Source organism: Panthera onca, chromosome C2 (assembly GCF_046562875.1).
Source record: "Panthera onca isolate mPanOnc1 chromosome C2, mPanOnc1 haplotype 2, whole genome shotgun sequence".
NCBI classification, from domain to species: Eukaryota; Metazoa; Chordata; class Mammalia; order Carnivora; family Felidae; genus Panthera; species Panthera onca.
This window is the reverse complement of record NC_138347.1, coordinates 125,340,336-125,412,424: the sequence shown is the minus strand read 5'-3', so window position 1 is coordinate 125,412,424 and position 72,089 is coordinate 125,340,336.

Here is a 72,089-nt window from a genome sequence, read left to right as displayed (position 1 = left end):
CTTAAAAATGACATTCTAACTATAAAATTACAAATAACTACAAAGAGAAAGAAAAAGAAAAGATAACAGTGTGGTTTCAGAGGGAACTCCCTGATAAGCTCAGATTTTTAAATATGAAAGAACATGGTCCCCACCTTCAAGGACATCACAGTCTGGTGAAGAAGATAAATCTTTTAACCGAATAATTCAAACCCAAAGAGGAAAGTATTGAGAGCGCTGGGAGAGGGACAAGCCACTGGCTACTGGGCGTGGGAGGTGACGGCAGCCACTTCCAGCTGGGGGACACAGTATCTTGTCCTGGTCACTATTTGTTTCATATAGACTAGGTCAGGTTCCTCACCACATTCTTCTTTTATTCTCTCATGTTTGGGGGCATGTAATAAGTCCTCAGTAAACACTCTATATTGTCTGAGTAGAACTTTGGAGATAGCATTAGTAGAGCCTTAAGAAACTACCGCTTATTTATTGCCTGTAATGAAAGGCATCTGTGGACATTACCTCGTTCCATCTCTACACTATGTCTAGGGTAAGTTGTATTCTTTCCCTTTTATAGATGAGAGAACTATCCTTTGGAAGAGACTCAAAGCCAGATACAGAAGACTTCTTATTCCACTCTCTGCTTCTTGGGAGATACCGCAGAATATTGAGTCCAATTCCTCATTTTACCTACAGCCAGGAAAACAGAGTTCTCCAGACTGCCTGATTCAAATGAGTCCTCAGTCCACAGGGGCAGAGAGGGAGACCCCAGTGCTGCAACTCTGGCTGCCTTCTCTGATGAAAAGAGGCATTATTAAGATACTAGTTTGAAAGGTCAGTCTATACTTGGTGAAACTGAGGCAAGCCTTACTCCAGCCAGGCTTCTGGTTTCCTGGGCTCTCAACCTGCCCTCCAGAACAGATTAATACTGTGCCCTCATGTGCTGTCTCTACCACTTTTGTCATTACTTCTCATCTGCCATCTAAGACTGTTGTGTTTGCATCAGACTTCCAAGTCCTTGAGATCGGCAACCCTAACAGAGCAAGTACTTGATATATGTTTGTTAAATAGAAATTTTGCTGTTTTGAAAAGATACAAGGCATTTTTTTAATCAGCATTTTGAAAAAGAGTTCATTCTGTAAATCGTCTTTGTAATGCTACAGGAAATGTATGCTCTAACCCCAGCTTGGAAGAAACTAAAATCTATTTCTTGCTTTGAGTTTTACATTGGTCTTCTAATCTAGTACATTACCCAAAAGCTTTCCTGTCAATTTGATATGAGATTCTTTCCATAAAGACAGAAAACATAAAAACTCTGAATAAAAATATTAGAAAATAATCATATTGCCCCAGCAACTAATGAATGGTGATGCAAAATGTGGCATATCGAGACAAGCGAGTATTATTTGGTCGTAAAAAAGAATACTGATTCATGCTACAACCTGGATAAACCTTGAAAACCTTGTGCTGAGTAAAGGAAGTCCAACAAAAAAGGTCACATTCCATGATTCCTTTTATATGAAATGTCTAGAATTGACAAATTTACAGAGACAGAAAGCAGACTAGTGGTTGCCTTGGGTTGGGAGTAGAAGGTGGGTCATAGTTAAAGAGCACTGGGTTTCTTTTAGGGATGATGAAAACATTCTAATGTGATAGGTGCACAACTCTACGAACACATTAAAAACCATGGAATTGTATACTTTGAGTAAATTGTAAAGTATGTGAATTACATCTCAATAAAGTTGCTATCAAAAACCTAAATCTAAAAAAAAAATCATAGTCTTATTTTATTTGTTCCCTTGTTAGGCCTGCCCCTCAGGATAAGCTCTGACAGAAGAAGCTTGACAAAAAGAAAAGGACCTTGCCCAATTCTTCAATCCTAGCTTTGAGCAGGAAGTATCACCTTTATTTTGCTCTGATTAGTAACACAAAGAGTTTTCTGTCTTCACCTGGAGAGATGGGTAGCTAGGCAGACTGCATCATTTAGGAGGTGCTAGGACACTTAATGAAAGGCCATATTACCACTAACCACTCAGGAGGGATTGAAAAGGGACCTTGGTTAAACCCAAGATTGAACAGACCAGAGAGATGAAAAATTGGGAGATCAAATCTGCAATCCACAGGCCTTGAAAACACCCAAAGTTAATCTCACTGCTGTGGCATTTCTTGTTGCTTCTCTCTTTATTAAAGGAGACTTTCTTTCATGTGGTCTTAACTTAAAACGCAACTAACAAAATAATTGCCACTTCTGTACTTAAAATTTTTTTTGTCCTAGACTACAAAAGACAGCTGAGTTGCCCCTCACATCATAAATCTTGGGCTTGTTATTGATGAATTCCTCAAGGTGTGTGTGTGTGTGTGTGTGTGTGTGTGTGTGTGTGAGTGCACACACGCATGTGTTTTAAACAGCTCACATCTCAGTAATTCTGCCAACTTGCCGGAAGCTCTGTTAGGTGGTCATAGAGATCAGGAGCCAGAGGCTTCCCTGATACTTGTTGGACAGGAGCTTTCAAGGCAAGGAGGGGTGAGGTGGTGGGATTCAAGCAATGTGAATAATAAAGCTTTGAGGCTGGGAGGGCGGCTAGCAGAGGTGATGCATAATTCATCAGGCAAATTAATCAAGTCCCCTTTCCTATGCCCATTGCAATTACTGGGAACACGCAGAGTCATCAGCTTTTCACCCTCCCTCCGCCCCTTCCCTGGTCCTGGCAGCTCCCCGGGAAGCCATGCAGGCTTGAGTCCTGGCCTCTGAGGCCAAGCCTCTGGTCGGAGCGGGACCTGGGAATGTGGGTCCCTCTGCCTCAGCTGAGCCAGGTTTTCTTGGACTGTCATGGAACTGGGGGAAGCACACGCAGGGGTTTGGTGTGCAGTAGAGCAGAGAGTGGGGACAATTAGTTTTCTTCATGCTTGGCTGAGCCTTAGTGTAGGGACGGACAGGCTTAGAGGGTGAGGCAGATCACAGATAATAGAAGCTTCATTTCCAACTGACCCTCCAAGCGCTCCGCCAGGCCCCGGAGGAAGGAACAATGCCGACCACCTCCAGAAACATCAGTGCTGAATGCGGAAAGCTCCAGCGAAACAAGGAGGGAAAAACAAAAGCAATAGACAGGGCCTTGCCTTGAAATGGTTTCTATAGTCCCCACCAAAAGAGAAAAGAAAAAGAAAAAGGCTCCATTGAGGACAGAAAATAAAGTCTGGTAATGAAACATATTTCTCACACTAGCAAGAAGCAGACACACACACCTACACACATCCATACACACAGGCCACTGTGTGGCCAAATTCCTTCTGGCAGAGAAGAAGGAGAAGGAGAAGGAGAAGGAGAAGGAGGAGGAGGAGGAGGAGGAGGAGGAGGAGGAGGAGGAGGAGGAGGAGGAGGAGGAGGAGGAGGAGGAGAAGGAGAAGGAGAAGGAGAAGGAGAAGGAGAAGGAGAAGGAGAAGGAGAAGGAGAAGGAGAAGGAGAAGGAGAAGGAGAAGGAGAAGGAGAAGGAGGAGCAGAAGAAGAAATTGCCTCTAATAGAGCCCTCACTACATGGCCTTCTAGCTGTGGTGTAAGTCATAAGAAGGAGCCATGACACGAGTGACTTGAGATTAATGCCAGGCAACAATGGAAAAAGCAAACAAAAAAGTTTTCTGCACAGAGGAGGAAATGAAGCATGCCTATCATTGGTGCTTTTAATCTCTTTATGTTATTTGTTACTGTGTTATAAACTGCCCCAGATCTTAGTAGCCAAAAACATTTTATTATATATGTTTCATGGACTTGGGGTCTGCATTTCAGGCAGGGCACAATAGGATGATTCACTGGCTCCATGTACTATTGGTTGACATCACCTGAGGGGAGTCAGCTGGTACCTAAGCTGGTCTGGAAAGTTGAGGATGGTTTTACTTAATTATCTCATGCCAAGGAAAGGGATGGCTGGAAGGTTGACTTGGCTGGGACTGCTGATCAGAGGAACCACCTTAGCCTCCCAGCATGGCAAACTCAGAGCTCCGAGAGGGAATGTTTCTGGAGATGGGAAGTGGAAGTTTCCGCTTATTTCTCAAGTCTCAAGTCTAGAAATTGGCAAACATCACTTCCACCATTTTCTGTGGGCCAAAGCAGTCACAGAGCCTTCCAGAGGAGGGGATATCATCTGTAATTTGCTACATGTTTTCTCATTGTGGGAAGGCAGAAAGAGAAAAATTAGGTCACAGATGGCTCCCAGTGTGGTAAGTGGCATTTGGGTACATTAAAAGAAGCAGAGGGAATCACTCTTACATTTATCACCCAACAACTCAGGTCACAAGTCTCTGGAAGGGTGGATCTGGGTATACCTCAGACAAGATACATAGGAGAGACCCCTAAATAAATTTCCCAAGTCTTCAGTTTGATTGGTTTTCTCCTTTTATGAACTTGCCTTAGACTCATGGCCAACTTCCCCTAATTTTGCACCTAAATGATCATTGTTTCTCAATGGCTACAGACTCCAGATCAGTGTATAAATGAATGAATGAATCTAACTAGACTTCTTGAGGGCAAAAATTCATCTTAAACTTTTTCTTTGTATTTACCAAGAGCTGTGTGGTACATGAGGAGTACACATGTTGGCTTTATTGTTTTTGTGTTTTGTTTTCTTCAGTTAATTCTGACTCCTCCACCTGAAGGTATTGGAAAGAAATTTCACTACAAGATAGCTTGTGCTCTGTAGCCTTGTTTTGTCCATCCATTATTTGTGGAGGTTTTCCTTCCACTTCACAGGATGGTGCTATGGTCTGAATGTTTTTGTCCACCCACAGTTCACATGTTAAAATCCAAATACCCCTCGTCCCCCTACCCCCAGAGTGACATTAGGAGTGGGGCCTTGGGAAGTGATTAGAATATGAGGCTGGAGCCCTTGTGAATGGGGTTAGTGCCGTTATAAAAGAGACCAGAGCTCCCTTACCATTCCACTATGTGAGGACATAGCAAGAAGCTGGCTATCTCTGAATGAGAAAGCAGGCTCTCACCAGACACTGGCTGTACCAACACTTTGATCTTGGACTTCCCAGCCTTCTGAACTGTGAGAAATTAATTTCTGTCATTTATAAGTTATCCAGTCACCCAGTCTATGGTATTTTGTTATACAAAATGGACTAAAACAATGGTTTTCTCTTCTTTCTCTATGTTTTACATTTGGAGAAAAGAGTTCAACATCTCCTGTTTAAGAGAGTCGATTTCATGAGAACTGTGGGGGTTTCTAGGCCCCATTCAGTTGTGGCAGGCTGGGCAGGGATTCTGATGACACAGTCACAAGGGGAATGACTAGCAGAAGTGGGAAATTCACCCCCTTTGTTAGTGCTTTGCATCTGTCAAACGCCAATTCAGACTTCCATCAACAAGCATATTTAAAAGGATATGTGTTAGGGAAATTTGTTATCCATGCAATTTCAATGAGAGCCAATTCTATTAACTCCTCTGAAGCCCATGCATTACGGCTGGGCTTTCAGGAGCGAGCCTTGAATAAACTTTTCAGTGATTTCACAACACTTCCATTATGGGTGTTGCATTATGAAGCAGATGAACATTTTCTTCAACAATTAGACGGGGTTGTGTAGAATAAAGAGTGAGGTTTGCCTGAGATCACGGAAACCTATCTGCTTAGGTGATTCATTTTCTTCCAACAAGGCAGCCCATAATAAGCTTTTCTTCTGGAGCCTTGTCTTGCTTCCCATTTCAATTAGTGACAATGACTGGAGAATGGGAAGAATGTCTTCTTCATGTCCTTGTGCTGCAAACAAGGCTGGCCAATGAAGAACAATGAGGGAGGGAAGGGGAAGCAGGGGGATGGGCAGCCGTGCAGCTGCAAGAGAAACTAGCCTGCTTTCCCAGAGAGTGCAGGGGTGGGGTCTGGAGGAATCAGGTGGCAGAGCTAAGATGGGGAAGGAGGCTTTAGCATTGGTGTAGCTCAGCAGGAGCCAGATTATCACAGGCAGAATGGCAGGCCCAGCAGGACACCAAGCACCACTCCATAACTGAAGGCAAGTCTTATCCTCAGGTGTTACAGACCTTAAAATTTTGGGCCTAATAAACTGTCACTTTCTTCAAATCATTTGTGTGTGTGTGTGTATATATATATACACACACACATATATACACATATATATATACATACACATATACATATACCTGCGTGTGTGTGTGTGTGTGTGTGTGTGTGTGTGTGTGTGTGTGCCTTGACACAGTCCTGCCATGTTGTTGTTTTGCACAGTTTCATCATTTCCTGCCACCATGCATGTCAACTGATCGCTCTTTTGGAGGTGATGTGAAGATGAGAGAAGTCCAGTATCATCGGATATTCATTCATTCATTTATTTTCTCACTGAATGAGCACTTGCTAGGCATATATTGCATACATTGATTTCCAAGCATCCCAACTTCTGGCCATGCACTAGAGAGGCAAGGTTTTCCCCTTTTTGTATCTGCTTTCTCCTTCATCACATTTCTCTTATCCCCTATCTCTACATACAATTCATCTTTGGCAAACATTATACCAGTTTGCCTCTCCTTTCCAGACCCTGTTTTAGGCACCTGCAATACAACGGTGACCAGAACAAAACTCTGTTAGTTTCATAGAGCCACTGTAACAAAGTGTCACAAAATGGGTGGCTTAAAATGGAAATTTATTCTCTCACCAGTCTGGAGGCTGAGAAGCCTGAAATCAAGGTGTCAGGAGCTCCATGCTCTCTTCAAAGGCTGTAGGCAAGGAAGGCAAGGATCCTTTCTTGTCTCTTCCTAGTTTCTGTGGCTTGCCAGCAATCCTTGGTGTTCCTTGACATGTGGAGGCATCATCCCAATGTCTGCCTCTGCCATCACAGAGCATTCTCCCTCTGTCTCTTCAAATCATCATTCCTTTGTGTGTGCCTATGTGTCTCTTTTCTTCTAAGGATACCAGTGGTATTAGATTAAGGGCCCACCATACTCCAGTACAACTTCACCTTAACTATTTATATCTGTAATGACCCCATTTCCAAATGAGGTCACATTCTGAGGTCCCAAGAAGGACATGGAATTAGGGTTGGGGAAAACACTATTCTACCCAATATGCTGCTCTTCTGGAGCTCAGAGTGCAGAGGGGAAGGAACACAAGTAAAAAGTAATTGCAGCCTTGGTTGATCAGTGATATGAGGAAAGTCTACAAACCCAAAGAGAGACACAGATAAGTGAGACATCAGCTCTGGAAGTTGATATGAAGGCAAAGAAGATAGAGATAGCCAGAAACTGGTTCCTAACTGTTACCCCTGTAGATCTTGAGGGAGCAACACAAGAGACACAATTGTTACTTTCTTTTGTGGAAAGCCAAACCTGTAAGCTAGATCATACTGCTGGTGACCTGTCATGCTGCCTTTGTGCCTGGGCCCAAACCAGCCAGGTGGCCTCCTCAGCTCCTTCTTCCCAGTGCACCCCTCATGGCAAGAAAAAGCAAAGCAGAGGGGCAACTGGGTGGCTCAGTCGGTTAAGTGTCCACCTTCAGCTCAGGTCATGATCTCACAGTTTGTGAGTTCAAGCCCCACATTGGGCTCTGTGCTGACAGCTCAGAGCCTGAAGACTGCTTCCAATTCTGTGTCTCCCTCTTTCTGTCTGTCCCTCCCCTGCTTGAGCGCTCTCTCTCTCTCTCTCTCAAAAATAAATAAACATTTTTTAAAAAAGAAGAAGAAGCGAAGCAGAGCACATCAAGGGAGAAAGAGGGTTTCTCAGCAAGCCCCATTCCCTGTAGAGCTTCTCAAAGAGGTAAATCAAGGCCAACACACCACATAATGACTTGGGGTCTTAGCCTTTTCCTAATCTCCAGTCCGCAGCACCGTGTGCCCTTGGTGCCAGCTTCTCTCACTGCTCTTCTTCCTCCTCTGGGGTGCAAAGAAAGTGGCAAGAGCCATAGGGGTTCCCTAAATATCAATAAGAGAAATCAAGAAAAGGAGCTGTTTGAGTTGAGTTCTATAAAATGAGAAGAGGGTTGAAGGCCAGGCTGAGAGAACCTACTGTACAAAGTCAGAGTTGCAGCATCATTGCTATCATGACCAACAGCACACCAAAATACACACATTCCTGGAGTGTAATTTTGGTTAGAAAAGGCTTCTCAGGAGGAAAGGTGCTTTGGGACCTGACTCCAGCCACCCCACTGTCTCCAGCACCCAATGCTACACAGACAGAATCCTGGGCTACTTTAAAAGTCCTTTCAGCAAGGATGTTTTATAACTGACTTGGGAACTGTTCTGATGTATCCCAAATGACAAAATATTTTACAAAAGCTAGATCCTATAGTAGAACCTCTATCTAAATGTTTACAGATTTCAGAATCATCCAGAGTGGTATAAACACAACAAAATATTGTTTAGTATTGGTGATCAGGATTCACCTAATAGGTTGTGTACACAGTGTTCAATAAAGTACCAAATGTGGCAAGTTAGACGCTCAGGCAATAGCTGTCACTCTCTGCAGGGCCAGAGGTTTTTCTGTTCCCACTTCTTTCCATCCTGAGGATATGGTCTAAGCTGTGTAAGATACAAATAAAATAAAGGACAAAACAAGCCTGGGCTGGTTGAAAAAGAGAGACAGACTACAAGGTCTAATCTGGAAGCACATCCCTGATAAACTTCTGCCCAAAGGAGAGTCTGACTTGATCCCATATTGAGCCCTATTACAAAAGGCCCCTTCCTATACCTCGCACTGTAGGAAAGACAGAACTGAATATCCCTTAGAAAAAAATACAATATTTATTCTGCCCCTGCCCAGGCGATAAAGAGGATTGGGGCATCTGAGTTAACACCACTGTATGTCACATACCAGCATCTTAGCTACATTAGAGGTATCTATCCTCTTCAGGCACACCCATCCAGGACATCATGAGTAACTGAGCTATTTAAGGATTTCTCAGAGTCCTCCATAATAAAGTGCTACCTGCTCCTCAGTTCTAGAAACAGCTCTCTTCACCTCCCATAGGTATCTTCACCCTGTTTCAGTGATACCAATTTTTCCTGATACAGATGCTCCATTCAGATCCCTTAGACTCAGATGCTACTGCCTCTGGATTCAAATTCACAGAGGGGTCTTGCTGCTTCTCCAAGATGAGCTATTATGTACCCCACCTCTATGCAGACTCCACTGTCCCTTACTTTGCCTAAGGGGTAGCCATCACCTCCTCCTACTCACCATCACTGCCTTCTTGCCAGGGGAACGTTGGAGCCACTTGGGTCCTTTTGGAGATATGCCTGTTGTCCTGGGTCCTCTGTGTGAATGTCCTGGTGCCAGACATGAATACCACTTGTGGGAAATAAGCTAAGTGCTAACAGCACTGGGACAGACCAACCCTAGTCTCCAAGAGCATTCCATAACTTGGCAGGAGTCCTGAAAGGTGCACTTTTTTTTCTTAATTTATGTGACACATAACACTTTAATATTGAACATTGAGGGGCGCCTGGATGGCTCAGTTGGTTAAGCATCCTACTTTGGCTCAAGTCATGATCTCACAGTCTGTGGGTTCAAGCTCCGCATCAGGCTCTATGCTGACAGCTCAGAGCCTGGAACCTGCTTTGAATTCTGTGTCTCCCTCTCTCTCTGCCCCTCTCCCGCTCATGCTCTTTGTCTCTCAAAAATAAATAAACATTAAAAAACAATAATAAGGGGTGCCTGGGTGGCTCAGTTGGTTAAGGGTCCAACTTCAGCTCAGGTCATGATCTCACAGTTTGTGAGTTCGAGCTCTGCATCAGGCTCTGTGCTGATAGCTCAGAGCCTGGAGCCTGTTTCAGATTCTGTGTTTCCCTCTCTCTCTGCCTCTCCCCCACTCGTGCTCTGTCTCTCTCTCTCTCTGTCAAAAATAAATAAAAACATTTTAAAAATTAAAAAAATAATAATCAGAATATTAAATGATGACCTTATACCAGAAAGTAACATACCAAATAAACAAGACGAATTAGTCTGAGACCTCATTTACAATTTTAAATCTTAAGGAAGTTTTTTAAAACCTTAGAAAGTTTTTAAAACACATGCCTAAAAATGATTACGGATCATTAAAGACCTGATAAAGACAAAACATAGAAACTGTTTTTTCTGGGTAAAGAAAACAGAAAACAACTTTGTTTACATTTTCTTATCAAGAGCAGACCAACGATCCAAGAAAACTTTGTCTTTTAACAAAGAGAAAAGCAGAATTTTGAACTCTTAGTAACCTTAGTTTCTAGTGAAAACTAAGAAGTAAAAAATTGTAAACTGCTACGCCAGAATTCTTTGGATGGCAAATTTATGAATCAATTAAGCACAAAGCATGTGTTCCAGCAGATCCAAATATCCTTAGTTTCTTTGCAATAAGAACTCAATATCAGATAAACCTTATGTTTAGTAATCAATGCTTTAATATTTGATCTTATTTGGAAAAGACCTAGATATCTAATGATTCAATCCAATTTATCATCCAAACAAGTTTTAAGTTTCAGGTTATCAAAGGCTTTGAAAGCTATCTTAACAATTGCCTATGAAAACTTTGAGACCAAATTAACCATCATTCTAAGTCATCTTTGAGATGATGTGAGCTTATTTGGCCTTCACTAAATCTTGGTAGAAAAGTTTCAATTAGTTTAAGTACCAAATTATGTTCCACCTGGGTCCACTTAAAAGTCAATCAATTTGTTTCCCAAGTCAGTTTTTGCCTAGGACCCCAGTGAGGAAATCTGAAGTAGGCAGTCCTAGAGGGTGCTCTTTGCTACTTGACAGCAAGGGTAGAAGGACGAGCCAGAAGCACACAGGATGGTATAGGAACCAGTTATGTAGGCTGCACCCAACGTGGAGCAGAAACAGGAGGAGGATAAAGAGGAGGAGGCAGGAGAGGCAAGATGCCACCAGAAGGCAGAGAAAAAGGACTCCAGGTTCTTAATTTCTTAATGCTTGGTTTGTCAGCCAGGATAGGTGAGCAGATGCCATATTTTTTCCTACCAACAAGTGAAAATATAAGCAGTCCAAGTCAGGCTGGAGAAGATAAGGAACTTAGTTGGCTCTAGTTAACCCATAAATGAATGAGGGAAAAGCCCCTAAATCTAATAGGAGGAGGAACAGTGAGAGTTCAGCGTCCATTATGTCAGGGTTCTGATTTAGGGCCATGAAACTAAGCAAGGCACATATGGGACTTTTGACCATTTGGAGGAGCAAAGGAGGTCAAGCTGGTAAATAATATTAGAAGAGAGTCCGTGGGAGGGCCATACCTCTTGATCTAAGAGTTTGTAGAAACATCAGTCCGGAAACATCAGGCTTCCGGGATCAAATCTGTTCCAGCTTTTAAGAATATAGCCCAAGGGTGAGTCCAAAGGAAGAAAGGGGGCCCTCTAGTGGGAAAGACCAGCTGCCGATTCCCAAAGAGGCGTCCAGCCAAAGGGCATGAAGCTCCTACTGATAGTCACAATTTCAGTCAGGGCGTCCCTCTGACCTGAAAAAGGACCGAACCAAATAGGATGCCACAGACTCTTCATGAACAGAAGTCATGGCAAATAGGGGAAGACTCTTTTCGGATGTCTCACCAAGAGGGTTGGTGTTGGCAAACGGCATGGCACTTCCTGCTGGGGCATCCCCTGGAAAAAGGGAGAGCCAGACACTGGTTTGGTCAGACTGGTCAGAAAACGAAAAGGAGGACTCACCACTCAGATGCGTGGAAACACGTGTGACCACAGATCAAGATGGCGGCGGGATCCACCGGAACAGAGGAAAGGCGGAGGCTGAAAGAAGCGGCAAGGCTGAAAGTCAGCCAGCATCAGGAAGGGTCCCAACCGAGTCTGTGATGTGTGGGGATTCGCCCTGGGGGAGCTGCTAGTTGCACCGGACTCTGAGAGCAAACCTTGGAGGACCGAATGGGAAAGTAGAGGAAAGGGGGCCTTCACCCTCACAGGCACGGACAGGCCAACCTGTTCCCCTCAGACCTTCAGACCACACCAGGGAGCTGCCCTGGCTGGAGGCCTTCTGTAGCATGAGGAACACCTGGGTTAGGCCGCCAAAGGCGCAAAAAGAGAAAGTAGATGGAGGAAAGGGCCCCCCCCAGGGGCAAAAGGGGAAATTCCTCACCCTTTGGGGCAAAGGTGATCCAGCTGGTCCCCCCCCCCCCCCCCCCCGAGGCTTCAGATCCTCACAGAGGAGTAAACTCCGCAGGAGGTCATCAGTCCCCCAAGGAATAATAGAGTCAGTCCATGCAGAGAAAATCCCTAAACATTCCCAGAGAATCCAGGGAAAGTTCCAGACCGGCAAAGGCTCCTCGTTTAGGGTTCCCCCAGATGAGGGTGAGCCACCAAATGTGGTACATAAATGGAGTGTTTCTCAATCAGATGGGGGCCCTCAAATGTGAGGCCACGATTAGGTGGAAGCAGGTGGCACTGATGAAAGAATTCACCTGAGGCAGGACAAAGGAGATAGAAGCTTATTGAATACACCACAAGGGAGCCCCTGGCAGGACAGCAAGAGAGGCTGTCTGCCCTGAGAGGGGCACTTTAAATGCAGGGTCTCCAACTGTGTTCAGCATTCCCATCCGAAGGGAGGTCCATCTCTGTCTTGCATGTCCTGGAATCACACCTGAGGTCTCAGGGAGTTTTGTTCTCACTATGTTATGCCGAGATGTTCCAGGAGCCCATCTGTAATAGGCCCTTGAAGAATACTATTTAGTTTAGCAATCTGAGATGAGACTACACTTGTGCCCTTGTCTGCAGCTAAACAGAAAACAGAGGCCAATAGGCAGCCTGGCTCTGGTCTAAAAGGCAAGAATTAGGAGTGAAGAGAACAGTATAATTCCTACTTTGGACCCACATATTGCCTCCACTGGATTGCACATTTCTTTGAGATGATAGAGAATAATTATAGACTGTTTGATCTTCACTAATTAAAACTCTTTCTATAATAACCAAGTTCCCAAGTCTCTCCTTAGATTGGAATAAATCTTCCCAGAGAAGAATTTTTCTCCTCATATCTATGCAATAATAGACACTTTTTACTCCCAATGGGATGTGCTTAGGATTCATGACAAAAGTGGTTTGTCATCACAAAACCTGAGGTTTTGACTCTCAGGTGCTATATACAAAAAGCTGATACATTCTAGTTGTTGTCCTTCATTGGTCTGACTTTTTGAGCGCCCCCTACTCCTCCTCCTCTCTCTCTTCCTGTCTCTTGTTCCTGTCTTTGAGAGTAGATTTCTTTTGCACATATATTGAGTCGGAGTGTCCTAATTCCTCTGAATGTTCCTTGGCCCACAGGAAAGGACTCACACTTATTTAGAACTTCTTCTGCTTCCCCTATGCCTGAGGTCATCATGCCTCACTCAGCACCACAGGGTGGTTTTTCCAGAACAATAATAACTAAACCTCCACCCACTGGCATGTAATGTGCTTGGCAGTTGACTCCTTTTCTCAGGCAGGAGCAGCTGAAGTTCTTCTGTTGGGCAGGAGTTGAGGGCAACAGGTAGAAAGGAAGCAATAATAGCCTGTGGTCATTTCAGACTTACCATCTTCCACAAATGTCCACTTCTGTGCAGTGCATTATCTACCATTTTTGTGCAGTGCTGATGCACTGAAAAATACTGGTTTTTATTAAGCCCCCAATATTGGGACCCCCGTGTTTGATAGGATTGAAAAACTGGGATCCTACTTACTGAGTTTTGGTGGAGCTTTTCTGTAACAATTTTGTGGCCTATAGCACTGTGATACAGATATACGGCTCCAGAAATTCGTCACCATTCGGGCCATTTTGCAGTAGAACTCTTACTCTCCCTTCTGTGGTTCTCAGCCTCTTGAAATTTTCCCCCTAAACCTTCTCACAAGCCTCAACCCCACCCTGGAGTTGGGACCACAGATGGAGAATTATTTATTTTGTGACTCCTATGGAAAAATCCCTGGAAGCAGTGAAGGGTGTTGTCCAGCTCCCTTCCCAGGCCAATCCCCAGACTTGAGTTTCCCAAAAGTCACTCCCTCTCTGCAGCTAAGGCCCTGCTGATAAAGAATGTGGAATTCATTGTCCACTAGACCTCCCATCTAATGCTGCCCTGCAGTATGTAATTTATTGCTGATAAGTGAGGAGCTGTTATCAGTCCACACTCAAAATGCTACTCCATACTTACTTCTTAAATGTATTCTTGATAGCCCACTTCAGCTCTAGGAACTGCAGATGTGAATGGGGATATGAATGGGGTAGTGGCCTCACTGTCAGAATGAATGCAGGAGGTTTCTGCTCTCTGGGGTTCTCTTGGCATAGCCTTCCACCCTCACCTACCCACCAATCTTCCAGACCACCTCATGTGTGAAAGGCTACTGGGGTCAGTCAAAGGTGGACAGGGGTTGAGTGGCCATTCCGTTCATGTTGGCAAACTGATCACCCCTCACCCAACAGCTCAGGGCCTGGGCCCAGCCCTTCCCTTTCAGTACCCAAGGCTACCCCATCAATCTGCTCCCTGGGCGGAGCCCCTCCCTCTGAGCTGGAAACCTCAAGTGAAATCGGTAGGGAGCTTGACAAGTTACTCATTATACCCGTTAAACACCCAAACTCTCCTTGGTTTTCCAGGACAGGTGAAGCTGAGGTCTTAGCCTGAGCAGAACAAGCATCAGAGAAGAACCAAGTCACCAACGCCATAAGTGGTTTTCATGCCCCCTGAAGTCCTTCAAACATAATATGTCATGCAGAGACATGAGTGCTTCACAGGGGTTCCTAATCTCAACCACCATCTCCACACTCATACACTCTCCCTGTTCTAACTACGCTGGGCTCTTTCCTGACTTAGAGCCCATTCTGCCTTTCTTAGGGCAGTCTTGCACTTGCTGGTCCCCCTGCCAGGAATAATTTTTACTCTGGCCTTCCCATCACAGGTCTCTTGTCCTTCAGTCTGAGCTTCTCAGAAAATCCCTTTATGATCTCTCTACCTATAATAGCCTCTTGTCCCCACTTGCTTCCAATTTCTTCACCCTGATTATTTCCGCCACTTGCAGGTAGTTAATGTACTTAGGTATTTGACAAACTGGCTTTGGTTTGAGCCCCCTGCCTGGCCCTTTGTGTTATTCACCACCATCTTCAGACCCTCAGACACTGCCTGTAACATACATAGTGGTGCTCGGTAAATGGTTACTGGATGAATGTTGAAAGGAAAAATAAAGCTGTTGGAATGGTCTCTTTAACCTTGATGTCCTGAAAACCTACCAGCATGTGTCCAGGCTAAGTGTCTTGTTAAGAATTCAGTATCATGCAGGGTCTTGGAATCTGAGGATGCCAGTCTTTCTTTAGCTCTGGAAAGATGTTCTAGTCTGATTTATTTGTGTGACCCACCACCACCACCCTGCATTCCTTCTTCTCTGCTCACTCCTGGAATTCCCACTGGACTATTATTGGAACTTACAAGTAAGTCCTTCATGTTTCTTAATTTTCCTTCATACTTCCTGGCTCTTTGTCCTCATGCACTGCTCCAGTTTTCAAATCACAAATTTTCCCCTCATCTATGGCCAATCTGCTGCTATTCAGCCCACTTATGGAGAATATCATTTCTATAGTCATGTTTTTCATTTCAGGAATTTCTAACTGGTTCTTTTACATAAAAAGAATTTGTTCTATTCTTATTCATGGCACTTATTACCAACTGACATATTTGCTTGTTTATTTATTTATTATCTCTTGTTCCCCCCACCCCCTACTAGAATTTTAATTCTAAAAGAGTAGGAACTATTTTGTTCATTGCTCTAGTCTCAGTACATGGTGCATGGCACATAACAGTGCTCAAAATCACTTGTTGAATAACTTGAAGGAATTAATGTGATATCTTTTAGTATCTATCTAAAGATAGATAGATAATTATAAATTTTAAAACATGTTTTATTGTTTCTACCACTGAACGTTCCTGGGGTATTCTATTAACCACTGATTTTTAGTGGTTGTGTGTGTGTGTGTGTGTGTGTGTGTGTGTGTGTGGCATTGCTTTTGTCAAAATTTGCTGATTCTTGAAATCACCAATTTGGTGATTTTTGTCTTTCTATTTACAGAATCTTTCACCCCACCTGATGCTTGTCTTTCTATTTTCAGGTGCTGCATTCTGCTTATAGAGATCAGGGAGTGCTGGGGGTATTCTGTATGAAATAGCCACAAACCACACTTCAGGGTTCTCCCTGGGTGTGCACTGCCACTTCAGGTGCCTCCCTGGCCCTTAGGCTGGAACTGTGCTCTGCCTAGGCACTGGATCCTTCTCTTCACTGCATGGCCCAGGGAAGGTGGGAGGTTGAAGGAGGTATCAAGCATCCCAGCAGCAACCTGACATTTGTCTCAGGACTCCTGTCTGTACTTGTATCTGCTTCCTCTGAGCCCCTTCAAACCTCCCACCACCTCCAGCCATCCTTTCCAGAGTGTGTTTTGGGCTGTGATTTCCCCAACAGGTTCCATCTGCTTTCCAATTTTCAACAACTCCTTATGATTTCTGGTCAATTAGCATCACCCTTTCTTGTTTTCTAGACTGTCGCAAGTTTTCAAAATACCTTTTCCTGTCATTTCTAGGGCTTTTAGGGTGAGAAAAGAAGGTTGAAACATGTGTTTAGTGTGTGGTCTCTTCTCTCCATTTTAGGGATGCAGCAATTGAAGCTCAGAGAGGCTAAGTAACTTTTCAGATTCACATAGCTAGTGTGAAATGTGGTGGTGCAGGTTTGTGTCATGCAAAATGAATATCTGTTGGGATAATGATGGTAGCAGAGAAGGAACAGAAGTCCTTCTTTTATGTTTTCACCCCAGGGGTCTCCCTAAGTTCAAATTATCTGGGTTTTAAGTCCAAGAAAAATTAGATCTGGCTTTCACAGGCATCACCAGTAGTTCAAGCCTCCAATATTTCTTTTATAGAATACTTAGTCTATTTCATTAAAAGTAGTGTCTCTTAAGAGCATCACTTTCTGATCTAAGGATCAGCTTTGTGCACATTTTGTGCTGCATTAGGAAGCAGCATAGTCCATAATGTTTAATTCCAAAGATAACTGACTTTGGAATTAAACCTACCCATCTCCTACCAGCTATCTGATTTGGAATTTTGTAAAATGAGGGTTTTAACTGCTGTTTTCACAATTATAAGCTGTCTGTGAGAGGCAGTCATTAATTAGTGGTTACTATAAGCACTAACAGGATGGTCTCTTAATAAAACAATGCATACACTTTAGTCTGAACAAGATTTATGACCACCTTGGATTTTATTTTGGAACTTTGATCCAGAAGATCTTTTTGCCTTACTGCATTTTTCCTGCAAAACTCCTGCTTCAATTAACATTGCCCTGTGATCCATGTTGTTTCTGCTACTCTAAAAACTTTTATCTCTTGGCCCTTGGAAGCTGAGAACTCCAACCATGTAAGCCAGATGAGAAGAGTTGATTTCCAAAATCAGCTAGTAAACGTTAGTTAATTGTTGCACATTCTAAAGAAGTAAGAAAAAAAATCACTTTCCCCCAACAAAACCCACCCTAATCAAGGCTTGTCTACATTCCACACAGTAGTGTATTAGGAGGAACTGAATACGTGGAAGCTGCTGAAGAAAGGGAAGCTATGGAAAATGTTTTCATGAGAAGAAATGGCAAAACTTATGGGGGATATTGAGAATGTAAGTCCTTGAACTGAGACTGATTGGAAAAAAAAATATGAAAAGATTGTCTGCCTGAATAATAGAGTAACTAGCGACCTTGAACATAGAAAGAGTGTAGAATGGGAGTGAAACAATGAAATCTTTTTAGAACAGAGAATAATACTCATAAGAGGCAATTTTTAAATGAAAGGCAGGATGTTCTATAATAGAAATATTGGGGGCCTGAACCACCTTGTAATTCATAGAGAGGGGAACACCAGTGGCCTTGCCTAGAAGCCCAGGGCTAAGAGAAGGGAGAACAGCTTGAAATAAGATTATTAATTTCCTTGGAATGAGGCCAGTATGACATCCTCTTGCAAAGCTTGGCCAGATTCTTACTAGATCAGTTTGAACAATGAAATCTACTGAATATGCAAAAACAAAAACCAACGCACATCTGGTTATACCAACAAGATGTTGAGTTTTTTGCTCTTTAAAACAAAAACACCTTGTTATCCTGTCTTCCATAGAATTTGTAATATTTTCCCTGATTAATAAAGATGTTGTCAGGCAAAAGCAATTGAGCATGCAATATTGTAGGGCTATAATGGTAAAAAAAAAATCAATAAATAAACATTAAGTGATGCCAGGGAAAAAAAGGATGATTTTGTAGGCCTCTGTTCAAATATAGTTTGAGAATCTATAGTAGACTTTCTTGTTTCTATTTACCCAGCATCCTTCCCCTCGTGTGGGGTACTCTGTTCTTCTGGGTACCCACCTCTCCCTTTAGAGGACTGTTCCTGCCCCTTTTCACAGGAGTTAGTGGGATTGCTAGGCAAAGACTCCATACAGCAGTTTCCCACCCTCCTCTCTTCTCTGGGTTGGAGATGATGGGAGTTTAACTTTCTCCATTGGTTACAAGCTTTAAGGGAGTTACTTAGAATTACTAGTGGAAAATTTTAGTTTTTGTTGTCATTGTTGTTGAAAAATCTTATTGGAAGTTTTGTCTAATGAGTTTTCTTTTAAAATAGCCTAATGAGTTAAAAGTGGGGGAAAGGCAGTGAATCCATGCTCGAGTATTCATGTATGAATGACATGAAATTTAACAGTGTGGTGAAGACAGATAGGAAATAGGATTTAAAAAATAAACCAGCTTGGAAAACCAGAAGAAGGAACATTACTGACAAAGTAAAATTAAAGACATTGTTCACTGAAAAGAAGGGACTCTAATTGTACATCAGAGAAGAGATTATAATTCTCATCTTCTAATACGTGAAGAGTTATGCTATGGATAAGGCACTAGCCTTGTTCCAGATGATTTTTAGGAACAAATCTGTCATTATATATATTTGCTCTCAGTGATCTTATCTACAGCTATAGCTTTAGCAATCACCATGGTGGCTGTTCTGGCAATCTAGTGTTGTGCAACAAACTACCCCAAACACAGTAGCTTAAGACAACAAACTTTTTATAATTTTATAATACTGTGAGTCAGGAATTCAGGCTAGACTCAGCTGGGTCATCTTCTGCTGCCCATGATGTCAACCGGGATCAGAAGGTGGTAGTTGGTCTAAAGTATTCAAGATGGCTAACCTCACATTGCCTGGTGCCTTAGCAGATATGGTTTGAAGGCTGAACTCGATCAGGCACCTCTCCCTCTCCATGTGGTACCAGGACCTTGCCATACATTTCCTCCAGCACAGTAGTCAGTCTTCTTATGTGATAACTCCAGACTCCAAGAGCAAGAGTGCCAAGAGACAGGAAATAGAAACTACCAGTCTCTTAAGGCCTAGGCCATAAACTAGTACATTATGTATGTATTTACAGTGTACAAGATGATGTTTGATATGTGCATACGCTCTCACCACAGTCAAGCTAATTAACATACCCATCACCTCACATAATTATCTTCTTGTTTGTGTGTATATGTATGTGTGATGAGAATACTTAAGAACTACTCTCGGCAAATTTCAAGTATACAATACAGTATTATTAATTATAGTCACCAGGTCATATATTAGATTTCCAGAATTTATTCATCTTTCAGAACTGAAACTTTGTACCTTTGATCAACATCTCCCCAGTTCTCCCACTCCACAGTCCCTGGCAACTATCATTCTATTTTCTGCTTCTGTGAGTTTGACTCTTTTAGATTCTACATGTATGTGAGATCATACAGTATTTGCCTTTCTGTGTCTGGCTTATTTCAATTAGCATAAGGTCATCCAGTTTCATCTATGTTATCACAAATGGCAGGCTTTCTTTCTTTTTTAAGGCTGAATAATAACCCATTGTGTGTGTATATATATATATATAATACACCACATTTTCCTTATCCATCCATCCATCCATTGATGAACACTTAAACTGATTCCATGCCTTGGCCATTATGAATAATGCTGCAATGAACATGGGGTACAGATATCTCTTCAAGATAATGATTTCATTTCCTTTGGATAGATACCCACAAGTAAGATTGCTGGATCATATGATAGTTCTATTTTTAATTTTTTGAAGAATATCCATACTATTTTCCATAGTGGCTGTACTCTCCATTGTTTTTAATTTGTCATGGTATTTTCCTTTTTATAAGTTAAATTTTGTTTCTTTTCCAACTTCTTGGACATTCTACATGAGTTTTTATTTCATACTCAGATTTTCAGGCTTGTCTTTGATCTCTTTAGATATAATACATTCGACTGTTTCATCTTCTGTCTCTAATAACTCAAATATCTGAAGTCTTTGGGAGCCTATTTCTGATATGTTGTGTTTCTGCTTGTTCTCATTCAAGTTGTCTTATTTCCTTGTGTGTTTAGCTATTTTCTCTCCAAGTTGCTTTGAAGGCAAATAAAATAACAATTGTGCATTATTTTTCATCATTATGTATATTAAATATTTTGTTAGAATTTTGTCTACCCATTTCCTCTATGATTTGCACATGTATATTATATTCACATGTGGAAACAGTTTTATTTTATGGTGCCACTCAAAAGCATGGTATGTAGCTAACCTTCCTTATTACCCGTCTTCACTTATATTTTAGCCTTATTTTCCTCACTTTTTCTGTGGGGACTTTTTCTCATCAAGAGGATTTGTTTGCTTTTTTTTTTTTCCCCAGGCATCTAGGGTCATTACCCACCCAAGGTCACTTAAAATCAATCCTCAGCTTGAGATATTTTCAGAACTTCTTCAAAGTTTTCAGTCTATGTATGGTACCCTGCACAATTTCCCAGAGCTGTCACTGCTGTTTTTGTTTGTTTGGTTTTTATTTTTATGTTCTGTTTTTCTTTTTGCATTTTAATATACTTTTAGGATTTTGACAGGGAAGAGAGGTAACTATGTTAATTCAACTCACCAACTTGAACCTGGAAGTTTGACATGAATGTATTTCAAAAACTAATCTAAGAGGGTCCCCCAAAAATAAACGCTCCATTAGGAGCAATTAGATTGATATATTCAGACCTTTCTAGAAAATGCTTGGTTCTTGGTCCTTTTGAACTGAAGGAAGAGGATCAAATTGAATCTCATCTGATCAAAGCAATGAACCAATTCTTCAAATATACCAAAGAAATTTATCAATATTTGTCATACTTTTGGAATCTTTAAGAACTCTCCAAAGCAAGAAGGCCTGATTCAAACTCCCATTTTTATCTCCTAAAACTCACTCAAACAAGCAGTTTCGTATCTTGTATCAAGTTTCACGTTGTCCTTGATTTTCACACCACAAAAAGATTAAAGATAATACCACTAATTATGATATTTAAAAAGAGCCCTTCCTGAGAATGATCTGTCACTGGTATTGTCCTATATAAAGACTTTGAGAAATGGCTTTGATAATTTATACTCATTAACAGGAGAATGCAGGAGATTAAAGGTAGCAAGGGTGAATAGCCTCTCATTTTTACAAAACTTGTGCAACCTTTTATTCACCTACTAAAGCATTATTATGTAATAATAAAAAAGGAGGTGTGCTGCATATATGAACTCAGAGAGGGAATAAAGACACAAGGAGCTATTTTCTCTCAAGAGTACTGTAGTGTCATAGATTAAAGGTGGAAAGGCAGCCATCATTTAAAGCAGCTCACATCTCCAAAGGATATTTATTCACAAATTGATTAGAGTTGGAAATGAAAATTATTCAGTTGGTGGGAACATTACAGCAGCCTTTAAAGTGTGATGGGGAAGATGAAAAGGAGGCTCACTTACCCTTTCCTTAGCATGCAGACAGAGATCAAAAAGACCAATGTCCCATTGATAGCCCTAATGAGCCTGCACTTCTATTTGGCTCTTCAGTTATTTCCAGGGACTTGGGAGGCATGTTCTTTCTGACAAAACTGACTATCCTGTTGCTAGAGGCAGCATCACATTTCACAAATCTTTTTTGGGTTATTTGATTTATTTGTCCAAAGTTGTCATGGAAATTAGTGATACCCACTCAGCAGAATGGTCCCCCCAAAGACTTGCTTCTCTTCCATTGCTACTCATCCCCAAATCTTTATCATCATCTTCCACTTCTCACTTTCCCTCTATCCTCTCATCAAATCCTGAATATGACCATCCTGAATGCTCCATCCTGAATATGACCACTTCTTCCCTTCCACTTCTTCAATTCAAGTCCAGCTAATCCATTTCCACTGTGTTCAACCCTGTATCTCAGTCAGGAACTGACAACTCAGAACCGTGACACTGTCCAGGACAAAAGAATGAAATCAACTCATGTGATGGCAAATTGAGAGTCAGTGAGACTTTCCTTTTAGAATGTAATTAAAAGGAGTGAAAAATATGGAAAGCAATAGATCCCAGAAAAAAAAATTTCAACACTTCTTTAAAAATTGAAAGCACTATTTCTCCAAAATGAAATTTGTTTCTTATTGCATTTCATCAAGAAAGTGAAAGATTCAGTGACTATTTATGCCTGATGCCAAGTTCACAGTCAAGTTGCCATGGAGCAAACTCTGTGTACCTGAGGATAGCTCATTAAAATAATACTTTGAATCATTAAAATCACCTTTTGTGAGGAAGACAGAATTTGTTGACTTATTCTTAAAGAAATTCCCACATTCATGTCTGCATCTTCTGGCCCAAGATTTTCAACCCTTATGTCATTATTTTATGCACCATTAAGAGAGAAACATGCCCAAGATGAGTTATAGAGCTGAGGCATGGAAAGTGCTATATGCTCTCAATGAAAGACTAAAAACAAGAAATCTATTTGCCTTTATTAATCTTGGATCTGGATGAAAGAAGGAATTTGAACCATAAGCTGGGACTCAAGCAAATTTTCAGTCTAAATTCTCACTATCAGCGTGACACCAAACACTTTAAGCAGCAAGTTTAAAATGATCTCAGGTTGACAGTGCACCCCCAGTAATGGGCAGATCATCTCTGGAAAAACTCTACTTGGTTCTAAGCTAAAATGCCATCCCAGTTTCAGATATGTTAAACTGTCTAAAGATGGGCATCTTGGACAAATGAAACCCTTTTCCTGTTACTGGCTTGTGGCCCAGCATGCTTTCTGGGTTCAGTTCCACTCCATCTTGTGTAACTGTACAAATTTAGTTGTGCAGCACCTCAAAAGTTGATAAGTAGCAGGCATAAAGCCATACAAACAAATACAGAAAACTTTATAAGTGTAATGGAGTAAAGTAAGCAAAAATTTTATCAGTTCTTAACCTTCTTGCATTCTCTATCATTCTTTCACACACATATGCAAATGGAAATGAAGTTGACTGCCACAGGGACTCACCAGAAAACTAGTTGTGTCTATAAAAAGTGCAGAAAATGTAATTTGATTGGAAATACCATCTAATTCCCAGAGAGATGGCACAATGCCAAACAAAGTTGTTTTGGCAGAACCATTTGGTCGGTTCTGGCTTCATATGGCCAAATGAAAGATGTTCAATGTCACATTCCTCTTATCCTTTATAATCTTAAAAATAAACCAAATCAAAGTAAATTTGAGTTTTTCCTGAGGATGGAGTATTATTTTCACCTAAAATGCATATGTTCTATCTACTCTAAAAATTATAGTATCTAAAATGTAATCACTTCCTTGATATCTGAGCTCAAATTTCATCTACAGGAAGTCCTCAGTTACCTACCACACAGCATCCTGATTACACCTTCATCTACTCTCTCATCAGAACCTATCACTTTAATTTTTGTCAAATTATTTCATGGTTGGTAGTAGGTCACTCCATAAATGTGTCTCAAGCGGCTTCCTGTGACAATCTTCCCTTCTCCCAAGAACTTTCTCAGGTTCTTTAAAGAGAGTCCATTTCTGGCACTCTCTCTTCTTGTTCCCTTTATTTATTTATTTATTTATTTATTTATTTATTTATTTTAATGTTTATTTCTTACTGAGAGACAGAGAGAGACAAAGCATGAGCATGGGAGGGGCAGAGAGAGGAGACACAGAATACGAAGTAGGCTCCAGGCTCTGAGCTGTCAGCACAGAGCCCGACGCGGGGCTGGAACTCACAAACTGCAAGATCATGACCTGAGTCGAAGTCGGATGCTTAACCAACTGAGCCACCCAGGTGCCCCATTCTCATTCCCATTTAACATAGGACTCCAAATTCATGAAGCCTTAAATGCCCATAGTACTGCATAGATGGTAAGTTTAAATTTGGGGTTTCACATTTAATTGACAGGCACTATCAAGTGAACATGTGAAGGAAGGTTCTTGAATTGGATAATGCTTATGATGAATAGAGTGTTCCAAAACCTCCTGAGCAGGATGATGTACCATTATTATATAATCATAAAATAAAATAAATAAGTTTTCTATAAGAAAATAGAAGGAATGAAGCCCCCAAAAAAGTAAGTACAGAATTTGAACAGATGCTTAAATGGACAAGAATATGAAACATATGAAAGGAAGTCAATCTCACTCAAAATAAGGAAATGCGAAGAAATGCAACCTTGAGCTCACCTTTTCACCTACAGGAGGGGCAAGGAGGAAAAGGAGTTTGGGAACATACTGTGTTGTCAAGTCTATGGAGAGCCAGGGCCTCTAATTCTTTACTAAAAGTTGTCCCAATGGAGTAATACCTGAGGGGTGGAGGAGAAGTGGAAACTTTCATGGTTCCTGGTTTTTTGTTCTATCTAAAAATTCTTTGCCTTGGGCCACCTGGGTGGCTCAGTCAGTTGAGTTTCAGACTCTTGATCCCAGCTCAGGTCATGATCTCACGGTTTGTGGGATCGAGCAACAAGGTGGGCTCTGCGCTGACAGCACTGAGCCTGTTTGGGATTGTCTCCCTCTCTTTCTCTGCCCCTCCCCCACTGGCACGCGCGCGTGCGCTCTCTCTCTCTCTCTCTCTCTCTCTCTCAAAATAAATAAAAAGCTTTAAAAACATTGTTTGTCAATATATTGTGGGTGGCTTTTTCATTTTTAGTGCTGTATGGTATTCTTTTGTGTGCAAATATACATGAGTTATTTATAGATTGGGGCTATTTTGATAAATGCTATGTATTCATGTACCTGTCTCCTGCCACAAATCCCAGCTGAGTCATACATGAAACACCTATATTTTCATCTAACGAGATAGAAAATGTCCCACACTACATGATTTTTCTAATACCAGTTTAGTCACATCATCAACAATGTTTTCTGGGTCTCTGATAGTACTTAGACACATAGTAGTTGACAAAGGAAAGGAATACGTTTTGGTTTGTCACCATATTATGTTGTATTAACTTTTTTTTTTTTACCATGGCAGAGAGAATTAAGCATCTTTCCAATATTTGGCTTTTTTTATTCCTAAATTAGAAATTTAAGGTGCTTCTAATCATTTTTATTGTTGAGTTTTATTTAAAACACTGAAGGAGTGAATTGAATATTGCAAACTTTACATATTGTTGCAAACCACTTTAGGCATTTTTGAAAAAAATTATAGAGGATTGCCCTCATGCTCTAAATATCTGGGTTTTACATCTTGCTAATTTTTAGTTCTGGTTAATATCTCAAGGTCAATGTATAACATGCATAAAGGCTTTTTGTTACTAATAGTGGATGTAATTCATATTTCTAATGGTCTTTAGAATTTGGAACTTGTATTGGCTCTTCTTCCTTTCATACTTGATTAGATTTTCATTCTTTTTCCCTCATATGTGGCTGATGAAGCACTCAGTCGAGGAGGCAGCAGAAGGGTCAGCTCAGCCATTTTCTTGTTCACTTATGCTTCCATTGTTAGCAACATCTTCAACCAACATTTTTTATTTAATTAAAATAATATAATATGATCTTTACATTACATAACCAGGCACTCTTACACTGCAGTGTGCTGCAGAAGCCTGAAAGTGAAGTCATGAGTGAGAGCTTTCTCTCAATGCTCACTTTCTTCCCTCAGACCAAGGGAATTAGTTACAAAGATCTAGGGCATCCCTAAGGCAGATAGTAGGGCCTGGCTTCATTAGGGATAAAACTAGAAGCCAAAAAGCCTCAGGATCTCAAGTCCTGTCCCACCATGTCTCTTCCTCCCCAGCGTCTCCATTTCTCACTTCATATCCCCTTCTCAACTTTCTCTTCCTTTCTACTGACTTGTTTTTACTGCTTGAGTATGCTCATGACCAAACATGATCAAGTCAAGGCTAGTGAATTTTATGTCCTCGATCCAAGGGTTCATTTGAAGCTATCCAGAACATCATCTAAATTTGCAGGAGCCAAATTTCAAATAGCTGAACTTGGGTCACAAGCCCTACCCTCATACAGTGAACTCTAGCCAAGTCTATGCTTATAGGTGGGTGAGATAGAGTTTCAAAGAAGGGGATTTAGGAATAGGAAGACATTCTGAAAAGTGGCTCTCACAAATAGCCCTAGCTAATGTATTCTGATGCAGCTAATGCACTGTAGGAATTGCCAGTTCCATCCTTTGGCTATATGATTCCTTCTCCCATGGAAAGGGCTGGAATGGGAACACAAACATTTGTTTCTGTGGTTTTTCTTTCTCTCCACTCCTATAACTGACCACCAAATTGACACACCATTTTGTTGAGCAAATTGATGAATGTACTAAATCAGGTTGTAGTTAATTCTGCTAGCCTCCATGCCTTCTCCTCTTTATGGTTACTTTGCATATCTTTGTTCTTGTTCATCATGTATTGACTTTACAATTTAACTCTCAGAGCATAACACTGTTAACTTCACTTTCAAGATTGTGAAGAACCAACCACAGAACCAAGTGCTAAACACTTTCTTTTCCCAAATTAGTTTGTTGTGCACATAAATCTTCCAGATGGGTGACAGATACTGAAGTAAGAAAGTGTTGCAAAATAGTTAAGAAATTTCTTAAAATTTCTCAAAATTCATGGGATCTCTTGAAGGCAAAAAACTAAACAGAAAAAGAAGAATGGAAATGGCCAGTTTACCTTAAATAATTATGATAACCCATACGTTATCTGTGCTTAACATTCAGATGTGAGATATAGAGGGAGACAGATATGGAGATCACATTGGAGTTGGAGGTAGAATAGAATAGACAAAAAACATAAGATCAGAAAGAGTAGGAGCCACTATGTAGAGTTTCCCTTTATAATATGGGAACTACTCTTCTCGGGATAACTTAACAACAACAAAAGCTAAGAGTTTGACCATGGCAGAGGCACTTGACAATCCAGAAAGAGTGAAACACTCACCAAAACTCCTGCTTCAGTTTCCTACTTTGTATCAGAGCCAACAGACTCATGACCTTGTTCAAATGAAAGAAAACAAGTGATTTTTTTTCCTCCTCATCAGAGAGTTAAATGATAAATAAAAGTGTTTAAATCTACTTCAGCCTAAAATGGGGGGGGGGGGGAGAAAAACTATTTTGTCTATAGACAAACAGGAAAGACGAGGAGAGACTTCAAGATTTTGGAGCATTAAAAGTGATGCAAAGCCCATTTAATGGACACCCCCAGAGCTTTTTTTTTTTTCCCAAGCACCGCAATTGATTGCCATGAGATTATGATGCCATTAAAATTCACTCTGCCCATAAACTAATGCTGCGGAAAACGCTGGCGTTTATAGCAGTTCCTACAAGGGACATATTTCAGTGTGAAAGTAAGTCCTAATGTAAGAACTTTATCTCAGTAAAGCAACATCTAGGAAGGGGGGAAGGAGGAGGAGGAAGAGAGGCCGTCTGGGAGTGCTAGGAGTTTTATTTCTCTCAATAATGGGTGTATGGATGCTAAATTTCAAAGACTTTTTAAAATAAATCTATTGGCCTTTGACAAAATCAATCCAAACCCCATAAACCAAGAAGTCATCCACTTGATATTAATGAGCCCACATTTGCATTTATTTGTCTCTTACACTAGACAAACCATTAATTTCGTGTTTATGCTTCCTTTGAAGTCTGAATGCTCATAGATAGATGGCCTCATCGAATCTCCTGCTGCTACATTAATATTTCGCTATAAATGATAAATTTTATCATTTTCCACAACACCCCTTTTTACTTTAAGAAAGCTGTGAAAATACAAGCAATAAGTCTTAAGGTCTGAAAGCACAGCTTTTTTTTTTTTTAATACTCTTCAGCAGGGATCATTAAAATAGTGATATCTTTAACATCAGGATACCTTTGATGGCCTCTAGGACTTGGAAGCTAAGATGATATATATCTCATCAACTAATCAACCTTTCTTGGATAAAACTTGGTTCGGTAGGCTAGACCTGACACACAGGTCCATTTTTGACCAACACTCAGTGCATAAAGTTTTTTCAGAATTTTTCTGACAACATTTTAGTTTCAAATATAAGCCTAATTCATTGGTTTTAAAAGGAAAGCATTTTGAAAGGTTTGAGGTAGAAATGTTTACCAGCAGCAGGGCATATCAAAGGCAAAGGGCCAGGTGAGAGGGTCAAGGGGTTCTAGATTGGATAGATTGATGCTAAATGAGATACAGTGCATTATGTCATGGAGGTGACCACAACCTGTTCAATTATTCTGTTTGATGATGATGATAATGATGAAGATTATGAAGAAGATGATGATGATGAGTATTTACTGAGCCCTTCCTACATGTCAGCCGCTGAACTATGAGCTCTACAGCCATCCTCTCAACAATCCTAAGAAGTTACTGCTATTCCCAGCATATAGATGAGGGAACAGAAGCTTAAAGGGGTAAATTGTTCTTCAGAGGTGTAACTGCTACATAGAATGGTAGGTCCATTTGCTTCTTTGCCATTGTGCTGTTACAATTACATCCACCAGGATCTCCCAGAAACGGTCCTATAAATGACTGAAACCTTCATTTAGATTGATACTGATGCTTTTAATCTGCTTTCATAAGAGAGGTAATAAGGAGATCATAACCAGGAATTTCCAGGTGGCTAACTTTGGTGATAGTCACAGTCTGAATCAGGGGCATGGAAGAATTGGAGCATCTCAACCTTCAGTCCAGGAAATTTTCTTGGAAATCTCTCCTTGTTCCTTGCACATTATTCCCTTCTCCTTTTCTTGAAGCAGCCTGTTTGCCATTTCTGACAGAGCTCACAGATCCAGTCTCGCCCACTTCTCTCACTCCTGCCACCTAGACAAACTCGCCCTTTGCTTACACATAAAGTCTTTGTCACACTTCATGTTTTGCTTTGACATTGCATTAAAATAAATTTGTAGCTTTTTATATATCTTAGAAATATGCATTCACATCCAGTTTTTCAGATTGATATTACACATCCCCTTTGTGAGGAGAATGGGCAGGAATCCTATCTTTGACCTGAATCCCCTGAATCAACCTGATTTGATAAAAGAAACTATTTACATTAGTGAAAAAAATCATCATAATAAAAATGTTTATAAATCATTATGATGTCGGGTATTTGATTTGAATTTTTTTTAACTTCTGAGCCAAATCTGTGATTAAGGACTACAGTGAAATGTTTAACATGCAAAAATATAAACTGTGTTATTAAAATAATGTATTGACCAGGAACGAGAAAGGCAGCTCATTAGTAAAGTGACTGAAAAATCCTCCTCTATTTGGAAAAAGCAGTCATGGGAATGAGTAGATCAGATACTTGTTGACTAGTCCACATATGACATAGAGCAAGGACATAAAAAGGTATAGCCAGCCTTCCTGGCCACGGGGAAGGCTACAGGAGCAACTATGCTAAGTCTTTATCTAGCTAACCAATGATTTGGGTGAAGGAAAACCATCAATTATAATGAGAAAATATTAAGACTCAGGGCACCGGGCTCAGTTGGTTAAGCATCCAACTTGAGTTCAGGTCATGATCTCACATTGGTGGGATCAAGCCCCACGTCGGGCTGTGTGCTGACAGCTCAGAGACTGGAGCCTGCTTCAGATTCTGTGTTTCCCTCTCTCTGCTCCTTCCCCACTCCTCTCTCTGTCTCTGTCTCTGTCTCTGTCTCTGTCTCTCTCTCTCTCAAAAATAAAAATAAAATACCAAGGCTCATTTATGGGCTTTTGGTGTCTATCTGATCTGCATTAGCAGCAGTTAAAATGTATTGAGTTTCACTAGGTGCCAAGTACTCTTTTCAGTGCTTCATATTTGATCCTTAAGCTCCATATTTGATCATTAAGGATCCCCTTAAATAGACACTATCATCATCCTCATTTTACAGGTAGGAAAAGTAAGACCTGGAATTTGCCTAAGGTCACACAGCTACTGAGAGATGGAGCTGGGATTCAAACATACACAGTCTGAGTCCAGAAGTCCCCAAACAAGTAAACTTTCAGAAAAAAACTGGTTTCAAAACATAGCAGTGCACTTTGTAAGGCTGCCTGACTGAATACAAATACAAATAAAAGAAAACAGACTGTAAGTGAACACAAAATTTAAAATAAACAATTGAAAGTTTATTTATTTATTTATTTATTTATTTATTTATTTATTTGACTGACAGAGAGGGAGAGGGAGAGGGACAGAGGGAGACAGAGAGCAAATCTTAAGCAGGCTCCATGCTCAGCATAGAGCACAATGTAGAGCTTGATCCCCTGACCCTGGGATTATGACCTGAGCCAAAACCAAGAGTGGGATGCTTAACCAACTGAGCTATCCAAGCACCTCACAATTAAAATAATAAATAAAATAATATATAAAATAATAATTATTGAAATAAAATATATAATTATTGAAATAATAAATTTCAATACTCCTGAAGGCATTAGAATTGCCACATACTGATGCTTGCACAGATCTGAATCTGTCTCCACAGCAGTGGAGTAAGGGTGAAAACTTGGAGGATTCCATCCTAGGTTCTCATCTAGGAGAGAAGCAACTCTTCCGGCTAGGACCTGCCCTGAGACATTCACAATTCATCAGTGTTGACCCAGAAGCACAAGCCCTTATTGATCATCACTCTTCATGGGTTCCAAGACTGACACAGCTACTTTGCCTGCATTCCCCCCTCCTCACTAACAATATAAATCAAGAAATGCAGTAAATGACAGCTTCTTTAATTTGTTCCTTCCATCCGCTTTCTTCTTTTCCTACCAACCATTTCAAGTTCTCCATTGGATTTCCCGATTTTGGAACCAATGCTGACATTCACTTTAGTCCATTCACTTTGGAAAGAGGAATAAAGAAAAGAATGGGAAAACAAAATTTCATTTTTTTTAAAGAAAGAAATGGTAACACACAAGGCTCAGTGGATACATAGGAGACAAAGTTCTTTTTGTCCTCTGACAATCACTGGGAGAAGCAGGTGCCATCGTATTGGACAAGGTTGCAGTGCAGGGCCCATTGTGTGGGACATGAATGAGTGTCAGCGCCTCCGCTGCCAGAGCCTGTTTTGTGCTCAGAATGGTGCCCATTGTGCCCATGTTGCTAGAAGGACTCGGGCTCACCAATGGGAAACACTCACTCCCACCTTCCCCCAACCTCTGTTTTGCCATCCAAATCTGCCGTTATAGATATAATGCAGACCTCTGGCATTCAGGGTCCTCTTGCCCTGTACTTCTGAAACAAAAGCTATTATACTGCACCATGAAAGCGTGGCCCCAGAGAAATAAAGCCTCCTGGAAAACTAGTCTAAGAGGGGGAGTGTGAGCTGCATTTAAAGTTTAAAACCCAAGGAAAACAAAACACTTCCGATTAAAAATGGGCTTTCATGCCTTTGTGTACACACATATATGTGTTCGTCAGAACATTTCATCCCAATGTTCATGACAAAAGCGAGTGACCTGTCCTTGCTTTCAGAAACCAAGAGAGGTATAGCTGAAGAAGAGGGGTAGAAAAAGAGGAATTCTAAGCTTGCTAGATAAAGCTTGTTCTAATTAATGGGCTCCAATACAGAGAAGGGAAGGAGGAAAGGTGTCCTTTTACTAAGAAATGGCAGGCAGGGAATATAATGTGTTTCGTGCCTCTGTTCAAATGAAAGATGCAACCAGAGCATTTATTTACAGTCCCCTTCCTTTTAGGAGAGAAGTAGCAAGAAGCAGGTGGAGTTTTGCTTTCACTGAGGGAAATTCAGTGCGCACCAAAATGCTGAAGGCACTACCAAGTGGCTGTGTCATCTAACTTTCTGAGAAGCCCAACGTGCTTTGAAATCTTTCTTTCTTTCTTTCTTTCTTTCTTTCTTTCTTTCTTTCTTTCTTTTTCTCTCAGTAGGCTGGCAGCATGGAGCCCAATGCAGGACTTGAACTCATGACCCTGAGATCAAGAGTCAGACACTTAACCCACTGAGCCACCCAGGCACCCCTAAAATTTTACATGTCAGAGAAAAAAAATGCTCAGCATATCTTAGGTGTAGAGCAACTTTGTGACATTACATGAGGCTTACCCTGGCTTGGGGCATCACACGTCCTACACACACATCCCAGGTGCTTTAGATGTGGCCTTTTCTTAAAGCTATCTAGGGCAAAACATCTCACAACTTCCCCATCATCCATCCTTGTCTCAAACTCCTCTCCATTGCTTTGCTCATGTTGTCCCTTCTGCTTCATATCTCTTCACCTAGCTTGCTCTTACTCAACTCTTCATAACTCAGGAGATTTTTGATTGAATATAGTTTATTTAGGTGTTTGGTTTAAGTCATTTTACTATTTAGATGTATAGTATATAGGATCCATATGTATTATTTTTATTTAATGAATTTTACATGCTACAATTTATAAATTTAAGGTGTACAACATGTTACGTAGATACATTTACATATTGTAATGTGATTGTCACATTACCTCATTATCGTGCAGTATTATTGACTTTTTTATGACACTGCGCATTAGATCTGATTTCTGTAAGTTGATTTTGTAACCTGCTATTTTACTGAACTCACTGATTAATTCCAACAGTTTTTTTTAACTGACTCTTTGGGATCTCCTATATATAAGATCATATCAGCATATACCAACAATTTTACTTCTTCCTTCCTGACTTGGATGCATTTTATTTCTTTGTCTTGCCCAATAGCTCTCTAGGACTTCCAGATTATAAGAATGTTGAGAGTGGGCAACTTTGTCTTCTACCTGATGTTAGAGATAACACTTTCAGTTTTCCCTATTGATTATAATGTTAGCATTGGGTTTATTGTGTATGGCCTTTATCATATTGGGTATGTTCTCACTATATCCACTATGTTAAGGGTTTTTGTCATAAATGAATGTCGAATTTTGTCATTGTTTTTTCTGCATCTGTTGAGATGATCATGTGATTTTTATTTTTCATATTATTGATGTGATGATTTGAATGTTGAATCATTCTTGTACCCCAGTGATAAATCCCACTTGGTCATGCTGTGTAATCCTATTAATGTGTTCTTGAATTCAGTTTGCTAATATTTTATTGAGAATTTTTGCATCTATATTCATCAATGATATTGGTCTACAGTTTTCTTTTCTTGTAATATCCTTATCTGGATTTAGTATCAAGGTAATGCTGACTTTGTGAAGTGAGTTTGGAAATGTTACCTCTTCCTCAATATTTTGGAAAATTTTGAGAAGGGTTGGTATTAATTTTTCTTTAAATGTTTGGCAAAGGGGCACATGGGTGGCTCAGTTGGTTAAGTGTCCAACTTTGGCTCAGGTCATGGTCTCACGGCTTATGAGTTTGAGCCCCACATCAGGCTCTCTGCTGTCAGTGCAGAACCTGCTTCAGATTCTCTGTCTCTCTCTCTGCCCCTCACCTGCTGCACTCTCTCTCTCTCAAAAATAAATGAAAATACTAAAAGTAAATAAACAAATGCTTGGAAGAATCACCAGTGAAGCCATCTGGCCCTGGAGTTTTCTGAGTTGGGAGTTTTTAAATCATTGACTCAATCTCCTGGCTCATATTTGGTCTTTTAAGATTTCCTATTTATTCTTGATTCAGTCTTGGTAAATTTCTATGTTTCTAGAAATGTATCGAATTCTTCTAGGTTATGTAATTTGTTGGCATATCATTGTTCATAGTAGTCTTATCTCTCTCTGTTGTTTTGTAGTATCAATTGTAATATCGCCTCTTTCATTTCTAATTTTACTGTTTTAAGTCTTCTCTCTTTTTTTCTTTGTCAAGCTGAAGGTTTGTCAACTTTGTTTATCTTTTCAATGAATCAGCTTTTCATTTTGTTGATCCTCTCTATTGTTTCTCTGGTTTCTGTTCCCTTTATTTCCGCTCTGATTTTTATTATTTCCTTCCTTCTGCTAGCTTTGAATGTAATTTGTTTCCTATTTTTCTAGTTCCTTGATGTGTAAAGTTAGGCTGTTTATTTGAGACTTTTTAAATTTCTTAATATATGTGTTTATTGCTATAAACTCTCCTCTCAGAACTGCTTTTGCTGCATCCTACAAAATTTGATATGTTGTATTTTCTTTCTTTTTTAAAATTTTTTAAACATTTATTTATTTTTTGAGAGACAGAGAGAGACAGAGCATGAATGGTGGAGGAGCAGAGACAGAGAGGGAGACACAGAATCCAAAGCAGGCTCCAGGCTCTGAGCTGTCAGCATAGAGCCCGACACGGGGCTCGAACTCACAGACCACGAGATCATGACCCGAGTCAAAGTCGGAGGCTTAACTGACTGAGTCACCCAGGCACCCCTATATGTTGTATTTTCATTTTCATTTGTTTCAAGATAATTTTTTGTTTCTCTTTTGACTTTTTCTTTGACCCATTGTTGTTTAGAAGTGTGTTATTTAGCTTCTACACACTTGAAGATTTATTCACTTTCCTCTTTATTGTTGATTTCTAATTTCATGCCATTGTGGTCAGAGAAGATAGTATGATTTCAGTCTCCTTAAATTTGCTGAGATTTGTTTTGTGGTCAATCACATGATCTATCCTGGAGAATATTTTATGTGCACTTGAGAAGAATGTGTATTGCATGGAATGTTCTATATATTGCCTATTAAACCCATTTGGTTTTTGTTGTCGTTAAGTTTTTATTTATTTATTTTTGAGAGAGAGAGAGATAGAGAGCACAAGCGGTGGAGGGGCAGAGAGAGAGAGGGGGACAAGGATCTGAAGCGGGTTCTGCATGGATAGCAGAGAGCCTGATGTGGGACTCAAACCCACAAACCGTGAGATCATGACCTCAGCCGAAGGCAGACACTTAACCGACTGAGCCACCCAGGCACCTCAAACCCATTTGTTTTAAAGTGTAGTTCAGTACTGGGGTGCCTGACTGCCTCAGTCGGTTGAGCGTCTGACTTCAGCTCAGGTCATGATCTCACATTCCCCCCGCGTTGGGCTCTGTGCTGACAGCTCAGAGCCTGGAGCCTGCTTCAGATTCTGTGTCCCCCTCTCTCTCTGCCCCTCCCCTGCTCATGCTCTGTCTCTCTCTGTCTCAAAAATAAATAAAAACATTTTGAAAAAAAAATTTAAGTGTAGTTTAGTTCCAAATTTTCCTTGTTTAGTTTATGTCTGGATGATCTATCCATTCTGATAATGGGGTATAGTCCCTTACTATTATTGTATTGCTGTCTATTTCTCCCTTAAGATCTGTTGGTGTTTGCTTAATGTATTTCATTGGTTGGATGTTGGGAGCATATATATTTATGATTGATATACCTTCTTAATATATTGACCCCTTTTTATCATTATATAGTGACCTTCTTTGCCTCTTATTACCACTTTTGGCTTGATATATATTTTGTCTGATATAAGTATGGCTATACCTGTTTTCTTTTTCTTTTTCTTAGAGTATCATCTTCCACCCTTTCACTTTGAGCTTATGTTTATTTGAAGCTGAAATAAGTCTCCTAATGGCAGCATGCAGTTGGGTCTTGTTTTTTAGTCCACCTGGCCACTCTGTGCCTTTTGATTGGTGATTTTAATCTATTCACAGTTAGGGTGATTACTCATATATGAGGACTTACTATTGCCATTTTATCTTTTGTTTCTAGTTGTTTTGTGTCTCCATGGTTTCTTTTTTCTTGTGTTTCTGTCTACCTTTTTAAGTTGGTGGTTTTCTATGATGATTTGTCCAATTTCCCCTTTTTTATGTTTTGTGTCTTTGTTTTATATTTTTGTTTTGTGGTTACCATAAGATTTCTGTAAAATGTCTCATAGACAAAATAGTCCTCTTTCTGCTGATAGGAACTTATTTTCACTTGCTTATACAGGTTCTGTAATTTTCCTCCTCCCCTTTATACTTTTGTTATCACAAAGTATCCCTTCTCATGATGTGACTTCATTGCCAAATGGTGGTGACTATAGTTATTTCTAATACTTTTTTTTCCTTTCACTTTGATCTACAATTGTTTAACACCCTATTCTAAACTAGAGTTAGTTACAATTTTCTTATTCTGCATGTCTATTTGACAACTTACTCAAAGCGTTGTGTGCTTTTGTGTTATTGTTCCTGGGAGAAGAGCTCCTTTCAACATTTCTTATAAGGCAGTTCTAGTGGTAATAAACTCCTTCATCTTTTGTTTGTCTGGGAAAGCCACTATTTTCCTTCCTATCTAAAGGATAACTTTGCTGGATCGAGTATTCTTGGCTGGGAATTTTTATCTTTCAGTACTTTGAATATGTTGTTCCACTCTCTCCTGGCCTGTAGAGTTTCCTCTGACAAATATGCTGATAGTCTAATGGGGGTTTCTTTATAGATTACTCCCCCCACCCTTGCCTTTAAGATTTTTTTCTTCATCATTGACTTTTGACAGTTTCATTATAATGTGTCTTGCAAAAGCTTGTTTTGCATTGAGATAGTAAGGCAATCTATTAGCTTTGTGGAATTATATGTCTAGTTCTTTTCCCAAGTTTGGGAAGTTCTCAGCTATTATTTCTTTAAATAACCTCTCAGCCCTCTTATTCTTCTCTTCTCCTTCTGGTATACCTACTACTCTTATGTTGGGTATTCTCCTAATGAAGTCTGATAGCTCTTATAGGGTTTCTTCAGTTTTTTTTAAATTTTAGTTACCTCTCCTCTTCCACTCAGATCATTTCTAGAATCTTCCATTTGTTCTGCTCTATTACCAGTGCTTGCTAATATATTCTTCATCTCATTTACTGAGTTCATCACCTCCAGAATTTCTTTTTGGTTCCTTTTTAGAATTTCAACCTCAAAAAAAAAAAAAAAAAAAAAAGAATTTCAACCTCTTTGGTAATGCACTTCTTCTAACAATTAATGTTATTCTTGAGCTCATTGAATTGCCCTTCTGAGTTTTCTTGTAGTTTACTGAATTTCTCACATGACATGAGATGTGCCTCTTCCAGTGCCTTTGAAAGAGTGAACAACTTTCTTATTTAGGTAAAGTTTTGTTTACTTTGGTTTTAGCAGTTTGATCTGCGAATAGAGGCCTTTCTTTTATCTTCCAGCAGGTGGCGCTATAGCACAAGTTTTGTTTCTGTTGTCTGAACTGCCTCCTAGCTATATTTGGGAGATTGCACTTTCCACGCTCCACCTCCTCTGCCAGAGGGGTCACCAGTGCCACGTGGCCGCATGTGCCTGTAAGGTTGTTGGTGCAGTTATAGCTGCTGAGGTCACCAAGGTTGCAGGCATTGTTGGGGGGAAGGGAGTGTCACAGGCACAGCCCCAGCTACTGGAGTCACCTGGGCATGGTCACAGGGGTTAAGGCCAGTGTTGCTGGGATCACAGGCAATGCTGCAGGTGCTCCCCATTTCCGCCACCTCTGTGAGGGTCAGTCCACACACCTTCAAAGGTATGGATGTACGGATCTCTCAGGCCTCCTGGTGTGCTGTGCAGAGGATCCTTTGTTGGCCTATTGGTTGTAACTTAAAAATAAAGAGAACTACTCATGCCACCACAACGCTGACCTCATTCCTCAGTTTAAAGTAGCACCATGCCCCTCTACCCTGAAACTGGATGAGGTGCCTTCTCCCACAGGCCTTAGTCCCGTGTGACATCCTATCAGGCTCTATTGACAGTCTTCCCTACCTCTTTGAGAGCTCCTCATTTCACCTCCAGAGTCCTAACAATATTACAATAGCTGACAAAAAGCCCACATTTGGTGAACATTTGACAAGTGAGTAACTGATGGCTGGAAATTCTTTCTTATTCCAGTTCTAGTTCTCTTTATGCTTCCTAAATCAATCCAGAAAGCTTCCAAGCTGAGGTGGTGCATTTAGAAGCTTTTAAAATAAAATTGTCGAGGCATGCCCACTTTGGGGAAGAATAATTGAGATGGAACACGTGTGTCACAAGAAGTGCCTAAGCAGAGATAACTCAATTAAATGAGCAACTTTGGTATTAAAAACAACTTTAGCAACTGTAGCAGCTTGTCTTCAAAATTAAGGATTTTTAAAAATATTTATATAAGTAGAGTCTAAAGATAATTCTTTCTAAATATTCCAGAAATAATTTACCATCTTCCTTCCAAGCTTGGTTTTCCTAACAGGATGATTATCCACCACCCACTCGAGTCAGAAATCTGGGAGATTGCACCTGTTTTCCCAACCTTCACATCCAACCTATAATCCAAATCTTGTGAATTTCATCTTTAAACCCTTCATGCCTTTATGCTCTCGCCTTCATCTCCATTGCAGTGCATGCCTCTAGACCCCCATCTTCTCTCCCCTGCCTCTTCTTCCCTCAAATATTGCCCCCAACCCTTAATCCCAATCCCTTCTCCATTTTACATCTAAGTGAACATCCTCAAATGCAAATCAAAGAATTTTTTCACATATTATTCTTTTTAACATTTTCTCACTGTTTATAGCTATGTCTTTAATCAGACCTACTAAATAAGAAATTTCCAGGGGTCACAAGGAAACAGTTTTAATAGGTCTACAGATAGTTTACAGTTGGGAACACATGATGAACACACTGACATCACACAAAAGGACTGCTAAACTGGGATAACCAAGCTGCTGAGATTAAAGACAATGCATTTTTTAGTTCTAACTGCAAAGTTATAAACACTTCTCCAACAGGGTTCAGCATTCTGTTGTTGGAGTTGAGATGGTAATAGATAAAATGGGTCTACATATGGGTTGCCTCTAACAGTATACTCACTGCCCACCCAATTCAGGATTGTACAGATATGACTTCAACCTGCTTTCCAGCTTTATCTCCTATGTGGTCAACCCCCAAACAACTAGACTCTTTCCTGTTTCCTTTAACAGCTCCCTCAGTTACACTTCACTCATGCTTTTCCAGCCATCTGAAAATCTCTCTCTCTAGTAACTTCATACCTGAAGTCCCTGGGACTGACCAACTCAAAAACAGGTCCCTCATGGGATGCCTGAGTAGCTCAGTTGGTTAAGTGTTAAGCTCTTGATTTCAGCTCAGGTCACAATCTCATGGTTTGTGAGAGTTCAAGCCCCACATCGGACTCTGGGCTCACAGTGTGGAACCTGCTTGGGATTCTGTCTCCCACTCTCTCTGCCTCTCTCCACTCATACTGTCTCTGTCTCTCTCAAAGTAAATAAAAACTTAAAAACAAAAAAACAGGTCATTCTTATTTTCTTCTTACCGAAGTATAAAATGAATTTGGTAAAATGGTGTTTGTGGTTATCATTATACCTAAAGAAAGGGAAAAAAAGGTTGTTTGTTTATGTTGGTCAAGTATTGCGAACAAGACGCAAAAGTAACAACTTTATACTGGGCATCGAGTACTTACACAGGAATAATTTAGTTCCAGTGGAAGATAAAATGATAGAGCCAATGAGATTTAGACCCCTGCTTCTGCTAGGTGGGCCTTAGGTATAAAACAGCCAATGAAAAAAGAGTACCAGCTTCTGGAATAACTACCCTGGGAAGAAAAACTTTATAAGAGAAATAAGCCCTGGTCCCAAAGTGGCATCCCTGCACCCTGTATCTTGCATGCTGCTTCACTGAAAGACATACTGCAGTTTGTGAAGGTAGAGAGTCCAGCAGCTGCCAAGACCTGATCTGAGAGGCTATCACCATCATGTCTTTCAGCAGCCACATCTATTCTAGACAAGATCCAGAGAGAATTGGAAGAGTGCAGCTCGGTGTCTTCACTTCCTTCTGTGTTTACTGTTCCAACAAAAAGGGGCTTATTAGGGTTTGGTTTTGTTTAAAGGTTCTGGCATTAAGAGTGCTTGATTAGACTGGGACATGTGGGTGGGCTAGAGATGATGGAATAGTAGATTTCCTCCAGCTCCAACTCCCCTAGATAATCTTAGCAAATGCCTCATTCACCCTTCTCCTCCTCCTTCCATGGAACTCAGCACTTCCATCACAGGATGTCAGAGCTGCCAACACCCTAACCTAGTCCTGTTAAATCCGATTTTTCACAACCTGGCCTCTTCTTAGGACAAGACATATTTGAAGGCACATGTGAAAAACGTTGTCTCCCAGTAAGGTTATGGAATGATATCTGCACATCCCACCTGATTGCCCAGAGTTACGGAGGCTCAGCAAGTCCATATTCATCCTGCTGTGTGCTGCACTAGGCTGGGGCTACAAATTAGACAGTTAAAGAATTTAAGTCCAAGTGGTGACAGGAGTGGAGGACCATGGGGACTGGGGGACAGGATTCAGTGTGGGCAGATGAAAGGGTGGTATGATGCAAACAATGGCAGAGGAAAGCAGAATGCAGCCAGAGAGTGAAGACTTCCCCAAAGAGGAGTTGCCCTAGCTGAACCCAGAAGGAAAACCTGGGTATTCTGCTGCCAAAATACAGACAGAAAATAGCCCCGTGTATCTTTAGAAGCAACTTCAGGTGTTCCGGAGCGAATTCCTGCTGATTCTCTGAACTAGAACTGGGACAGATGGATGGCTCTATCCCTTGATAAAGAAATAAAAGCAATGCCACAGTTAGCTCCACTCACTATTGAGATGTACTTCTCAATACTATTTTTACCATAGTATTTATCTATAAATGTGCCAATATCCTGCTCAAGAATTTACCAGGCTCACTTAGTCCTTTGGGACTAAAGTAATCCAACTTTCAATGCCATCTCCATGTGTATGTATCCAAATTATTTTTTTACTCCCAATCTTATATTTTTGTTTCAGCCAAACCTTTGCCTGACTCATCCCTGTTCCAAAAATGCTTTTTTCCTCCTCTTTATCTTTAAATAGACTGTCCCCACCATTTGGACAGGGAAGGAAGGAAGGAAGGAAGGAAGGAAGGAAGGAAGGAAGGAAAGAAGGAAGGAAAGGAGGGAGGGAGGGAGGGAGGGAGGGAGGGAGGGAGGGAGGAGACACAGAGAGGACAAAGTAGTAGGGAAGGAGACAAGATGGAAGAAGGAAATAGAAAGGGAAAGTTCTGGCTGAGTTATCTAATCCCTTCCAGCATGTGTTTTGTGGTTTTTCTCCCCACAGAAAGGAGGCAGATCAGTTGGCTGACATACTTCCAGTAAGTATTGAGTGTTCTTCCTCAAAGTATTTTATCTTGTCTGGTCAGTTCTGTCCTGTAATTTCTAAGTCAGCTCTACCTTTTAGAAAATGACATCAAAAGAAAACAAGTTAACTTGTAGCCAGAGGCGCAAGGAGCAGGATGGGTCCTGTTAGACTCCCCATCCTTTACCCAATACTGGCTCCCTTCTGTATCTGTGTTTCATTTTGTTCATTCCCAATCCTCAAGGCAACCATATGTGCTAATATCAGCAATAAACTGAAACATAGATGCAATATACTGGGTTTCAGTGATTTTTTCCCCCAAGCAGTAGTGTTTCATGCAAGTTCAAGAAACCGAGCCTTATGTCCATGGCCGTCCTCTTTTCCTTCTTGGATTTGGCACTCCCACCAAAATCATGCACCTGAAGCCTTCTCATGTGTTTGTAAACGATGGCAAAGCACCAAATGAAGGTGCAAATAATTCAATCTAAAGCCAGAGCCAATTCTGAATGACTCGTCTTGACAGAATTAACTGAATTTGCCACATGTTCTGATGTTCTATAACCATAATTACGCTTCATAATTTGTTGCAGTACAGTCACTTGGGGACAGAAGTGCTGAATTAATTGTACTATTTTTGTGACCTCTAGACTTTCTCCATTAAGACCAAGTTAATTTCTCAACATGGGAAGATTCATCTTTTTTTGTACAGAATAATGTTAGTAATAAACCCAGAGCGTAAGTGAGCAGTGTGCACAAATGGCTGCTACCAAACAGCTATGTGATCACACCCTAGTTCCACTTAAATGCAATCTATGTCAAATACATTAACAGAGGATGTGATGGGTATTTGATTTGTTTTGGCTTTGTGAGGAAATAGCATAATTTCCCAAGGTTTTGGATATGTTTTTGTGATGAGGCAAAACTAATAAGTGGGAGTACTCACCAGGAGGGTCATTTATGGGGTCTTGATGCATTTCTGGAAGACAGATTTCTCTGTTAAGACATCTGGGGGCTCTCTTGTCTGAGGCACTGCAGATCAAGAGGCCATTGGGCATGTGCTGTTGTTGATGACATCTCTTCATCCATCCCTGAATATGTGGACAGCAGGTAGACCAACCCCTTGGGCCGATGCTTTGACCCCAATGTGTCTGTGAAACAGGCAGGACTGTGGCCTGGCAGTCTGGCAGGGAAGAGCACTTTAGCTGATGGTTTGAACAAGAAGGTCATTTCAGAACATCACTCTGCTGCAGATTGAGAAGCTACCCATTGACTGGCCAGGTTCTGATCAAGCTGCATTTATTTCTCCACATAGGATTCAGGATGGGAAAGGTTCCCAGTAACCAAGGAGATGGACTTAGAACTAATCAAGACAAGTATTCTGCACTCCATAATTTCTGAAGGATTGAACAATTTTTCTTTAAATGATGTGCGATTTTTCAAAGCTAATACTAATTTGATTTGGTTTTAATGTAAGTGAGGAATGGAGGATGTGAAACTTCGAGCAAAGTCTATCTAAATTATTCATGGCCTCTTTTAAGTCAGCTAGAACTAGTTTTTCAGATGCTGTCTACTGTTCAGATTTTTTTCCATTGATGATCTTGAGTATGAATGCTGGTTAATTCTAGGACGTTACATTGTGATAAAATTTATGTTATTCCCACTTATAAATTCTACTTAACTCTAAACAGTAAAGGTTAGTTTGTGTCAACAAAATTATTGATGAAAATGATAAATCAGAAATAATGTAGCTTTAAAAGTGATTTAAACATACATTATCAAGGAATCAATCATTCAAGTGTTACTCTATCAGACATTTGTAAAACACTTGGGACAGGTTAGCAATCAGCATACTATTTTTTCTTATTTCCCCTGAAAAATGGGGAAATTAAGCCAGATACCTGATACATGGCGAAGGTCTGACATTACCATGATCCAGAGGTTTCTGGGAATGACAGGTTGGCATCCAGCAACCACAGCCTGCAGGGTGAAAAACACACAAATGTTTAGAGAGAGGAAAGAATGCTTGCACTGGGCATCCTCAGAATACATCCCACGCCATTAAATCCTGGATTTGAAAAATGGCACCTTTTAATGAAGTGTCCTCTGACTGGGAAATATCAGTACCCTTTTAAAATGTAGAGTTTCATGTGTGATGAGCAAATCTGCATGTATGTACTCAAAAGCCAGAAGGTGGGGTGCCTTGGTGGCTTAGTTAAGCATCTGAGTCCTGGTTTTGGCTCAGGTCATGATCTCACAGTTCATGAGTTCAAGCCCCATGTCAAGCCCTGTGTCGGCCTCCACGATGACACTGTGGAGCCTACTTGAGATTCTCTTTTCCTCTATCTCTGGCCCTCCCTCACTTCTACTCTCTCTCCCTCTCGAAATAAATAAATAAACATTAAAAAAAATTTTTTTAAGCCAGAGGGAAATATGGAGACACTAAATGAATTACTAAACTTCTTTGATTGCCACAGCTCTTTCGGGGATTTTTCAGATAATGTGGTCAAAACTGAGGATGAAGTTAGTTTTTCTGTCATCTGGGATGAAATAGTTTATAAGGTAAATTAATAGCACAGAGATAAGATTTCAGATGAAAATTTCACATTGAGTAACTATTTTTAAATACTCTTCAAACATCTCAGAGGGATTTATATAAGAGAAATGATAAGCTAATTACATGTGAATGTCACTGACCTCAAGGTTAAACTCCCCAAAACTCAAAGCACAACTGTAGCCAAGAATCCAGAAGTGAACGTGACCACATTCCTCCTATCCTTCAGCACCCAGACCAAGCCTCGCCTCCTACAAGACACTGTACCCCTTGCTCCCAGGAAGACGTTGGCTAACATGTGCTGAGCACTCACTCACTTGGAGATCACATGCTTATTTTCCTGGATTCTCCCTGGATTTCCTGAGCTGGGAGCTCTCTGATAAAAAGGACTGTGTCTTTCATCTCTTTGTTTAGTTGTACTCCTGACATGAAGAAGGAGTCAATAATTGTAGGAAGAGAAAAGAAAAGAGGATGAGGAAGAAGATAAAAGGAAGAGGAGAAGGAGGTGGGAGAGGAGGAAGAGAAGGAAAGAAAAGTCCACACAAAGAAAAAGTAGAACCACTTTCAGGTTATATGAAAACATAGTATCACATTATGGAAAATTATGTGCCAATGGAGGGAGAGATAGACTAGAACAGGGACAGCAAACAAAAAAAAAACTATATGAAGCAGGTGGATTCTTCTCTGTGCCTAGTGATTTAACACAGCAGCCTAGACCACTTGGGGTAAACAACCCACATGGGGCACAAAACTGAGTAGTCATTGGAAACAAGATACAAAGTGCGGGCTTAGTCATAAGTGAATACGATAATCTAGTTACTTAGATCTGGAGTACAAGGAATGGGCCCAGCCTCCTAACTGGGGCTAAGTTAATGGCACTGGCTGTCAGGTTTAAAGAAGGATAGAAGTGATAGGCCAAGAAGGTCACTATACTTACTTTTACTATCTGTAAATATTCAATTATTTTGATATTTGCTAAACTAATTTTTCTTGAAATGATGGTAAGTCCTGGAATTGTAATACATCTAGTATATTTAAAGATGGGAGGCAAAATGTTGCTAGTTGGGTTGTCCAGTAACAGACACCTGAGATGGAGTTGAGGTACAACATGTTTCTGAATCCAAATAAAGAGATTCAAAGGGAGGAAGTAGGATTGGGCTGGAGAAGTCAAATTGAAATGCAGCTCTAATAAAACCTTAGCCAACCCAATGAAGAGATTTGGAACAAATAATGCTGGTCATTATTGCCCATGTCAGGTCAAAGAGGTTAAGTGCTATACCCCAGCTTTACTCAGTCATCAGGTACAGGCTGTCCCATAAAGTTTTGACCTGAGACAACATGTCTCTCTAGCAAGAGAAATTTTACTTGTTTATTTATGATTTGGATGACTTATTTCTTTTTCTTGCCTGATTGCTCTGGCTAGGAATTCCACTACTACAATGAGTAGGAGTTGTGAAAGTTGGGCATCTTTGTCTTATTCCTAATCTTAGAGAAAAAGCTTTTAGCTTTTCACCACTGAGTATGATGTTACCTGTGGGCTTATCAAATATGGTCTTTATTATGTTGAGGTACATTCCTTCTACACCTAATTTGTTGAGAATTTCTATCATGAAAGGATATTGAATTTTGTCAAATGCATTTTCTGCATCTGTGAGATGATCATGTGATTTTATCTTCTATTCTGGTAACATGGTATATCATGCTTATCGATTTGCAAACGTAAACTCTCCTTGCACCTCAGGGATAAATCCCACTTGATCTTGGTATATGATTGTCTTGTTGCATCAGTGAGTTGCTACTGCCCTCTAGTGGTTATAAGATGATTAGTTTTCCTCCAAAAGAGTAGCCCTTGGACTGATTACTTCCTGGGGATATGGCAATATAGTCTTCAGGTCTCTCAACCACGTAACCAGTAAGCTTTATTGTCACATACCTTTAGGATGCCATAAGAAAAGTACAGATAGTAGGTAAAACATGAGACAAATATCTGGTTAGTATAAAATAGAACAAATACATCTCACAACTGCCATCAAAACTTGATAATACCTTAAATATATTAGGGACATAAAACAAGTTCAATTGGTGGATAAACTCTATGTTCTTTGTAATATTTCAGAATCCTCTTTGGTACATCTTAGCATCAGTCAAGATTTGAATCAGAACTAAAATAGTTTTCAACTTATCCTTACTTTACACCATCTATGTCATCTGTTTCCACAATCCTCACCACCTAGGCCATGGTCTAATATTTAGCAGGCACTCAGTCAAGTTTTTTGAAATAGGCAAATGTGTCCACATAATTGCATATGTCAAATGGCTCATCCCACAGGCAGAATATCAACCACTAATATTTAAGTACTTGGCTGTGTGCTGGGCACAATTTTAAGCACTTACCATGCATTCCTAATTCAATTTTCATGACAATTCTATGACAAAGGTACAATCATTACAATCATTATCATTTCCTCTTTACATATCAGGGAACATGTGCAGGCTTCAAGTGGGATTGCATGACTCCCCACTTGAATTTAGGCATGACCATGTGACTTGTTTTGGCCAATGAAATGTAAGTATGAAATGTAACTATCTTATACCTGTCATTTCCAGTCATAAGATCTAAGAATCAATGCATAATCTACTACATTCTTTTCCCCCTTACAAGGTGATTAAGGAAGCACATGTCAAGATGATTCTCCATCAGCCTGGTCCCTGAGTAACCAATGTAACAAATGCAATCAAGGTGCTAAGTTCTTTACATAGTTCGTCTCATTTAAGTGTCAAAATACTGGAAGGTAGATACTATTATGCCTGTTCTATAGTTGGGCATGTAGCCTTGGAGATATTGCACAGCATGACCTAGCCCCCAGATGCTGAGTGGTAGAACCTGTAAAGTACATTCAGTCATCATTTATTACTTGCCTATTATTAGCCTAGGCTATAGAGGAATGCACAAAACTAATACTATGTGTTTTTAATCAAGGAGGTTACCATATTACTTGGAAAGGCAAATAAAGATAAATAGCCATAAAAAGGGGGAAGCTGGTGGTCTGTCATGGCCTGAATATTCAAAGAAGATTTTATGGGAGGGCTGGAGGCTTTATCAGCATTGGTGGGGAAAATATATTTGTTTGTGGAACATGAAGAGGGTATCTCAAGCAGAGCTAACAGCATAAGAAAAATGGATAATGGCAGTAACAAAGAGCATTTTGGTAGGGAAAAGACCAGGCTGGCTACAGCAGAAGGTTCAAGTTGAAATGGAACAACAGTTAAAATCAGGCATGGGAAAGCCAAAAGAGGATGGGACATGAGTGTCTGATGAAGGATTTTATTCATTTATTCATTTGCTCATCTGACAAAGAATTTCTGAACACCTGCAATGTACCCAGCACATAACAGGCCTCCATTAGGAGGGACCCTAGGAGGTGGTAACTCAGTGCCCAACGGGGCAGAAGAAGCTCACTGGCATCTGAAGGCAGAAAGAACAAAGAAGCAACACTAAACTCAATTTTAAACCAAATATGTTGGCTGCTCTGTTACCTGTAGAGGTCCTTACATGCAGCTGAACCACCATCCCCATCTTCAAAGAAGGTGATTAGAGAACTCACACTGAGCAGCTCACACCAAATGACTCCACTTCTGGGAAAAGCTCTTTGGATCAACTTCATGCCATGAAAGTAAGATGGTAATGTCTACCTGCTGGCCAGGTGAGGAGGAACCCCGACAAGGTGTGTGTCCCCATGGCAGAAATGGGACTGAAGGCCTGCTCCCCTGCCCACTAGTGAGTGCCTGGATGCAGTACCTGGGGCTCAGCTTAGGGCCTGACTTGGAACTGGCCTTCAGAGAGTGTCCCTGGAAATGAGGCTAATAACCTTATCTTCCACGTAATGTCACTGTGCTATGCACTTTGCATTACTTCATTTAAATTCTCCCTGCACTGGCATTGTCATTCTTCCAGATGTGAAGACTGAGGTTCTGAAAGGCTAAGTAACTTGTCCAAAATCAAACAGCTAGTGACTGGTAAAGTAATTTTAAACTTAAGTGATTAATCATAGTACCTGAAATCAATCTTGTGCTGAAAATTCCCCATAGTTATGGGTCCAGAAAAGAAATTGTTGGGGCACCTGGGTGGCTCAGTTGGTTGAGTGTCCAACTTCAGCTCAGGTCATGATCTCATGGTTCATGAGTTCAAGCCCCACATCAGGCTCTGTGCTGACAGCTCAGAGTCTGGAGCCTGCTTTGGATTCTTTGTTTCCCTCTCTCTCTGCCCCTCTTCCGATCACACTCTGTGCATGTGTGTGTCTCTCTGTCTCTCAAAAATAAGTAAACATAAGAGGGAGCCAAGATGGCGGAACAGCATGGAAGTTTTGTGTGTGTCTTGCATCCGTGAAATACAGCCAGACCAACACTAAACCATCCTGCACACCTAGAAAACTGATCTGAGGATTAACACAACAATCTGCACAACCTGAACCACAGAATTCTGCAGGAACATGGTGCAGAGAGGTGAACTTTGGAGGAGAGAAGCTACGGAAGGCAGGGAGCCACTTTTGCGTGTAGAGAGAGGATGGAGGAGGGGTGGTAGAATACAGGAAAAGCACCCCTCTCCCAAAAGCAGCTGGAGAGAAAGTGGAAAATTGGAAACAGCCACAGGGACTAAACTAAAAAGGGAGAAAGGAGAAAGGAGAGGGTTTAAATTCCATTAAGACTGTAAACAAGGGGAGTGCAAAGTCTGCGACTCCGCAGCTCAATACCTGGTGGTGCTCTGGTGGGAAGGGAGAATCCCCAGGAACAGAGTGGGGTCCGGGAGGTTCTCAGGCCACATGGGGAAAAGCGGTTCCACTGCTGGGAGGACAATTGGTAGAGAGTGTGAGGCAACCTGGGCCAAGCAGACCCCAGAAAACGGCCACATTTGCTGGTGCTAGAACTAGGTCGTTAAGGGTGAAGCCTGGTGCCAGATGTGTGTTGTGGTTTTCCATAATCCCTGAAATGCTGATGCTACACTATCTCACGAACTTTTTCTGGGTCGGGTTGGCACCTGGCCGCAGTTTCTGGGCATCAGCAGCAGCACGGTCCCGCGAACGTTCCTGAGTGCGGCTGGCATTTGGCCATTGTTCGGTGAGACCCACCACAGAGGGGTGGAATGGGTTCAAAGCTGTAGCCTCAGAAGTAAGGGGCTGGGGAAACCAGATGCATCTGAGACAAAACTCAGGAGAGAGGTACTACGTGGGGCTTGGTCATGGACAGTGTAAAAGCAGGTAGTGGACAAAAGCTGAAGACAAAGGACAGGTGCGCAATTGCTGATCTGGGAGAACAGAGTTCCAAAACTAGAGACTGGGTAGCTGGGTGGCGCCATTTTCACTGCTCCCACACATGCACATACGCACCTAAAACCACCACAAAAATCCACCCCTGTAGGCTAGCAGCGCCATCTAGTGGAGAATGGAGTCATTACACTGAGCCCCACCCAAATGAGCTAACCTCGCTCTTCAAGAACACAAGACTCACCGTGTGCTTAGTTTATGGACTATAAAGCACTTCATATTCTAACTTCTAGAGGAAAAAGAAGTAATTTCAGTCGTATTTCAGTCTACTAGCAGGTCCATCTATTCAATTTTTTTTCTTTTTTTTCTCTTTTTCATTTTTATCTTTTTCTTGAATACAGAAAGAGAAAAAAATTATTTTTATTTTTAATTATTATTAAAAATATTTTTAATTTTTTTACTATATTTTTTGCTTTTGTGTAATTTCTTCAAATTCTAGTTTACTTCCATCATTTCACTTTAGTCTACTTCAGTGTATTCACATTTTCAAATTTTCAAACAATTTCCTTTTTTTACCCCTTTAACTCTAATCTATCAAGCCACTTTCAACACCCACACCAAAACACACCTACAATCTAGCATCATTTACTCGATTGTGTGTGTGTGTTTAATTTTTAAATTTTAAAATTTTTTTAATTTTAATTTTTTTAATTTTAATTTTTTTCTACATTAATTCTTTTTCGCCTTTCAAAATGACAAAATGAAGGAATTCACCCCAAAAGAAAGATCACGAAGAAATGACACAGATACAAGCAAGATGTCTGAACTAGAATTTAGAATCATGATAACAATACTAGCTGGAGTCGAAAATAGATTAGAATCCCATTCAGTGGAGATAAAAGAAGTAAAAGATAGTCACAATGAAATAAAAAATGCTATAACTGAGCTGCAATCACAAGTGGATGCAGCAAGCAGCAAGGATGGATGAGGCAGAACAGAGAATCAGAGATATAGAGGACAAACTTATAGAGAATAATGAAGCAGAAAAAAAGAGGGAGATTAAGGCAAAAGAGCACGATTTAGGAATTAGAGAAATCAGTTACTCATTAAAAAGGAACAACATTAGAATCATAGGGGTCCCAGAAGAGGAGGAGGGAGAAATAGGGGTTGAGGGGTTATGGGAGAAAATCATAGCAGAAAACTTTCCTAACCTGGGGAAAGACACAGACATCAAAATCCAGGAAGTACAGAGGACTCCCATTAGATTCAACAAAAACCGATCATCAACAACGCATATCATAGTCAAATTCACAAAATGCTCAGGCAAGGGGAGAATCCTAAAAGCAGCAAGGGAAAAAAAGTCCCTAACCTACAAGGGAAGACAGATCAGGTTTGCAGCAGACCTATGCTCAGAAACATGGCAGGCCAGAAAGGAGTGGCAGGATATATTCAATGTGCTGAATCAGAAAAACATACAGCCAAGAATTCTTTATCCAGCAAGGCTGTCATTCAAAATAGAAGGAGAGATAAAAAGTTTCCCAGACAAACAAAAATTAAAGGAGTTTGTGACCACTAACCACCCCTGCAAGAAATTTTAAGGGGGACTCTCTGAGGAGAGAAAAGATGAATAAATAAATAAATAAATAAATACCAAAATCAACGAAGATTAGAAAGGACCAGAGAACACCACCAGAAACTCCAACTCTACAAGCAACATAATGGCAATAAATTCATATCTATCAGTATTCCCTCTAAACATCAATGGACTCAATGCTCCAATCAAAAGACATAGGGTAACAGAATGGATAAGAAAACAAGATCCATCTATAGGCTGTTTCCAAGAGACCCACTTTCGACCTAAAGACACCTTCAGATTGAAAGTAAGGGGATGGAGAACCATCTATCATGCTAACGGTCAACAAAAGAAAGCCAGAGTAGCCATACTTATGTCAGACAATCTAGACTTTAAAATAAAGACTGTATCAAGAGATGAAGAATTATAATTATATCATAATTAAGGGGTCTATCCACCAAGAGGACCTAACAATTGTAAACATTTATGCTCCAAAATGGTACCACCCAAATATATAAATCAATTAATCACAAACATAAAGAAACTCATTGATAGTAATACCATACTAGTAGGAGACTTCAACACCCCACTCACAGCAATGGACACATCATCTAATCAAAAAATCAACAAGGAAACAATGGATTTGAATGACACACTGGACCAGATGGACTTAACGGATATATTCAGAGCATTTCATCCTAAAGCAGCAGAATATACATTCTTCTCCAGTGCACATAGAATGTTCTCCAGATAGACCACATACTGGGACAGCCCTCAGCAAGTACAAAAAGATCGAGATCTTACCGTGCATATTTTCAGACCACAACGCTATGAAACTCGAGATCAACCACAAGAAAAAATTTGGAAAGGTAAAAAATACTTGGAGACTGAAGAACATCCTACTAAAAATGAATGGGCTAACCAAGCAGTTAAAGAGGAAATTAAAAAGTATATGGAATGGGGCGTCTGGGTGGCGCAGCCGGTTGAGCGTCCGACTTCAGCCAGGTCACGATCTCGCGGTCCGTGAGTTCGAGCCCCACGTCAGGCTCTGGGCTGATGGCTCGGAGCCTGGAGCCTGTTTCCGATTCTGTGTCTCCCTCTCTCTCTGCCCCTCCCCCGTTCATGCTCTGTCTCTCTCTGTCCCAAAAATAAATAAAAAACGTTGAAAAAAAAATTAAAAAAAAAAAAAGTATATGGAAGCCAATGAAAATGAAAACACCACAACCCAAAACCTCTGGGATGTAGCAAAGGCGGTCATAAGAGGAAAGTATATAGCAATCCAGGCCTTCCTAAAGAAGGAAGAAAGATCTCAGATATACAACCTAACCTTACGCTTTAAGCTGGAAAAAGAACAGCAAATAAAACCCAACACCAGCAGAAGACAGGAAATAACAAAGATTAGAGCAGAAATTCATGCTATTGAAACCAAAAAAACCAGAACAGATCAATGAAACCTGAAGCTGGTTCTTTGAAAGAACTAACAAAATTGGTAAACCACTAGCCAGTTTGATTAAAAAGAAAAAGGAAAGGACCCAAATAAATAAAATCAAGAATGAAAGAGGAGAGATCACAACCAACACAGCACAAATACAAACAACAATAAGAGAACATTATGAGCAATTATTGCCAATAAAATGGGCAATTTGGAAGAAAAGGACAAATTCCTAGCAAAATATACACTACCAAAACTGAAACAGGAAGAAACAGAAAATTTGAACATACCGATAACCAGTAAGGAAATCGAGTTAGTAATCAAAAATCTGCCAAAGAACAAGAGTCCAGGGCCAGATGGCTTTCCAGGGGAATTCTACCAAACATTTAAGGAAGAGTTAACACCTATTCTCTTGAAACTGTTTCAAAAAATAGAATTGGAAGGAAAACTTCCAAACTTTCTATGAAGCCAGCATTAACTTGATTCCAAAACCAGAAAGAGACCCCACTAAAAAGGAGAACTATAGACCAATTTCCCTGATGAACATGGATGCAAAAATCCCCAACAAGATACTAGCCAACCGGATCCAACAATACATTAAAAAAATTATTCACCACAACCAAGTGGGATTTATACCTGGGATGCAGGGCTGGTCAATACCCATGAAACAATCAACGTGATTCATCACATCAGTAAAAGAAAGGACAAGAACCATATGATCCTCTCAATAGAAGCAGAGAAAGCATGTGACAAAATACAGCATCCTTTCTTGATTAAAAAAAAAACCCTCAAGAAAGTAGGGATAGAAGGAATCACACCTCGAGATCATAAAAGCCATATATGAATGACCCAGCGCTAATATCATCCTCAATGGGGAAAAACTGAGAGCTTTCCCCCTAAGGTCAGGAACAAGACAGGGATGTCCACTCTTGCCACTGTTATTTAACATAGTATTGGAAGTCTTAGCCTCTGCAATCAGACAACACAAAGGAATAAAAGGCATCCAAATCGGCCAGGAGGAGGTCAAACTTTCACTCTTCACAGATGACATGATACTCTATATGGAAAACCTTAAAGATTCCACCAAAAAACTGCTAGAACTGATTCATGAATTCAGCAAAGTTGCAGGATATAAAATCAATGCACAGAAATTGGTTGCATTCCTATACACCAGCAATGAAGCAACAGAAAGAGAAATGAAGGAATTGATCCCATTTAGAGTTGCACAAAAACCATAAAATACCTAGGAATAAAGCTAACCAAAGAGGTAAAAAATCTATACACTGAAAACTATAGAAAGCTTATGAAAGAAATTGAAGAAGACACAAAAAAATGGAAAAAGATTCCATGCTCCTGGATAGGTAGAACAAATATTGTTAAAATGTCAATACTACCCAAAGAAATCTACATATTCAACGCAATCCCTATCAAAATTAAATCAGCATTCTTCACAGAGCTAGAACAAACAATCCTAAAATTTGTATGGCACCAGAAAAGACCCCGAATAGCCAAAGCAATCTTGAGAAGAAAACCAAAGCAGGAGGCATCACAAACCTGGACTTCAAGTTATACTACAAAGCTGTAATCATCAAGACTTATGGTACTGGCACAAGAACACACACTCAGACCAATGGCACAGAATAGAGAACCCAGAAATGGACCCACAAACCTATGGCCAACTAATCTTTGACAAAGAAGGAAAGGAATATCCAATGGAATAAAGACAGTCTCTTCAGCAAATGGTGCTGGGAAAACTGAACAGTGACATGCAAAAGAATGCACCTGGACCACTTTCTTACACCACACACAAAAACAAACTCAAAATGGATGAAAGACCTAAATGTAAGACAGGAAGCCATCAAAATCCTCCAGGAGAAAGCAGGCAAAAACCTCTTTGATCTTGGCCACAGCAACTTCTTACTCAGTACGTCTCTGGAGGCAAGGGAAACAAAAGCAAAAATGAACTATTGGGACCTCATCAAAATAAAAACTTCTGCACAGCAAAGGAAACAGTCAACAAAACTAAAAGGCAACCAACAGAATGGGAGAAGATATTTGCAAATGACATCTCAGATAAAAGGTTAGTATCCAAAATCTATATAGAACTTATCAAACTCAACACCCAAAAAACAAATAATCCAGTGAAGAAATGGGCAAAAGACAGGAATAGACACTTCTCCAAAGAAGACATCCAGATGGCCAACCAACACATGAAAAAATGCTCAACATCACTCATCATCAGGGAAATACAAATCCAAACCACAATGAGATACCACCTCACATCTGTCAGAATGGCTAACATTAACAACTCAGGCAACAAGAGATGTTGGCGAGGATGTGGAGAAAGAGCATCTTTTTTGCATTGCTGGTGGGAATGCATGCTGGTGCAGCCACTCTGGAAAACAGTATGGAGGTTCCTCAAAAAATTAAAAATAGAAGTACCCTACGACCCAGCATTTGCACTACTAGGACTTATCCAAGGGATACAGGTGTGCTGTTTCAAAGGGACACATGCACCCCCATGTTTATAGCAGCACTATCAACAATAGCCAAAGTATGGAAAAAGCCCAATGTCCATCGACGGATGAACGGGTAAAGATGTGGTATATATATACAATGTAGTATTACTTGGCAATCAAAAAGAATGAAATCTTGCCATTTGCAACTACTTGGTGGAACTGGAGGGTATTATGCTAAATGAAATTAGTCAGAGAAAGACAAAAATCATATGACTTCACTCATATGAGGACTTTAAGAGACAAAACAGATGAACATAAGGGAAGGTAAACAAAAATAATATAAAAACAGGGAGGGGGACAAAACAGAAGAGATATAAATATGGAGACCAAACTGAGGGTTACTGGAGGGGTTGTGGAGGGGGGATGGACTAAATGGGTAAGGGGTACTAAGGAATCTACTCCTGAAATCATTGTTGCACTATATGCTAACTAATTTGGCTGTAAATTTAAAAAAATAAAATTATAAATAAATAAATAAACATTAAAAAAAGGAAATTGTCTTTCCCCAGACAGATGCTTGGAAGCATTGAAAGTCTCAGAAGAACATCCTTACCTTATGGAGATCCTGAAAGAGCACTTTTCAGGATAGAAGTTTGAAAAATCAGCAAGTAGTAGATGAGGAAGTACTTCCCTCTGGTTTCATGACTGAGAGCTCTGGAATGCAATTCAAAAATAACAGTCATGGAAGTAGGTAGTACGAATTAACATTGAGACCTACTATGTGCCAGACATTCTTCTAAGATAGTGGAATTAACTCCAGTATATTAGTAATCACAATCCTTGTGAACAGATTATATCATTACATTTACCAATTAACTGATGGAGATTACAAAATAAATTTTGTTAACAGCAACATAAAGTAAAACTACATGAAAGATGTAAAATAAAGGAATCAAAAAGGATATAGTATGAAAATACCACCAAAAAGAAAATGAGGCAAGCAATATTCACTACATCAAAAACTATTTGAAGAATAACAAAAGTAAGGAAGAACAACATAATAATAAAAGGAACATTCAAACAAAAAAAAAATACATGATATTCAAGGCAGCAAATATGCACCGGACAGCATGGACTCTGAAGCAGATTGTATTTTCCAGAACTGGCTGCAAAAATATCTCCCATTCCACATGCTCTTTTGCAGTGTGACCCTGCCACTTCTTATCGAGAGGTAGAGACTGATTTCCCTCCACTTAAAACTGAGTTGGCTTTAGTCACTGGATTGTAACCAATAAGACTCAACAGAAGTGATGCAATGAGACTTCTGAGGGTCAAGGTCAGAAGAAGCCTTGCAGCACCTTGTCTCTTGGAATGCTTGCTCTCCAAAGACTCCCCTTTGGGATGCTCCCTCTTAGAACCCAAGTGAAGGCCATGCTGTGAGAAGGCCATGACTGTGGAGGGGCCCTGTGTGGGTGCCCCCAGACATTACCTGCAGCCCTTGAGTCACCACTGCTCATACCCTAGACATTTGAGTGAAAAAGTCTCCAGATGATTCCAGCGCTCAGCCACTGGAGTCACCCCCACCCACTTGTGTTCCCACTACTGAGGCTCCACAGGCTGTGGAGCAGAGACAAGCCATCCCCAATGTTCCCTGCTCAGATTTCTGATGCAGAACCTATGAGCATAACAAAAATGATTGTTATGTTATGCCACTAAGCATGATGTGTTTTATAGTGATAGACAATCAGAATAAGTTCAAAGAATAAATCAAGTAAAAACATACTACATAGGCTCAATATGTATAAAGTTATAAAACTGTGAAGAAAATTAAAGAACTTATAATCACAGTAGGAAATGTTAGCACAACTCTATAAAAAAACAATAGATCAAGGGGCACCTGGGTGACTCAGTCGGTTAAGCATCTAACTTCAGCTCAGGTCATGATCTCACAATTCACAAGTTCGAGCCCCACATCAGGATCTGTGCTGACAGCTCAGAGCCTGGAGCCTGCTTCCAATTCTGTGTCTCCCTCTCTCTCTGCCCTTCCCCCACTCAAGCTTGCTCATGCTCTCAGTCTCTCAAAAATAAACATTAAAAAAAACACAATAAATCAAGCAAATTTTAAAAATTGTAAAAATAGGGGCACCTGGTGGCCCAGTTAGTTGAGTATCCAACTTTGGCTCAGGTCATGATTTCACAGTTCAAGGATTCAAGCCCTATGTCTGGCTTTGTGCTAACAGTGCAAAGCCTGCTTCAGATTCTCTGTCTCTCCGTCTCTCTGCCTCTCCTCTGATCCCCCCCCCCCCTCAAAAATAAAAATAAACTTTAAAAATTTTTTTAACTGTAAAAATAAAGAACAACCCAATTAGCAAGTTCATCTAATAGATAAAAGGAAAATTCTGAATCCACAAAATGAATAATACAATCTCTTTACAAATCCAAATGCAACATTTATTTTTAAATTATTTTTTAATTGACCTCCTTAATCTTGTATTAAGTCACAAGAGAAGTCCCAAATAATTTCAAAGAATAAAACCAACATAATCAGATAACATTTCTTGATATAACACAACTAGGAATGACTAATAACAAGATGATAAAATATAAAATAAATAATATTAACTATATAAAATACATACGTATGTATTTGTATATGAATGCATCCATAAGTAATTCATTGTTTAAAGAGGAAATCACAATGGAAACTGGGAAATGTTTATGACTAAAAACAGTAAATCCCTACCTGGAAAACTTGTAGGAAGAAACTGAAGTACTACTTGATGGCAAATTTAAAACTTGGGATGCATTCTTTTTAATTATGGAAAAACTCAAACACAAGTAGAGAGGAGTATAATGAACCTCTGTATGCCCATTACCCAACTTCAAACATTATTACATTTGACCATCTTGATTATTTTAGAGCAAAATATATCATCTCATTCCATCCATAAATCTTCCAGTCTGTATCTCTAAAAGATAAGCATCTCTCTCTTTTAAGCAAACCACAATTCCATCACCACACAGAAAACTAATAATAATTCCTTAGTTTTTTTTATATAGCTAGTTAGCTAGTTTGAAACATGATTCTAAGCAAGATCCTTATATTTGGTCCATATGTTATATTACATTTACATGTCTCTTAAGTATCTTAATCTATAAAGTAAACTCTCTCTCTCTCTCTCTCTCTCTCTCTCTCTTCTTGCTGAAGAGATTTCTTGATGAAGCCTAGTGTTTTTCTTGCATAATTTCCCACAGTCTGGGTTTTATTGATTCTCTCTCCATGGAGTCATTTAACATATTCCTTGTTTCCCTGTACTTCCTATAAACTATTAGTTACATGTTGAGATCTAATTAGATCAAGGTTTGAATTGGGGGCAAAAATACATCATGGTGGAGATATGTACTCCCAGTACTTCAAGTCAGGAGACTTTAGAAGCCACTGGGGATCATTGCTCACCCTGTTTGATCACTAAGGTCTGCAAAGTGGCAATATTCTTTGTGATTTTATCACTTATTAACTAAAATTATTCTAAAAAGAGCTGATCAACTATTTAGTTACCCTGAGGTATAGTTTGTATAGGAAAGGCAGGATAAACACTGATAGCTTCCATTTTTAAAGAATTTTCAGAGTAATGAGTTGATATCCTAACATCAAAAATTACCATGAAGGCTATTTTTAGCATCATTATGAGTCTATGGATTTTAACATACATGATGTATTTCAATCCACTGCAGATATTATTCTTTTTGATGGTCATATTGTCCCATCTTTGGGCAGTAGGAATAAACCCCTTTAATTAGGCTTCAGGGTCCTATTGTTATGACCCTGGTAGTCTTTGATAGCTTCTTTGTTATCTATTGTGACAGATGTTCCAGGCTAATTTTGTATATTTTCTGCCCCAGATCTGGACTCAGCCATTCTTCGAGAAGCCCTGATTCCTTTCAGTGGGAATGATATTTAGAGAAATGCATTTTTTAATGGACGGATTGGAAATAAATTAGTTATGTGGTTATTTCAAGAAGCTAGAAGCAAAAATTGCTTGAGAAAGAAATGGAAGAAACTAGTAAAGTTAAGGGCAGAAATTAGGAACTAAAAGATGACTCCTTGAAAAAAACTAATCAAATTAGTTTACTAATAATAAAATAGACGAACTTTTAACCACAACCTTAACCAGACTGAGTAAGAATGAAAAGGCCGAAATAAGCAATATTTTATAGGGGGAAAAAAAGAAGAAAACAAAGCTATCTCTACAATGGATTAAAAATTATAACTTAATATTACAAATAATTCAATTAAATGTAATGGTAAACAGATATATTAGAAAAGTTCCTAGAAAAAAATATAAAAAAAAATTGAAGAAGAATAGGAAGCCTGAATAAACCAAAAATTATGAGAGAAATTGAATTGGAAATCAAAAGGCTCTTCCTTACTTCCAAAACCCAGAGCCAGTGGTGCTTGGTCCCAATGTTAAGAAATATGTGAAGCAAGACTTTAACTTGTCTGTTACCATATCCCCAATGACTAGAAGAGGGCTTGGCAGATAGTGAGTATTCAAAACATGCTATATAAACAATCTTCCTCAGACATAAACTGTCTCGAAGAATGGAAAAAGCATGGAATGATAGAAGCTACCTCAAAGAGCAGGGTAAGTATACTCTCAGTATGAAGGAAGGAAGGAGATTGTAGATCAATCTCACTCATAAAACTAGATGGAAAATTCTTAGGTAAAATAGCATTAAGTTAAATACAACAGTATATTGTGATAAATAGTGTAGACCCCAAGAATGCAAGGGAATCTGTTAAAAAGATATACCACAATACCAGATTAAATGAAAAACTATGTGATCATCTCAGTAAATGCAAAAAAGATTTGATGGCATTCAATCCTTATTTAGGGTTTAAAATTACCCTAATTTCTAATAAAATAGAAACAGAAAATAATTTCTTTAATCTGAGACAGAGCATTTATCAAAACCTAAAACAAAGGATATTTTTAATGGTGAAACATTAGAGGTTGTCCCTTCAAAATCAAGAACAAGGCATCAACACTCATATCATTGCTTCTATCCACATTGTATTGAATATTAGCAGTTCAATTCTAACACAAGCATAAGAATTGAGAAGAGGAAACAGAGATGTCTTTATTTGCAAATAAGAGAATTCAGTAAGCTTGCTAGAGACAAGATGTGTATATAAAAATCAATTGAAATTCCATTCAATAGTAATAATCAAATAGAGAAGATAATAGGAAAAGATTCCATTCATGATACCAAAATATTAAACTCCATTAGGAATTTTGGAATAAGTAGAAATGCTTTATGAAAAAACAGTTATAAAATGTTATTGAGGTACATGAAAGGAGACCTGAATAAACAGAGATACTCCACGTTCATAGACAGGAAGACTTAATCTCATAAAAATGTCAAGTCTTCCCCAAAGTAACCTATAAATTTAATGTAATTCCAATCAATATCCCAACAGGGGCTTTATTTATGGAATGTGACAAGTTCATCTTTAAATTCACTTGGACAAGTAAAGGTGTCTTCACTTCTTTCAAGTAAAGAAAATCAATGACTTTTGAAGAGGAGGAACAAGGTGGATGGGTGGGAAGAGGTGGGCCTGTGGGATGCCAGAGGGGCAAAGGAGGAAGGTCCTTGGCCTACCAAATAGCAGATTTTCCATAAAGGAATTGTAATTAAGGAAGAGTGGTACTGGTACCAAGACGTACTAGTAAACCCAACTATGCCAGTTATTAGCTATATCAGCAAAATTCTTAACCCTCTGAACAACCTCTTTAATCCCATCTGGAAATTTAGCTTTATAAAATCTGTATCAGAGGTACGTTATACAAACTACATAACATGTAAAGTGGTCAGTTCAGTAGGAGTTAGTAGGGACATAATAGAGGGACATAATATACTGAATGCATATACATATGTATATGTACATATACATCGGAAACCCAAGGTAGTAATTCAGCTGTAACAAAATGTTAATTGGGAAATTTGCACTCCCAAATGTTTTGGTTTCTCCTAGTCTTTGGGGGCCCTCTTTGCTCTACTGCTAATCCCTGTGTGTTCTGTGTTTGAAAAAAAAAAATCTAGAAGTTCCAGAGCTAGCTATTCACTTGCTACAAGGTCTTGACCATCATTTCGTTTCTGATGCTGGTCTGCACCAAGCACAACTCTTTATTCTCCTCTGAATCTAGATGGTCTCAGAGGTTTCTTTGCCCTGGGCATAAAACATAGGGCTCAGTAAAATCCTTTGTCCTTTCCCAGGACCTCAAGAGGGGTGTGGGGTGGAATCACACAGCCCGTCTTCCTTACATCTATGAGCCAATAAAAGGCTCAGGGTAATAGGGAAATTGCTATCTTACCTTAACTAGAAATAGCTTTTGTAATATTATAAGGTATTGCATGAAATTCTTTTTTTATTTTTTTGAGAGTACAACAGAGAGCTTTTATTGACTAGTAATAAATCAGGAACCTTATGTTTACCCTAATTTCTTTTTTTTTAATATGAAATTTATTGTCAAATTGGTTTCCATACAACACCCAGTGCTCATCCCAACAGGTGCCCTCCTTAATGCCCATCACCCACTTTCCCCTCCCTCCCACCCCCAACAACCCTCAGTTTATTCTCAGTTTTTAAGTCTCTTATGGTTTAAAAAAAAAAAGGGAGGGAGCCAAAACATGAATTTTTTTTTTAATTTTTTTAATGTTTATTTGTTGTTGAGAGAGACAGAGACAGAATTCAAGTGCGTTGGGGCAGAGAGAGAGGGAGACACAGAATTTGAAGCAGGCTCCAGGCTCTGAACTGTCAGCACAGAGCCCAACAGGGGGCTTGAACTCATGAGCTGAGTGATCATGACCTGAGCTGAAGTCGGACGCTCAACCAAGCCACCCAGGTGCCCCACAAAGCATGAATTTCTTAAGAGTGGTCAGAAGTAATTTGATTTGACTTGATTTTTTGTTTGTTTGTGGGTGTTTCCCAAATTTTTTATTTGTTACAATTAACATGATTTTATATACTTTAGAGGTATCAACAATATCAGATGTTTTTTTTTTAACGGAAAAAATATATTGCAGTAGTATATCTCGGAGAGGAGCCAAGATGGCAAAACACCATGGAAGTTTTTTGTGTGTCTTGGGTCCAGGAAATACAGCCAGACCAACACTAAACCATCCTATACACCTAGAAAACTGACTGGAGGATTAACACAACAATCTGCACAACCTGAACCCCAGAATTCAGCAGGTACGCAGCTCAGAGAAGTGAACTTGGGGAGCAAGAAGTCACAGGAAGGAAGGTGCTTTTGCGAGTGGAGAGAGAATGGAGACTGGAGCGGGGGGGGGGCGGGGGTGGAGAGGAGGGGGAGACTATGGGAAAAGCACCCCTCCCCAAAAGCAGCTGGAGAGATAGTGGAAAATTGGAAACAGCTGCAGGGACTAAACTAAAAAGGGAGAGAAGAGAAAGGAGAGCAGAGGGGGTTTGAATCCTATTAAGATTGTAAACAAGGGGAGGGCAGTCTGCAACTCTGCAGCTCCATACCTGGCAGTGCTCTGGTGGGAAGGGCAAATGCCTAGGAACAGAGTGGGATCTGGGAGGTTCTCAGGCCACACGGGGAAAAGCAGTTCCACTGCTGGAAGGACATTTGGTAGAGACTGTTGAAGCCACCTGGTCCCAGCAGACCCCAGAAAACGGCCACATTCGCTGGTGCTGGAACAAGGTCGTTAAGGGTGAAGCCTGGTGCCAGATGTGTGTTGTGATTTTCCATAATCCCTGAAACGCTGCTGCTACACTGTCTCACGAATTTTCCTGGGGCGGGCTGGCACCTGGCCGCAGTCTCATGGCACCGGCAGCAGCAGGGTCCAGCAAGCGTTCCTGGGTGCAGCCAACATTCAACCATTGCTCATTCGGCCATTGCTCGGTGAGACCCTTCCTGCAGAAGGGCGGAATGGGTCAAAGCCACAGTCCTTCAGAAGTAAGGGGCCGGGGAAAACAGCTGCGTCTGAGACAAAACTCAGGAGAGAGGTACTCCCTGGGGCCTGGTCACGGAGAGTGAAAAAGTGGGGAGTGGAGAAAGCTGAAGACAGGATGTATGCGTGATTGCTGATCCGGGAGAAAGAACAGACTGGGTAGCTGAGTGGCACCATTTTCCCCCGCTCTTACGCATGTGTATATGCGTCTACAAGCGCTGCAACAACTCACACCAGTAGGCTGGCAGCGCCACCTAGTGGAGAGCAAAGATGTTACACTAAGCCCCGCCCAACTTCACTCTTCAAGAACACAAGTCTCACCGCTGGCTTAGTTTATGGACTATAAAGCACTACATAGACTGACTTCTAAGGGAAAACAAAGTAATTTCAATCCTACTTCAATCTGTTAGCAGGTCCATCTATTCAGTTTTCTTCCTTTTTTTTCTCTTTTACACTTCTTTTTCTTCAATAGAGAAAGAAAACATTCATTTTTATTTTCAATTTTTATTAAAAATATTTTTCTTTAATATTTATTACTATGTTTTTACTTTTGTGTAAATTTTTTCAAATTCTATTTTACTTCCATCATTTTATTTTAGTCTACTTCAATGTATCCACCTTTTCAAATTTTCAAATGATATCCTTTTTTTCTTTTTCTTTTTTTCTCTTTTTGTTTCTTTTCTTTTTCTTGAATGCAGAAGGAGAAAAACTTCATTTTTTCTTTCAATTTCTATTAAAAATATTTTTATTTAATTTTTTTACTATATTTTTTGCTTTTATGTAATTTTTAAAATTATATTTTACTTCCATCATTTTATTTTAGTCTACTACAATGTATTCACTTTTTCAAATTTTCAAATGATTTCCTTTTTTTTTTCTTTTCCTTTTTTTCTCTTTCATTTCTTTTCTTTTTCTTGAATGAAGAAAGAGAAAAACTTCATTTTTATTTTTAATTTTGATTAAAAATATTTTTCTTTAATTTTTTCCCAAGGTATTCTTTACTTTTGTGAAGTATATTTGTGTATTGCATACATTGTGTATATATTGTGTATATTTTTTCAAATTCTATTTTACTCCCATCATCTAATTTTAGTCTACTTCAGTGTATTTGTTTTTTCAAATTCTCAAACGATTTCCTTTTTTTCTCCCTCCCCTTTTTTTTCTGTAATCTGTCAAACCACTTTCAATACCCAGACCAAAACACACCTAGGACCTAGCATCATTTATTTGATTTTTTCTGTGTGTGTTTTAAATTTTTTAACTTTAATATTTTTTAATTTTTTTAATTTTAATTTTTCTAACTCATTAATTCCTTTCTCCCTTCAAAATGACAAAATGAAGGAATTCACCCCCAAAAGAAAGAGCACAAAGAAACAACACCCAGGGATTTAACCAACACAGATACAAGCAAGATGTCTGAACCAGAATTTAGAATCACGATAATAAGAATACTAGCTGGAGTTCGAAAGTAGATTAGAATCCCTGTCTGCAGAGAGAAAAGAAGTTAAAAAGTAGCCAGAATGAAATTAAAAGTGTGATAACTGAGCTGCAATCACGGATGGATGCAGTGGCAGCAAGGATGGATGAGGCAAAACAGAGAATCAGCGATATAGAGGACAAACTTATAAGAGAATAATGAAACAGAAAAAAAGAGGGAGATTAAGGCAAAAGAGCACAATTTAAGAATTAGTGAAATCAGTGACTCATTAAAAAGGAACAACATCAGAATCATAGGGGTCCCAGAAAAGGAGGAGGGAGAAATAGGGGTAGAATGGTTATGTGAGCAAATCATAGCAGAAAACTTTCCTAACCTGGGGAAAGACACAGACATCAAAATCCAGGAAGTACAGAGGACTCCCATTAGATTCAACAAAAACCAACCATCAACAAGGCATATCATAGTCAAATTCCCAAAATACTCAGGCAAGGAGAGAATCATGAAAGCAGCAAGGGAAAAAAAAGTCCCTAACATACAAGAGAAGACAGATCAGGATTGCAGCAAACCTATCCACAGAAAGTTGGCAGGCCAGAAAGGAGTGGCAGGATATATTCAGTGTGTTCAATCAGAAAAAAATGCAGCCAAGAATTCTTAATCCAGCAAGGCTGTCATTCAAAATAGAAGGAGAGACAAAAGTTTTCCAGACAAACAAAAATTAAAGGAGTTTGTGACCACTAACCAGCCCTGCAAGTAATTTTAAGGGGGACTCTCTCAGGGGAGAAAAGATGAAATATATACATATATTTCAAAAGTAACAAAGATTAGAAAGGACCAGAGAACACCACCAGAAACTCCAACTCTACAAGCAACATAATGGCAATAAATTCATATCTATCAGTACTCACTCTAAACATCAATGGACTCAATGCTCCAATCAAAAGACATAGGGTAACAGAATGGATAAGAAAACAAGATCCATCTATATGTTGTTTACAAGAGACCCACTTTAGACCTAAAGACACCTTCAGATTGAAAGTAAGGGGATGGAGAACCATCTATCATGCTAACGGTCAACAAAAGAAAGCCAGAGTAGCCATACTTATGTCAGACAATCTAGACTTTAAAATAAAGACTGTATCAAGAGATGAAGAAGGGCATTATATCATAATTAAGGGGTCTATCCACCAAGAGGACCTAACAATTGTAAACATTCATGCTCCAAAGTGGTACCACCCAAATATATAAATCAATTAATTACAAACATAAAGAAACTCATTCATAGTAATACCATACTAGTAGGAGACTTCAACACCCCACTCACAGCAATGGACACATCATCTAATCAAAATCTCAACAAGGAAACAATGGCTTTGAATGACACACTGGACCAGATGGACTTAACGGATATATTCAGAGCATTTCATCCTAAAGCAGCAGAATATACATTCTTCTCCAGTGCACATAGAATGTTCTCCAGAATAGACCACATACTGGGACAGCCCTCAGCAAGTACAAAAAGATCGAGATCTTACCGTGCATATTTTCAGACCACAACGCTATGAAACTCGAGATCAACCACAAGAAAAAATTTGGAAAGGTAAAAAATACTTGGAGACTGAAGAACATCCTACTAAAAAATGAATGGGCTAACCAAGCAGTTAAAGAGGAAATTAAAAAGTATATGGAATGGGGCGCCTGGGTGGCGCAGCCGGTTGAGCGTCCGACTTCAGCCAGGTCACGATCTCGCGGTCCGTGAGTTCGAGCCCCACGTCAGGCTCTGGGCTGATGGCTCGGAGCCTGGAGCCTGTTTCCGATTCTGTGTCTCCCTCTCTCTCTGCCCCTCCCCCGTTCATGCTCTGTCTCTCTCTGTCCCAAAAATAAATAAAAAACGTTGAAAAAAAAATTAAAAAAAAAAAAAAGTATATGGAAGCCAATGAAAATGAAAACACCACAACCCAAAACCTCTGGGATGTAGCAAAGGCGGTCATAAGAGGAAAGTATATAGCAATCCAGGCCTTCCTAAAGAAGGAAGAAAGATCTCAGATATACAACCTAACCTTACGCTTTAAGCTGGAAAAAGAACAGCAAATAAAACCCAACACCAGCAGAAGACAGGAAATAACAAAGATTAGAGCAGAAATTCATGCTATTGAAACCAAAAAAACCAGAACAGATCAATGAAACCTGAAGCTGGTTCTTTGAAAGAACTAACAAAATTGGCAAACCACTAGCCAGTTTGATTAAAAAGAAAAAGGAAAGGACCCAAATAAAATCAAGAATGAAAAGGAGAGATCACAACCAACACAGCACAAATACAAACAACAATAAGAGAACATTATGAGCAATTATATGCCAATAAAATGGACAATCTGGAACAAAAGGACAAATTCCTAGCAAAATATACACTACCAAAACTGAAACAGGGAGAAACAGAAAATTTGAACACACCCATAACCAGTAAGGAAATCGAATTAGTAATCAAAAATCTGCCAAAGAACAAGAGTCCAGGGCCAGATGGCTTTCCAGGGGAATTCTACCAAACATTTAAGGAAGAGTTAACACCTATTCTCTTGAAACTGTTTCAAAAAATAGAGTTGGAAGGAAAACTTCCAAACTCTTTCTATGAAGCTAGCATTACCTTGATTCCAAAACCAGAGACCCCACTAAAAAGGAGAACTATAGACCAATTTCCCTGATGAACATGGATGCAAAAATCCCCAACAAGATACTAGCCAACTGGATCTAACAATACATTAAAAAATTATTCACCACAACCAAGTGGGATTTACACCTGGGATGCAGGGCTGGTTCAATATCCACAAAACAATCAATGTGATACATCACATCAATGAAAGAAAGGACAAGAACCATATGATCTTCTCAAGAAGCAGAGAAAGCATATGACAAAATACAGCATCCTTTCTTGATACAAACACTCATGAAAGTAGGGATAGAAGGATCATACCACGAGATCATAAAAGCCATATATGAACAGCCCACTGCTAACATCATCCTCAGTGGGGAAAACTGAGAGCTTTCCCCCTAAGGTCAGGAACAAGACAGGGATGTCCACTCTTGCCACTGTTATTCAACATAGTATTGGAAGTCTTAGCCTCTGCAATCAGAAAACACAAAGGAATAAAAGGCATCCAAATCGGCCAGGAGGAGGTCAAACTTTCACTCTTCACAGATGACATGATACTCTATATGGAAAACCTTAAAGATTCCACCAAAAAACTGCTAGAACTGATTCATGAATTCAGCAAAGTTTCAGAATATAAAATCAATGCACAGAAATCAGTTGCATTTCTATACACCAGCAATGAAGCAGCAGAAAGAGAAATCAAGAATTGATTCCATTTAGAGTTGTGCAAAAACCATAAAATACCTAGGAATAAAGCTAACCAAAGAGGTAAAAAATCTATACACTGAAAACTATAGAAAGCTTATGAAAGAAATTGAAGACACAAAAAAAATGGAAAAAGATTCCATGCTCCTGGATAGGTAGAACAAATATTGTTAAAATGTCGATACTACCCAAAGCAATCTACATATTCAATGCAATCCCTATCAAAATAATACCAGCATTCTTCACAGAGCTAGAACAAACAATCCTAAAATTTGTATGGAACCAGAAAAGACCCTGAATAGCCAAAGTTATCTTGAAAAAGAAAACCAAAGCAGGAGGCATCACAATCCCAGTCTTCAAGCTATAGTAGAAAGCTGTAATCTTCAAGACAGTATGGTACTGGCACAAAAACAGACACTCAGATCAATGGAACAGAATAGAGAACCAAGAAATGGACTCACAAACGTATGGCCAACTAATCTTTGACAAAGCAGGAAAGACTATCCAATGGAATAAAGCCAGTCTCTTCAGCAAGTGGTGCTGGGAAAACTGAACAGTGACATGCAGAAGAATGCACCTGGACCACTTTCTTACACCATACACAAAAATAAACTCAAAATGCAGTAGTATATCTCTTCCCTGCAGGGAGGGGCCATTAGTTTTGTCTGAGTTTCTTGGGCAAGTTCTGGTCCAGAGCCCAGGCCCCAGATTTCATCTGCCATTACCTTCTGTTTCTTGAGACATAATTTTCCTCAACAGACTCAGAATTAGGTCAGAGAAACCAGGACTTTGTACTAAGGAACAAGAATTATAAATGATTTCCTTTAATTGTGTGAGTTTAAAACATATTACATGGGACATGAGGGCCTTCAAGAGCACAGAATAAAATTGAGGTTATTAACTCAGAATATCCAGTAGAAATGGAGGCCAACATCAGCCAGTATTTGGGCAATAACTAAACACTTCCCACTGCCACTCTGAGGCCAAAAATTGCTTTTTTACAGCTCTCTTTGTCACTAAAGGTGGCAAGCAGGGCTCGGCGAAACCATCCCGGCTGGAACCTCTAAACCCCGGAGGGTTTTGTTTGTTTGTTTTTTGTTTTTTTATGTTTATTTTTGAGAGAGAGCAAGTGAAAGGGAGAGGAACTGAAGCAGGCTCCACACTGACAGCACAGAGCCCGAGGTGGAGCTTGAACCCACAGACTGCAAAAAATCACGACCTGAGCTAAAGTCCCATGCTTAACTGACTGAGCCGCCCAGGGACACCTAGACCCTGGAGGTTCTGAATCCTTTTTTCCAACCACCGCACACCTGTGAGTCATACTCTGCAAGACTACACTGATTTCAGGGCACCTGGGTGAGTCAGTCAGTTAAGTGTCGGATTCTTGGTTTCAGCTCAGGTCATGATCTCACAGTTAGTGGTTTTGAGCCCCACATGGGGCTCTGTGCTGACAGCGCAGAGCCTGCATGGGATTCTCTCTCTCTTCTCTCTTTCTGCCCCTCCCCCACTCTCACTGTCACTGTCTCTCTCAAAATAAATAAATGAACACTAAAAAAAAAAAGAAAAGAATATGTTCTGACTCCATAATTAGAAGCAGCAGCAAGATAAAATAGGCTGTGGTTTATGCTTAACTCCTAGCAATTCCTTCCTCCCCGTCTCAAGAAAGCACATAAAAAGGCAAATAAGATACATCTTAAAGGAAAAACCCTGAAACTGCTCTAATTTTCAAACGAATTCAATTGCTCAAAACTTCATACTTTTCTTACAGTAACCATTACTGTGGTAAGAGCAGAACTGAGTGTTGCTCTAACTATACAGCCACAGGCGTCAGCTCTTCTAGCCACAGGACCTTCCTCTGGCAAGAAGCACCTCTCTTCCCAGCAGTCCCAGATTTCCAGGAAGCATCTCTCTCCCTACACCCATGGTTGTGCTGCTCTCTGCCAGCAGGCACCACACATTTTCGTATTGCTTGGTAACCCACATCACGATGTCTACGTTTCCTGAAACGATTTCTGAAGGCTGGAGATTAAAATCCTGTCTGGGTTGAGTTTAGGGTTTCCTGGTAAGAAGAAACAGGAATCTTTTGGTTCAGTGGCACTTTTAAAAAGAAGTTTAATTGAAGTCTGAAATGTTGCATAAATGGAAGATACAAGTTTTAATTGAAAAATAATTATAACCACTTAATCATTTTTAAATGAGGGCTATAATTGCAGTCAGTGCACAATAGCCACATACAGACACTGAGATTTCCGCAATAAAGCAGGGATGGTACAGCTTGATTTGCTAATAGCACTTCCACTTCTCCTCCCTTTTGTCTCAAAGATTAATTCAGGCAAGGGCTATTAGTGCTGTTAATTGGTTCTGCAATTTAGACCTTGTGCCTGTGAATGAATGACTGATGTGGTGGCTCAGCCAATAAATGGGAGCACTTCGTCAACGCTCCCCATTGTCCAGCGGGGCATCGTCCAGGCTACCCAGCCTCCCTCCCGCCAGCCCGTGGGGACAAAAGGCCCAGTGCCTCTTCTAGGTCACAGCTTCAGCGGGACCAGAGATAGGTCAACAAGATGCCTTTGAAATGAGGCTGCCTTAGTGAAGCTAATGGATATTCAACTAGCGCTCACCAGAAGGAAGACAGTTTGCTGCTTTGAACTCCCCTCTCACTCTGGTATGAGACTTTGAAGAAATAGGAGGCCCAGTTGTTAGGGAGCTTGGCAAAAGAAAGCACCAACTGTACCATTAGCTTGAAGATAAATATACCCCAGAGCTTAGGGAGAAAACCTTCTTTAATTGCCACAGAGCCTTCCTGGCATAGGCACCACACCCCCAGGGAGGCTCTGGAGAGTTATCAGGCCCGATGAGGGACCATACTGATTGTGCCTCCCCCTGAGGGCTTTGGAGATAATTGCAAGTTGAAACACCACCAAAGAGGCATCCTGATTGAAGACTCACTCAGCAGCGGTCATTTGCTAAGCCACACTGGATTTCACTATTCAGAAAAATTTCCATGCTCTACAAGAGAGCCCCTTCTCTACAACTGCAGGCCCTCCCTCTTGGTCACAGATATTCAGATCAATGCTTTTCAGAAAGAAGACCTTGGCAGTCAATGGCCTACCTGCTATTTTTGCTCCCTAGAATAGCCCAAAGCCAGGAGGTGCCAAAGCAGGTGAGAGAGTGGAATGCCCTGAATGAGGGGAGGGAACTGAGGAGGAAAGGGACATCTATGACCCACTTGCCACTGAGCATTGACATCAGCTAAATTCTGTACACATTGAGTACTGAGGATACATGGTTATGCTTCTGCCCAAGGGAGCATCCCTGTTCAGTTTGGATCCCATTCACAAAGTGATTCTTCTCCCCACAATAAAAATTTTAAATCTCTTCTATCCATGACACAGAAAGTACACCATATGCAGGGCACCTGGGTGGCTCAGTTGGTTAAGCGTCTGACTCTTCGTTTCGGGTCAGGTCATGATCTCCCGGTTTTGTGAGTTCAATCCCCACATCACGCTCTGCACTGGCAGCACAGAGCCTGCTTGAGATTCTCTCTCTTTCTCTCTGCCCCTATCCCTCTTGCACTGTCTCTGTCTCTCTCAAAATAAATAAACTTAAAAAAAAATTTTTTTAAAGTGCACCATATGGGAAGAAGAACCATGTCTCCTCTGAAATGAGAGAGGAACACCACAACCCCAGGAATCAGTTTCTGGAATAACAAGTTACTGAGTACAAATTTCCAGCCACAAGCTCAGATATTTAAGAAAACAAGTTTGTCAGTTCTTTAATAATTGAGCATAATTTTTACTTCAAGCCACATTTCACTCAATGACAGAAGTTTGGATCTTCTTCCTGTATTTTCCTGAAGGCTGAATCCAAACTTGGGAGCTTATCTGGTACCAAGGCATCAGAGATGTACCATCTGTAGTGAATTTAAAAGCAATAATAAATTCTATTCAAAATCAGCCTTTTTTTTTTTAGGATTATCATACCGCAATTCTATATAATGTTAATGAAAAGATCCTCCTCCCTAAAAATATTTTTTTGTTGGTTTAATGTTTAAACAATCACTATGGTCACTCTTGAGTATTAATAATATATACATAGGTTTCAAATTGGCACATTTTTATTACTTCACTTTCAATAGACATTTTCTACATAGAAGTTAATTCAGAAAGCACCTATGGATTCAGTTCGTGCACTGTAATTTCCAAAACCTACTGAAAGGAAGGAAAATCCTGAGCTTTACTCTTGTGATTATACTAGGTCCCTACACTGAATGGAAACATGATGGAAAGAGCTGGAAATTTCTGCCAACAACAGGTGCCACCATGTCACACCTCACGTAAGGATGTGCCTGAGCACAAGAGCTGCTGAGACACACAGAGAGGGTCCCCAGAAACCTGGACTCTGTCAACAGGCTGGAGACAGCAGCTCTATTCACTATCCCAGGTGAAAACATTCAACAGCTCCTTAGGGAGAAGAAAATTGAAATTGATCATGGAACCCATGTGTATATGCTTAACAACATTTATATTTAAGTTAACAGTCTAGTAAAAAATTGAGTTCAGCCTCATTAACAAGCCCCTTTTTAGTCTTTCTAAACATCTCTGAAGATTGTTTCAAATAGATTGGGACTGCCTGACTTCCAGAATCAATGAGTGGGTTCCACAGAGAGGTAAACCAGGTAAACAGCAGCACCAGCCCCCACTAAAGGCCATGGTAACAACCTTATTTCTGTCTGAATGAGCTTCACACTGCACTCAAACTTTTCTGAAAAAACAAAAACAAAGAGGCACCTGGGTGGCTCAGTCTGTTAAGTGTCCGACTTCGGCTCAGGTCATGATCTCGTGGTTTGTGAGTTTGAGCCCCACATCTGGCTCTGTGCCAACAT